Raw genomic sequence first — 67909 nt, forward strand, 5'->3', positions numbered from 1 at the left:
GATTTGATGTACGAATATGAGATTGGTATTTTACATACTTTATGTGATTCGGAAATAAATACAAATAAGCAACCCCTACAAGAACTTTCTTGTTTTTCATGAAGTCATCACATGACCTTCTTCATCCAAGGTAATCTCTTCGGTGCTACGACTGTTCTACTAGATGCCCCTGCCGCTATAAAATACCCTCGCATCGCCAGGTCCACATTTAATACACCTGGCTCGAAAGGGACATAATGGTGGGTAAAGAACATCTTGTCCGAGGACATAGGTACTTCACGGGATTAGAGCTCGGGACCTCCGACTTAAAGACGGAGTCTTATCCACTATACCACTGTGCCCTCACACAGCAATGGTCACTGCCATGTGGAAAATACTGTTCAAGTATAGCAAGTACGGCACAGGTGTTAATTTGTAATGTATTAAACCTGACTCCCCGTATTGAGCTCGTGCAACCGGTTATAAGGTACACGTTATAGTAGGTTTCGTCATTGCTCTTTCCGTCTCCTTTACGTTGACGACATCACAAAATGCAAGAAACGTATAGAAGTAACGGTGCTCTATGGGAGACCAAAGAAAATGGAAATGAAACGAATATTTTGTTTATAATTCAACTGAAAAAAAAATCCTTGATTAGTCTTGTAAAGACCTATTTATATCAACGGAAATCGCCAGGGACATAAAAACGGAATCGGATGCCATGTTCACAGTTCCGTTAACGATGAATGGTTTTGGTCGCAGTCATGTTATTTATCATATTTACGTAAAACCTTTATAAATCTGGTGCTTTATGTCGTGTGTCATTTACAGAGTAGTCTAACAGTAATTGAATCGTAACAAAAAAAAAATGTCAGGATTCATATTCTTTATTCATGCATATATAATGTTCATATTTATATGTCTTTGTGTTAGTCCACGAGTTTGGCCAAATAAATATCCTTAATGGTCGGAGAACAGAACTAAAAAATCCTCTGGAATTTATCATGCTGCACTTCAACACCAACAAAGCATTTTCAAAGCACACATTTTCGCGCACCCTGCTCTTTGGCAAAAGGGTTCTTGAATTTAGAAATACTTGACAAAGGACAGAGTGCCCGAAAAATTGTGCTTAGGAAATGAATTGTTGGTGTTGAACTGGTGCTAGATTAGTCGACGCTAAAATTAACAGAGGTAAAAATGTCAGAGGTAAGACAACAAAATCAGAGGTAAATTGCCAGAGGTAAAACAGGGTTAGAGGGAATAATACCTGAACGATGGTAGAGGTATATATCTGAGGAATAGATGCCACATTTCATATAATTATATTACGAAATCAACAATTGAAATGATAAAGGTTTATCTTATTTGAAAGAGTAATAATGTGATAGTTTGGAGTGCATATGGTAGTAGACTGATTTGGAGTATGACACGTGTATTGTTTTTATTTTTACCATTCAAGCAATATTTTTTTTCCAACTGAAACATAGACTTGTATTATTTTGCGTATACATGCATATATATGTAACTTTATTATTGTATCATTTGATATCATTTCCAAGTTGTGTGTATAATTCATGATTGTGATAATAACCTAATTCATACTGTGCTGTGTTCTGTTGGAAAAAGGAGAATGAAATAAAATGAAATTAAATGAAATGAAATGAAATGAAATATTGATGTCTGCCATTTCTTTACTGTGTCTTTTTGTCTTCCTTTTGGTTTATTTTTTGAGTAATCTGTTTTTCCGTTGTTTCAACTCCCCCGTCATAAGCATTACAAAATGAATGATTTATAGACGTCTATAGGAGTCTATGAAATTGCATTCCAGAAGGGCGGAATCCGGCCGTATAGCTACTGCTCCCGAAAGTAATTCGTCACAGATCACTTTGACTTTACTAGATTCCCACGTCTAATTTCTTTCGGCTATGCCCACGTATCGATCAATCTTTAATTCCAGCAACTTACGTACAGATTTTGTAGGACAATATCAGACGCTCTGATTGTGACATTCTAATTCCACGACTGGCAGGCTAGACAGTGTTAATTATAAATATCTCCTGCCTCGTACGTAACAAGGGTTTTACCTCTTGACTGCCTCAAATGGATCGTGTAAAGATGTACTACAATCAAAACTACATTCCTTCCCACCGTTTTTTTTTTCTTCAGTTATTAATAAATGGACAGAAAAAAAAACCCGATTTTTGGCACGGCCTATTTGTTTCTGCGCGTGGTCTCCGACACAGTCAAGTGCTTCTTATTTGGCATTAATTTGCATACACCTTGAAAAAAAAATACGTCAAGTGAACTTTATCCTGTGGGGGGGGGGGGGGGATGGGACTGCAACTAACACGTGCACCATGTCTGCATGAAAGACAATTGAAAAGGGGATGTGTTTTTCAGCGGGCGGCTAACGACAGGCATTCAAATCTCTGCGCACAATAGCATTCAATTCAACCAACAATACTAATCTGAGTTGAAATATTGTGTTTGTGTCATGTACATCTTCAGAGACAGACAGTCTGATGGAGCAAGACGAAAAACAGGAAAGCAAGCCAGTGATAAAACGAGGAGCATTTTATAACTCGTAAAATAGCAATCTATATGCGTGCAAACCTCAGTTCACCTTCATTTCTGCGTTTCTGCTTATTTCTTTGTTGTGCCATTAAATACAAATCTGAAAAGTGTGTAGATGAGGTTAAACAAGATGTGAATGATAACAATGATGTCCCTACGTAATTTGCATATACTCCTAGGGTCGGGAGAACGGAGCTAAAGGAGACACAAAAATAATAATGTAGGCCCTATGGACAAAAAAACAATCAACTCACTTCTACTGTCGACACGCTCTTGTCCTGCTTGCCGTTGGGCCTTCCACCTCCCTGGTTGGGCTTAACCGCGGCCCTGTCCCGAGACTTCGCACACGCCAGGGCTATTCTCTGTCCGCACACAATGAGGATTATGGCGGCTAGCAGCAGTGTGCCAACACAGACTGATACAATGATAGTCACCACCTTCCAGCTGACTGTATAGAACCAAAGGCAAGAACGGAGAACAACAGTCGTGATTAGATTACACTACATTGCTTCATTCACTTTTCCTTTTCTGTCCGGGTATTTGAAACTTGGAAAATGTGGCCATAGGAACTAGAGTTGGAGTTGTTGTTGTTGTTGTTGTTGTTGTTGTTGTTGTTGTTGTTGTTGTTGTTGTGTTTTTTATTGGAGTATCCAAGTAATCGGAAGAAAAATAATTTGAAAAAAAAATAGCTATAGAATTTACAGCACACATTCAGATATCCATTTGTCCACATCTTAATCTTTATTCTGATAATTTCCGATAAGATATAGTGGGTGTGCATTGAGAGGGATATCATACCATGTAATACCCTTTTACTTGTACATTGTTACGGGGGAAAAGGTAGGATTTTCCGTACTAGAAGAAAGATTAACAAAGTACATGCACTTTGCAATTTAAACTGATAATCACGTATATGAATATACACATAAGATTCAGATTTCTGTTAAGAACAAAACAAAAACAAGTCATTTCGTTGACGAACTTGACGTTGTCACTTTCGTCATGAAATAGGTGGATTTCGTAACGAAAGAGATCATGCGACACCTGGCGCCCCATACTTCATTACAAGATTAACCTCAAAGTTATAGGGATCACCGTCTGAACGTAGCTACTAATTCAGGAAGCATCCATTTTATTGTTTTCTATTTATCATTGTCAAATACCAGCCTTGCTGTCTGGCGGATGTGCTGGTAAGCACCATTTACAAGGATTGTATGAATAATCATTGCATCACAAAATAATGCTCATCTCAGTGAAATTAAAAGCAAACATGTCTGTAATAAAGCACAATTTAATGACCTTTTTTTCTGCCCATGAGCAAATTTCAACTACGAGCTGGCGTATGTGTCATCTTCGGACAATCTTGAATTCAAGTATAGCGTTAGCTTGATTCTTTACTTTTTCATTACTATGACAGTGTAATGTGATATATACTTTTCGAACTATCAAGGACCAACATTTGGAAATATTTCTTGGAACACCTAGTACCTATTAAAGAAACACAATATCAATATTTAAGAAATGAACAGTAGCAGGTGCATTGAGTGGGTCATGAAATAGGGAAGATTCAGTCATCGAGCTATCAAAGCATACTGCGATGCCACCTTATGAGGAATAGCTGAATGGTGTACCATTTCGCTGGAAGTGATTTGAATATGAAAACGTAAATCATATCGTTTCACTAAATCCATGCATGATTGATTCTAAAGTTAGGTTCCATTTTTGGTAACATTTTGACTCTTTGTATAAAACTTGAACTCTGACACAGGATCCAGCGATGTGCATGTGAGTGTGTGCTCACAATGACCCTGAACAATGGACATGAATACCACCTTCTCAGAGCTCTGCTGATTAGGCTTCTGGACTCTTCTTCTTCTTCTTCTTCTTCTTCTTCTTCTTCTTCTTCTTCTTCTTCTTCTCCTTCTTCTTCTTCTTCTTCTTCTTCTTCTTCTTCCGGGTGAAGTACTGACCTCTGGAAAGAGTATTTTCGTACTTTGTGCAGTGCTGAAACTAGTGTGCCACGCTGCATTGTTTGATGCTGTTTTGTTGCAGTTAATGACACTTGCCCCAAGGCACATGGATGCTTTATTGATAATGGAAGATGGATTGCCCTATAGGCACTGCTAGTTTGAATTCATCGTAAAGGGTAACATGCACTTGCATACACTATATTTCATGATGAATGAAAAGTAGCTGGGATTGTGGCATCCCTCATGAATAGTAGATGATAAAACATTCAATAACAAAGCATTCAAACCCTGTTTACTAGTATATATGCTAGTACACAAATTGACCCGTGTGCAAGGTTGAAGTTTTGTACAGAGGGTTGAAAATAGAGCAAAATCCGAACCCTAACTTAAAATCCTTGCATTTTCTAATTACCTCCGACAAAATTGTACATACCTATTCAGCTATAATTGCTCATATCAATGTCAGCGTTATCTTATGTAGACCCTATAGTTTTTGAACTCTTCAGGATCAAAAGTGGAAAATGCTTTTGTAACACCTAGTAAATGAATAGTAAATTTGAGGCTATAGGAAATGGCTAATAATTAATTTTACTGCGATATACAGGGCATTAATATCAGGAGATTCTTGTTTGGATACGCAACAGCGGTAGAGGCATAGACCAAAGATTAACACTGTCTACAATGACGTGATCTGTAGTACACGTTAAAAAAAATGATAACAACAACAAAAACAACTGCGAAAACCAAAAGCTTATTAAAGGAATGGTACAGATTTGGTTGAGATGGGGGATTCAGATTGTAACTGTTTGCGAAATAATTAAAAACTACTTCTGAAATATTATTAAAGAACATACAATTCTAAAAGGAATTCAAAGTTTATCTGATGAGAATTGTTTTTAGAATTGCTGAGAATTCCAAAAACAAAGTAAAACATAGGATCTCTTCGGTTTTGTATATCTCAGCCATTTCAAAGCCATTTTTTCATCAAATAAACTTTTTGCTCATTCATATAATATCATAAAAGTGGTTTCTTGTTATCTCACAAACAAAAAAGAAAAGCTGAAGCTGCATCTCAATCAAAACTGAATACCATCCCCTTAACCCCTGATAAACTATGATAATGCAGATAACATTCTTATATTTGGACGATACCATTAAGAGGCAAATACTCTTATCATTGCAAATATGTTATTTGAATTATTGCTCTGCTAGTGCCATCCTCATGGGACCACTATTTACCATCCACCTTTTATAATACGCACGGAATCTCTTTTCACAAATAATTATGGTGAACTGAATACCTCGCACCCCTTCTTTTCCACGCTCCTGTATAGCTCTGGGGCGTATCATCGTACTTTGTCCTCATTGCATATCGCAAAAGTTAATAATTGTACCACTACAAAATAATTATGAGTAAGTGTGTGTGCTTTCAACAAATATTTCCCTTTCTTTATACCCGTTATACGGTATGTTAAGCGGGGTTCCCACTATCACGATTGGCGCCACGATTGAAATCGTGGTCTTAATCATGCAGCAAGCGTGATGGTCTTATCAGATTGTATCAGATCTTAAGGTCAATCGTGGCAATCGCGTTAATCGTAGGAAAATTTTGGACGGTTCAAAAATTTTCTACGATTAACACGATTAGTTTTTGATCGTGATCATCGCATCACATCGTCTAGGATCGTATCCAAACGCAGCAAATCTCTTCCAATCGTGCTTCTTAATCGTGTTGATCGGGATCGACTTTTTCACTTCACTTCCGCTTATTATCATTATTATTTTTTGCCCATTTGCCCTTATTTTACTCATAAATTAATTTATTTTGTATTCTGATAGGTGGTAGCCTGCATCTTTAGATTATTATTTCCAAACGGTAAATTGTATGACGGTGTTGGGTTTAATTGTCGTAATTTTTAAGGTACATTATCAAAATCATTTTTTTAATGATTTCATAAAATGAAAGTTGTATTACAGATGTTTAGATGTTTTCATACATTATGTTAATGATGTTTTCATTAATGAGTTGTTATTACCATTATACAGACACACAAAACAGGATATTATGGGATAACTTTCGTAACGAAAAAAAAATGAGCAAAAATAAAATGGCAATTGTATGTCTGCACGTATTGACTAACGTCAGTACAAAGATGAGAATAATTTAATGAATCGTGCTTGAATGGGTACATATCAAAGGCAAATGATTAATTTTTAAAAGTATATTACAGAGTATTTTTTTTGGGGGGGGTGCAGTATCCTGCTGTTTGTGTATTGTACATAGTAATTAAGAGTTGTTGTTTCATCAGCCATCGTTTGACCCCTCTGCATCTATTTTGCCACTTTTCAATGTCTTTTTTTGTATGTTTGGTAGAGCATAATTTTAGAGGAACATGGTTATTTTCAACTCTCATTATTACTGCAAATGTAAAAGTGACCATTGTCGTGGATGTGAGATCACCCGTATGATTATGACAATGAAGATCACTCTTATCATTTTTCACAGTTATTTATTCAATAAGTGTAGCAATATACCCCTGCGAAATAATTTTGCGTAAAACCTCCTTTTTTGTTAGAAAGTGACATCATTTTGATTAGGGAGTCACTTTTCTGTTATGTGTGTGTATCAGTTATGTTTAACATTGTTAAGTAAAACACTAAATCAAGCCGAATAAACCATACTTTTGATAACCCATGAGATAAAGACATTTTGAAATAAAAAGGCATATGATACATACACTTTGCGAATATGAAATCGAACACATAAGCAATACTATCCATTCGGCCAATTTTCTTATATCGAGCGTATATAACACATAATACTATGTTACATAACATTCAAAATGATCCCATCCTCATTCTTAGCTTCCATTTCATCATACAATTATTTTCTTCATGTATTGGAGAGAAAGGTCATTTTGTCTTGCTGTTTTTTTTTTGTGTTTTTTTTTTCTGGGGAAGAGGGGTAATCATCTGATCTTATGTATACAGTATTTGGGTTCGTTATTTCATTCTTTTTTTTTGTGAGGGGGGAGGGTGAGCATGTCGATTTAATAATCTATTATTTTCTTTACGTTTAATGTTAGACGAGGGGATATCTGAGGTTATGGCTGGCCTGGGTGCTACTTTCTCTCTGATAACATAATCGTCATTACTGCAATACTGCAAAGGTTACGTTGTCATCATCGTCAACCTGTCAAGCCTTGCCATCATCAATGGTTGTGGATAAAATTAATAGGCCTAATCACTCTGCATAATTTAAGGGAAACAGTGAAATCCATCGTCAGCCGGACTAAAATATTCCCATTCGGGTCCAATCGCGCCTTAAATGGGGGTCGCTTCTGATCCCCATCGTAAAAGATATCGTATCTTATCTCAGCAGCACGTATTGGTTCGCGGTATTCGTATTGGAACGTATCAATACGTTGCTGCACGTACCAGATCGGGGATCCTGATCGTAATGGTCATGTTAGATCGGTACCAATCGTGAACTCAATCAGGACAATCCTGTCGGATCGTATTTGAACGGCAGACCAGATCGTGACAGATCGTATCGCCTGAAATAGACCAATCGTGACCATAATCGCATCCAAGCGTACCAACACGTAATGACTCGCATAACCTCGTATCCAAACGTGAAATTTCAGACGAGTTCAACAAATTTTCCACGATCAGTTACGAATGTCCAATCGTGGCATTCGCAATAGATCGCACGATAGTGGGAACTCCGCTTTAACCAGAGAAATGTGGACAGGGGACGATCTAATGTTTGTAAACAAACTTCCCGGATTGTAGATCAAATACGGGGTCACCATATGGCAGGATATTTTATGGTTTTACCCGGCGCCATATTGTGTTTACTTTATATACACAGAGTCCCTTACTAACTATATAATATTGACTGGCCCTGAGGGAGGTACCAGAAAATATTGCCCAAACTGAAAGCATATTGCCCGAGTCGAAGACTCTCCTCGGAGAGATTGGTAAGAGCCAATTTCATATACAAGTTCACTTCGACTGAGTGTCGTCAAACAAGCGGAGTGGTGATATCTAGATTGATGATGTTTGCGTCAAGTTGCTCTCTTCGGCTTTACTTGCAACCGATTGCCATTCAGTTGCAATAAAAAATAAGAACTTGACGCAAGCATTATCAATTTGAAGAAAAAAAAGCGGTGCAAGCTGCCATTAAGGAATCAGAAGCATCACTTGCTATTGGACGGACGTTCGGTAGTGTGTTTGGATGTGAAGCCTGTCTAGCAGTCAGGAGGTCGCTGGTTCGCATCCCACCCAAGTAATGTATATACCCATGACTTTTGCAATGGCTAGTGCTTAAAAAGACATAAATCAGTTGTTGCAATAACAATGATGTGGATACTGGATGTTAATGATGTCTGCATAGAAAGTGCAATATCGGTCACAATTCTGAAATTAGATTATACATTTCTGTGTATCACTATGAAAAAGAAAAGAAGATGAACACATCCACATACATATTCCGATTTGATATGACCATTCACTATAGGTTTTTGTTTTTCTTTTTCTTTTTCTTTTTAGGGTGTAGTGGCTCGGCAACTAAGACACTTTGGGAGAGGTGATTATAGTTTTCAAATCAAATCAAACTAACACACAATCAAACCAACAAATAAATCAATTATTGCAGAAAAATAGAATCATGTGTACACATTGAAGAGTTATAAGGTCATTCCACCAAAGTCTGTATATTTTGATCATTAGCACTGTCCCATGAAATCATAATCATCATTATGATTATGTTTCTATGAAATAGAAGTCTGAATTGTGACTGTTTTATATATCTATCCTTTTTGTTTAGCGTTCCATTTATCCAAAGTTTTCTTTTTTCTTTTACACTGTGCAGTATGGAACTTAGACTGTTTTATGAATCTATGAATTTATTCAGTATTTTTTAATCTTTATTTCCCTTTGAGATTGATATAATATGTCGACTTTGAACGACCTACTTCTTTCCGTGTGAAAGATATGCTTCAATTTCAGGAGAGTCGTGACCCATGAAAAAGGTTATCATTCTTTATTCAAAATTCATCATGCTTCAGATGAAGATCATTATAATACCCAAGTATAACAATTAAGGCAAGTGTCGAAATGTGTCTCGCCCACAAATGTACCACAAGAGTAATAAAACCTAACTTTGACTGTTATAAAGTGGAAACAAGGCAAAGTGTTAGTACAACAAGAGCTTTGCGGTGATCTTCAAGAGACATGTACCACCAAAGTATGGTCGCAAACAGTCCTATCGAGCAAAAGTTATAAGCCATAATCGAAACGCGCCGTAAAAACATAACAATGGCCCCTAAAAGTTCATTGACCCCTGTTTGTGACCTTTAACCTTGTGGTGACCTTTACCTCCCCATGGGACACCTACCATTTAAGATTGGTCACGAACGGACATACCAATCAAAAGTTATGAGCCATAATCGAAACGCGCCGTAAAAACTCAACATTGGCCCCTAAAAGTTTGCTGACCAATGATACTGTGACCCATGACCTTGTAGTGACCTTCAACTCCTCAAGGGACACCTACCATGGTACCATGTGTAACTTTGCATAAACACTCTTCACTCCAAGTTTGATTGACATTGAAGCATAAGTACAAAATAATTTTTGTAGCATTACGGACAGACGAAGGACGGATGACGGACGGACGACAGAGAAGTATTAAGATAGGTTAGGGGAGTCCATTTGAATTATGTTATACATCATTTTAAAGCTTAGGGTCTGCTTTTTCAAAATCTCCCCTCAACTAAAATCCTTTTTGTTGGTTTTGTGATGTGGGGTCACATATTATGTATGTATATATACATGTATATACATATACACTTATGTATAAAAATATAAATGTATACGAGGAGTTTAAAGCCATTTTCGATAGTTTCATAGAGCGGATGTCATACAAAATAAAGTCTTCTCAAATATACTACATTAGTTAGAAATATTTAAAAAATATTATCAAGATTGCCGCATGTATTTGAATTATCTTCTTTGTTTCCAGCATATTCAAGCCAAGATATCTGAAAATGATACCAATGAATGTATCTGTTTTAGCATTTAAACTCGTCACATGTACATACATATACGTGCAAGAAATATCATTGTCGTTAGATAACTGTTGTACCTAGCTGCCCCTACCAACAAAAAAAAAGTGCCTCATGATTTTTTATTTAAATTATCCAATACATTACGGATTAAATCGATTACGGGATGCCCTTTGCTCACACAACAATTCACAACTATAAGGGATATGATTGTTTAAAGAATTAACAGGTATATTATGCCTGCAAATATTTTCTCTAAAATGTACATAATAATCATGCATAAAAAATTAGTGATAGAATATCACAATAACACAATTTCACTGAAAAAAAAAAATCACCGGAATTACAACTGTAATTATCGATTCAAATGGTGGAAAATGAATTTGGAACTCTTTTCAGAACTATGTTTCGGTTTTGACCATAACCATAATGTAACCCCCCCCCCCCTCCAACACACACACACACTCGCACATATGCCTACATTGAACCAGGGAGGTTATTGTACATCGTTAAGTGTGTGCGTGAGTGTTTGCATGCAATGAAACATCTGCATGTGTTTGTGTGTTGTGTGTATGTTGACACAGGTGCTATAGCCGAGATATTATGTATCAGTGATATCGTTTGTCAGCAGCAAATAGCGACTACTTTTAATTAATCCTTTCAGTGCTAGGAGCTTTGGACAGTGTGCACAAGGCTAAAGGGTTTTCTGTACCAAATGACCCTCAAAGCACACAAAGGGTTAAAGGGACTGTACAGTTCTGGTTGAGGTGAGAATTTAGCTTTTAACGTTTTGCGAGAGTTAAGAAACCACTCTATGAGATGTCAAAGAGCATGCAATTCTAAGGGGTATCAAAAGTTTATTTGATGAAAATCGGTTTTGAAATGGCTGAGATATCCAAAAACAAGGTGAAATAAAGAGATCATTCACTAGTTTGGATATCTCAGCCATTTGAAAACCAATTTTCATCAAATAAACGTTAAATACATCTTAACATTAGATGCTCTTTCATATTTCATATGAGGTTTCTCCTTATCTCACTTAGGAATGTTATAAACCTGAATCCCCACCTCAACCAGGACTGTACAGTCCCTTTAACTCCCGAGGGACTTACAGGTTGCGCAGTCTCTGCCGGGGTACTGCGCTTCGGACCGGTCGATGTAGCCGTCCCAGCACTGGCAGGTAAAACCGTTCTCCGCCCGGTCCATGCAGTTTGCCCTCGGAGAACAGTTGTCAAGTTCAAGGGCGCACTCATCGGTAGCTGAAAGGACAGGTTATTAAACACTTTGACTTTAAAAATCTATAATGACCACAAACAGTTCCGTAAGGGCTGTTGTCGTTAAACGGTTCGTGTTTACATAATGGTGGTAGCAGAAGATAATAATAATACTAGTACTTTGAGAATGCTAATAACAGTTATAAACTAAAGAAGAATATGAAAACACTAATGAACGGATAAATGTTGATAATAATGCAATCATAAGAGTAGAATAGAGCTGCTCGTGTTTGTTTTCTGTCTGGTTAACATTAATCATATCTGTCAGAAGGAAAGGAAGCAATACAATTTCAAGGTATGTAAAACGTAGTCAGATGCCCTCAAATAAACAGAACTTATGGAAAAAACAGGTGACACACCAGTCACCCCTTGTTTTCAACATCGGTATATCAATCATATCTAAATTAAACACATGACAAGTTCCGTTTTCGGTATCAGGTACATGCAAATTTCATACTGGGAGCAGAGTAAAGAGAAAAAAAAACAAAAACAGCCTCCAATTATTGCTGGAGTTATTATTGTTAGAATCAGAAACATAAGAGAGAAAAACCTAAATATCATAACCGTGAATATGTATAGGGGCCTACATTTTTTTATGTTTTCTCGAACAGACACTCCATAGCCAAGGGATCTTCTTATGAGCTGTCCCTAGCAAACCCCGTGGTAAAGTTTTGTTTTTGTTGAAAAATCATATAATTTATGTATATATTCATTTGATTTTATGAATGTTTGACATCATTCGGTTTCAATAATTATTCAAACTTCGATTGTTTAGCAATGTTAAGTCTTGTTTCTGATCTTGTTTTGCAGCTTTAGGGGTTTCAGTAGTAAATACAAACTTGATACTCTGTGTAACATACAAGTGATATGAAAGTCTACTGAACTATACTGATCAACTCACGATTCACTTCCGTCAAGCTTGGATCGATGGTAAAGTTGGTTTCGGTAAGCGCGAAGAAACCGTTCTCCACCAGATCGAGTGCGGCATCAATTCCGTCCCGGTCCAGCCCGGTAGTGTTGGCGAATCCCACCCGTACCGTGGCGATGATGGAGCCGTCGACGAAACTAATGACCGAGCAGGACTTGAACCCCAGAAAGAAGTTATCCAGCGCTCGGGAAAGCTACACACACAATTTCGTAGAGAATGTTTGAAATAGTCGTTGGTTGCCCCACCTTATATTCTAGATCTCTTAGGCACGTTTACACCGAGCACGGTAACGGCAACGGTCCAGTTTTGTTTTGCTTTGGTGTTTTGTTTTGTTGTTGTTTTGTTTTGTTTTTTCCCATGGTGCGCCAATAGGAACCATGTCTGATTTTGTAACCATCTTATCACTTCCCAGCTAATAATTCAATTACAAGATTAATCTTCAACTGGTGATTTTGTTGCTCTTGATTTTGACATAAGAATTAAATTTTTGGTGATTTTGTACCGAATTATTGATTCATTTTTTTTAAACAGAACCAGACATGATTCCTTTTGGCGTACCTTTTAAGTAAATAGCAAAATACCGGATCGTTGCCGTTACCGTGCTCGGGGAAAACGCTCCCTTAGACTCCAATTATTATCATATCATACTGACTTAATGAAGATACACATTGATGCTTAGACCATTATTCCAAGAGACTGCTGATACTATGCTGATACAACAACATACTTTAAAAACTAAAATTGTGTCATGAAATCTTCAACAGAATAACAAGAAGGGCCCAACATATGACAAAATACTTGACCAGAATTTAAATGAAAGCGACATTTAGTTTTTATAGTCTGTACATTGTGACTAGTGTTTGTATGAAACAACCAACACACGTCGGATTCATTAGACTATGATACTATACATTTCGGCAGGTGACCGGAAGTAACAAACTTTGCTTCAGACGAGTGACCGATGAGAAAATATTTGTAGAATGGTGGTATAAAACCAGGGATAAAGCTCTAATAACCGAATCAGGTCAACCTTCCCATTGCCGCATGGTATTCCAAGCATGGTACTCTAAGTCTGGGGACGAATTGTAGCAGTCCTATCCATTTGTAACCATTTTTTCTGTAATTGTCTTGAAATTATCAAATTGAATCACTGTTCATAGTTTGTTTTTCCATTACATTGTTGAATCATTGGTCAGGGCCGTCACCAGCTTTGTTTCAAGGAGTTGTGTTTATATTTCTATCAAACAAAGAAAGGGGGGGGGGGACTTCAGCGCAATTTTCACTTCCGGGTTTCATCAGCTGACAAGCAAAAAAAAAAAATTAATTAAATTAAGAAAATAAAAAGATAAAAAATGGCCTCTCACCCGTGCTCATACGAGGGAGCATGGAAACTTGTTTTGTTTCCTTTTGTTTTTTTGTGTTTTTTTTTCTGGGGGGGGGGTTGAAATAAATTGTGCGTGCATACTTGATAAGCGCTGATAAGTACAACTTTTTAAAGGGTCTGAAGGGGGCGGAGGTGTTTGCACCAACGCACCACCCACCTCCCACCCCCCCCCCCCCCCCACCTTCCCCATGTGACGCCCATGGTAGTATTATGTGCATCCAAATGTTGTAATCATATGCTTTGGAGATGAAATAAAAAGAAACGAAAGTTCCTGATAACTCACTCCGGTGCAAACGGTCAACTGCAGAGATATGAATGCTGTACTGGCTACGTTGCTAAGCTCGCTCGTGAAGATGGCACTACCACCATTCACCTCCGTGATTGCTAGCACAATGCTGTAAAACGTAATAGCTGGAAAACAAAAGAAACAACCTTTTCAACGAGTCAGCCTAGGTTAAGTTGTTCTTTTGCTCTGAGACATGTGTACACTTTGTGACAGCAACGTATGATTCGTATGTTTATGTAGACAACTATAAGGAGTAGAGAAAGTAGTATTCACGATATTCATACATGTTTGACTACTTGTTTGGTGACCTATTGAACTAAACAATAATCTTGCCTGACTATCTTTTTTAAGCCTTTTTCCTCATGTTTACTCGTGACTTTCTGGGCAAGAAATGATTATTTACACATTCGTTGATGAAAATGACGAGAAAGAAAGATGTTATTGATCTATCAAAATTATATCCTATGACATTTCTTCTCAGTAAATGCTTCAAATGTCTTCTACATGAAACAGTGAGATTGAATAAAGAAAAATATGACATCAGAGTTTACATTGGGAGAACGGTTAGGATAACAACACGGAGCAATCGAGACACAGACATAAGAATACGGTTACACGCGTAAGGCAAGGACGTATTATACACCGATGCAGAGTTGGACCTAAGTTACCCCAAGAAAAGGCACGTGTGCGTTTCGCCATGACCATGCAACTTATGGCGTTCAATAATCATGCAACGAACTTACGACGAATTTGCTAATTAAAAAGTGCAGCTGTCACCTACGTTCACACACGGACTCTTCGTAGGGGATTTCGAAACCCTCCTTACAGACGCATTCTCCATTGACGCAGTCTTGTCTTTCCTCATCACACTGTCCATTGCAGAGATTCTCTGTTGAAGTAGTTTATCAAATAACCACATGGTACTTTCATATCATCGTCGGATCGTTTGGGGTTACAACAGACAAAACTGACAGAGTCCGCGAGCATTTCTTGTTTTTGACATTGATTTTGCTGCGTACTTGCTCAAAGATATCTCTATTTTATCAGAATCATCAAGAAGATTCTGCGTGAAAAGTAATGATCTTCATCTTTAACGTACCGATCACAAACATGTTTTGAATAAAGCTTTACATACAATATCGTTTAGTGGCATACGTGGTGAGTAGGCCTACTAAGCATAATATTACGCTTAACAAGTTGAATATTTTCGTTGTCTGAATAGGAAAAGTAAATTTAATTGAATTGAATTCAATTCAATTTATTTCACATCTTTCAAAAAAAAAGACAACAATGATAGACATACATGTATGTATAAAATGTACACAACAGAACACAGAAATATACAGCGCTAACTGAATGCGTTTACCTTCTTTGTCATTGCCAGTAACTCTTTCAAAAGAGGGCGCTAATACTATCTAGAGACTGGAGTACCGAAACACTAGCAACTTGAAACAGAGTTGAGCTTGGGGAGCAATAGTCACCATAAAGGTCAATAATTTTTATTTGCCATTATCACCTCTGAATCTGTCAGTAAGCAAATGAGAGGTTGCAACATAGCCTCCACTTAAGTAATCCCACTCATTCTACTTAGTAGCAGCTTATTGGAATGCAGGTACTTTAAAAAAGAAATGAAGTTTGAAATATAATCAAACAAACAAACAAACAAAATACTGGACAGGATAAGCATTTAAAAAGATGACAGACGATATTTTGCTTCATAGTTCATGAAAAAAGAAATACAATGACATGCTGGCTTCCTTTCGGTCATCTTTGGCAATAACACTCATGTTTCACAAGATTGATCATCAAGGACTGATATCTCAGTTTCAGTTCCAGTTTGGTTTTATTCTGCTTTTTTTCCATGAAAATTATGTATAATTTATTCAATAAGTTCAGATCCACAAAAATCTCTTTTTTGTCAATTATCACTAAATTCGTGAAGATGAAACAACCCCCGGAAATATCATTGTCTATTCATGAGCCTTGCCTTTTTATCATCTATTTAGTACCCTTTGCTAATGGTACGGCAACTGCACACTTATCATCTGTGCAGATAACACGGTGCAATACAAAATGCTTGATGATCGCATAGAATGCTCACCACCTTAAAGAATGATATGAGGCATTTCAAAGTGAAAATCAATTTCTCTAAATAGCTTGAATTATTTGGTTTATCTAAAGTACGTTCACAGATCAAGGAAATGACGATACTACAAACAGGAGGTGTAGCAAATCATTGACTTTAATAGCAAAATTTAGGGCATGTCATCTTCAGTAGTTCTTCAAGTGTAAACTCAGAGAAGAGGCAGCAACAATCCTTACGTGTGCATTATTTTGGACGTTTTGACAGGCACATTCAAAATCAGATTATTTTGTCGAAACATGAAGAGTTCGAACGTTAAAAAACTTACGTTCTGTAATGACACCAGCTGTTGTTGCAATTGCTTCGTTTGTTGTGGGCTCCGCAGTACTGCTTGTCTGTGACAGCCCGGTAGTAGCGGCATTCGTCGACTGTGTGGACTCAAAAGACGTCGGGTTAGAGGTGGACGATGCTGTTGTCGTAGAGGACGTCCTTGTGTCAGAAGGTTCCTCAGTGATTGATATCAGAAGAGTGGCAACGGAAACGTCGGTCGGTGTCCGGAACTGAGTCCCGCCGGGACTTGCCGATGTCACTCTCGCTTCTGTATTACTGGTTCCAAACGCACTAGTGGTTAATCCAGCTTCAGTCGCACCTGTAGTTTCAGAAGTTAGCCCCGAATCCGTCTCACTGGACGGCTCGGTTGTTAATGCCTGGGAGGTATCGCCAGTAACTCTGACTGTTGACCTCTGCGAAGACAGGCTTGAAGACTGGGTCGTCATTGCAGCCCGAGTTCCTTGGGTGACTTCACTGGTCAAGCCGGACTCGGTCTCTCGCGAAGCCCGTGTACTGAACACGCCGTCCGTATCCATTGACGTTTCAGTTGTCACACCTGACTCCGTACCACTCGAAATTTCACTTGTTGATGCTGTGTCACTTTCACCATCAGTCGTCGGTGCGGACTCGGTCTCCATGGCATTGCCTGTCGATGTGCCACGGGGTGTCACGCCTGAAATACCACTTGTCACTCCTGCTTCTGTTCCAGCAGGTGACTCCGTCGTATCTCCAAAATCAGTCCCATCAGTCAACGCTGTGGTAATGACAAAATTAGTATTTCCTTCGGAAACTGCCGTCGAATCCGTGGACGACAACCCAGATTCTGTCCCAACAGGAGTCTCGGTGAAAATACTATCAGTCTCCCTTGGTAGTTCAGTCGTTAATCCTAACCCGGTCCCGCTTGGTGTTTCACTGGTGAATATGGCCTCGGTTCCATCAGCCGGTCCAGTGGTTATTCCTGGTCCACTCGCGGAAGATAGACCGAGCTCAGTTGTTCCTGGTATAGCAGTTGTCATTCCAGAAATAATCTCTCCTGCTGTGCCAGTAGTAGAGAATGTAGCATCGGTTTCGCCATCTGACTGGGACGTTAACTCGCTTTCCGTGGCACTATCGGTTCTATCACTAGGCTCGGTCCCGCTATTTAATGCAGACGTCAAATCGGTCTCAGTTCCAGAAACAGGTTCGCTCGTTAATCCAGTACTATCCGGTAATTCTGTGGTTAAACTGGATGTCATTGTCTCAACTGGGATTTCTGTTGTTGATCCGATATCCGGCTCATCCGTAACTTGTGTTGTCAATTCGGCCTCTGTTGCATCTGGTGTGTCGGTGGTCGAACCCATATCCGTACCGTCTTGAGGTTCGGTCGTGAAAACGGATGCAGTTCCGCTGGAAAATCCAGCGTTTGTTTCAGTTTCTGGATTCGGGGTCGCCGAAGTCGACACGCCCGCCTCAGTTGCTGCACTCGTCACACTGTCGGTTTCCGACGTTGTCAATGTGGTCACTGCGTCCTCGGTTGGTGGCGCCGTTGTTGGCAATATGGTTGTAATTCCTTGGGGGTTTGAGGAAGATAAAAGGTAGAGCGATTTAGTTTATGCTGTTATGGTTGTTGTTTTTCTTGCTGTCGTCGTCGTCAATATCTTTGTGTGAGAAATATCTTTTGTCACAATGAAGAGATCCATGAACAAATCACCATGCTAATACACTGGTTACCACATAATTCATTCTAATACTATTCTCTCCATGCTCTATGTGAATAGTTAGTATTTTGAATGCGGCACCTCACTGATAGTCATATTTATACAACACCTCAGAATGATGTCGAATTGTGATTGGCCAAGAACATGTCACATGACATTCAATAGAAAATACCTATCAAACTCATTGAGAGTGACAGCCATACAATAGGCCCCTGGCATGGGCCTATAGCACGGCTCGAAGGTACTATAGCACGGCTTCGCGGGGGGCTACTAAAGCATGGCCGCTCACAGAGTTCTGTGGCTCACACCCGTAGCAAAGCGCCAGCAAACTACATTGTACAGTGTACGTGCTGGCCGGCTGCGCTGCGCTGCCGGTAAGTCTCACAGACCAGGCGCGGCGGAGTACTGCAACGTTAACGTATACGCGCAGTTACTTTACCTAGCTAGTTGCATGTATCGCGGCCTGTATACACCTAGCGGTACTGCTGTGTTTTTACTTTTGACTCTGATCTGCTACGTGGACCACAGTGATCCCAACATCAAGACTTCATTTCAAGTTGAGAAACCGTAATTTGATTATTTTTCTGTGTTTTCATACAAAATCATTTTCGGAAATAGACAAAGTCTAGACCTACTACTAGATCTACCGACATCTCAGATCGACCTAACAGCCAGGCCTAACTCGATCTAACGTTAGCGTAGAATGGGTATAGACCCTGCGGAGTTCGTGATTCCTGTGACTGTGTGGCAGTACTGCTGTGTGGTCGAATCATGACGAGTGTTTGAAAGCAGTACACAGGGTGGTTTACAATTCTCTGCCTAATTGTTACATTTATTTTTGGGCCTTCCTGAGTTGGCGGTCACTAATTTTGTATTGTGATTGTGGACAAGGTGTTGTATAAAACGAATAATTTATGATTTTGTTCGTGCATTGGGGCACGTAATACCGCACTCGGCGCGAGATTCGCCACTGGTCTATTCAACGCGGCGCTACGCGCCTTGTTGAATAGACCAGTGGCTCATCTCGCGCCTCGTGCGATATTCGTGCCCTATGCACTCACAACTCATAAATTATTCGTATAATACTTCATATCTTCGAAGCATTTGATGTTGATTTTCCACTATTTTTTTTTTTCGTATCAGTGATGTCGTTGCCAATCTACTGCGTAGGTTTCTGTGTCTTGTCTGCTTCTTTCTTAGTTCTCTTTCCGTTATTCACACATTATTTGTGAATGAAAGCACATGAACTTTTAACAGATGCACCAAGACAAAAAAAAAAATATGATAATGAGTCAAGGAGAAAAGAAAGTGTCAACATTTACCAGCGCAGGACGGAGATTCGGTGGTTGTGGTAGGCTCCCAAGCGCCGTTGGTGCACACCGTCTCATTGTCTCCTCTCAAGTTGTTACCATTTAAACATGAAAAGATCAAAACATCCCCATGAGTGTATGCATTTTGGATCGGTTGGTATGTAACGTCAACGTTGACATCCGGGGCTTCGCAGTCAGCTTCAAAGAGAGGAAAAAAGATGACATTATTTATTTTGTGACGCGGGAGCACGGCACCAAAATTTGCATGTGACAAGATCTATCGTAACATAAAGAATGTAACGTGGCTGTTCATACGGGCCTGGATAATGACATACGATGAAACTCATTTAGAGTTTGCTTGTTTCTTTCTTTGTTTACTGTATGATTGTTGTTGGTTCATTGTAATGTCCTTTTCTTTTGTTGGCTTCCCCTTTTTTCCACACATTTCATATTATTTAGAAGCATCTTTGGCACTTCGATTAATTATTTTATGGACGACAGGTGGTCGAAACCTGACTTCATTCTCGAGTGAGTTAGAAAGAACTTAGTATTACATTTTATATCGCCATCATAAGAGATTACTTCGGTTACTAATTTTTGTTGCTGTTAGTATCATATAGAGGTCTTGAGGTATCAGCCTTGGAGCTTTTATGAACAACCAGATTAAGGACTTAAAAAGTTAAAGCCTTCCCCACAAATCGGTATCTATAGGTCGATTTAGAATTATGCACAGTGAAGTGGTAGCCTGTACTGAAGTTCCCTGAGGAGGGATCGGTGGAGAATAAACTATGAAGAGACATAATCTTCTATTACTTTGATTTCGAAATGTTGCTTGCTTGTTCCTTCGTTTCAATTAATGTTCCTCAAGTTTTGACAACAGTCAAAGGAACAAAACTATGATCAGTGATGAATATGACTTTTTTTGTATTCCTTTCAATTCAATCCATTTCATTTTCGGGTATTGTAAGTGTATTGGCATTACACTGTTACTAAATCTCATTTTATTTTAACTGATTGCATGTCAATACATTACAACCAATACTCGTTTGGTGCAATGACAATTTATTCATTTTATCCGATCTTGTTTAATATTAATTCTTTCATTGCTTGTGATTCTTATCTGTAGTGGTGCTTATTCAATCAGCTGAAGAACAACAATTGGCTGAAGCAGGTTCGGAGCTTCGATAACATACGCTGAACTATACAGAACTGAATCTTAATTCTCACCGTAGCAGATTAGAAGTTCGGGTTCCCACGACTCTCCGTCGCATACACTGTTTGAGGCTCCCTCGCCCGTGGTTCCATCTCTGCAGCTCATCTCTACGGAATCGTCCGGTTCATACTCGGACTGCACGGGCACGAAGAGTGTGTTGTCGTCATCGCCGCCGCTCGGAACCGTGCATACTTTGGAGACCAATAGTTTAAAACAGTTGTCCACCGTTCGCATTATTTATTACTATTTTGCACAATATTCATTAAACGAACGCAACCTTTTGTCATAGTAGATCTGTAGTAACAACTTATCAAAAGCACATTTAAAGCAGAATGTAAAGTAAAGTAGGAATATACAGAAGTGCGTACTATGGCATATCTAGTAAAGTTTACATCTGGTTTACATGGTTTGACTTCATACAGAACGAGACGATGAAGAATGAAGGAGAGCACCTGGTTCAAAGTGCCAATGCAATTTACTTACACTCAAATTAAGGACTTTTTATGATGAAAACTCTTTGGAAGCTGCTAACTCATATTGGGAAAAAGTTTCTAAAGGAATATCAGAAAGCGTTTGTATAGGAAGAGGCACAAAAAGACAGGAAAAGAATATATAATCACCGTATATATTTGAGTCGGCTAAAAATGATCATTTTAAATTTTCGGTTCATATCAAAAGAAGGGTGATCTACTTCCATCCCACAAAAGGATGAAACAAGATACCATCAGGGAGGTGAGACGAACTCACCTCCCTGATTACACAAATCATAATAATTGTTTTATCAAACAATAAGAATAACAAATACACTGTGGATGATAAAGTATGAAATAACCTATGCACATTATACGTCCTACCTGCTCTAGACTTTTATGTTTTCCTATCAAGTCATCCAACAATAACAACAAAAAGATAAGTTTGTTTTGTACCTCAGGAAACCAATGATAGAAGCTTTATCCGTTCAAACATAGATATTATAGGCATTATACATAATGAAAAGAGCGACATGATAATGATATAGTGTACAAATAGAAATACAAATACATTGACGTTGATTTAAGGAGAGGTAAGGTATCACCTGAGCAAGACGGGTTTCCAATGACTGGAGGAGGGTCCCAAACACCATCTCTACAGGTAGCCTGGTCGGTTCCAATTAAGTCATTTCCATTGGTACAGGAATAGGTGATGGTTGTCCCTTCGGTGTAAGAAGTCATGGATGGCTCGTACGCTGCCCCGTTCCTAGAATTGGGAGGGTCGCAGTTGGCTGCATATGGATAGAGAATACAAACCAAATCACATGTTAATTTAAAAAAAGAAATGCTTAATCTTAAAATCAATTCATTCAAATTCCTTTTTTATTCCTTGTGAAATTCGTTTAATGTAACGACATGGTATAATATTCTGAATGAATAATCAATCGTTATTTACATAATATACAACGGTTAATTCCACGATTTCCTTCTGAACATTTTTTTTATGTATATGCATGTATATAATGTACTTTGAATTAATTTGTAAGACAGTAAGCTGACTTATACGTCGTGTAATGTTACTTTCTAAATATATGTATTCTTTTTGTTATGTGTGATTTGGAAAAAGGCAGAAACCAAACCAAACCAAACATATTTACTTGTTAAAATGCTTTGTCTCCAGGCATTGTGTGTGTGTGTGTGTTCTATGTCAGCAATACACAATCTATCCCTGTAAACAATGTAAGTGTGATTAAATTGCTCTACCATAAAAGCCTCTGTGTGTATAAAGGACATTATGAACAGAGAGCAGAGATTTGCCCCGTATGCTATAATTCATGGTGGGGATATGGAAGACCATTGCATAATAATGTCTTGATTTGGCTCACCGTAGCATGTGAGGAGTGATTGTTGCCATGCATTTCCGAGGCAGAAACTGACCGATGATCCATCGCGAGGCGTACCCTGTATACAGCTCATTCGCAGAAACGTGCCTGATGGGTAGATATCTAGCTCTGGGTCAAAGGCTGTGCCCGCATACTCATCACCTGTTGGCAACGTGCAATCTTCGGGTTGGCGGATGACAATGTAAAGGACATGGATTAATAGATATTTGTCACCCTGAACATTCTCTCTCTTCAATGGCTTTTCAGTGGGATTTTTTTTTAAATCTTTTCCAAGCAATTCAATTATCATGACTGAGTTTATATTCCAGATTTATTATGTAACTTGCCCACAATCGCTCCATTCTTTAATAACACTGTATCAAGTACGTCGCATTCTTCATTCAAATACGTCTAAATCACCAGAAAGTAGAATCAATAACTGACAAGTGGGTGTTTTCAAATTGTTTAAAAAAATAATGTCTTGATGGCTCCTCACCATAGGTGTGTTAGGAGGCTGCAGTTAAACATTTTGCTTATATACTTCGTACGTATCCCATGAAATACATAATACATTCTTAGGCACATTTGCATTGTCTAAAAATCCATTGTGAGCATGGAGGTTTAACTCTTTCAAGTATTATGTGCCGTGGACTTGGAACAGTGCGTTCAAAGCTGTGAAAATTTCTGTGCCAGAGTGCTCATAGCTCACAAAGGGCTAGTGGGTGATGACATCACAGATCATAGTCACAATAGCAGTATGGACACTATCTTTCTTTATTCGTATATCCGCATTAGGGAGCTCTAGATTTGCGACGCGAATGTTTTAGACGATAAGGCTGGCCATTTTCTTCGCTCTCTCTCTCTCTCTCTCTCTCTGCGTCGTATGGATAGCAAAGTAGCTTTAGACGCAATGGCCCGAATTCACGAAGGTGCTACAAATGAAACCATGGTTTAAACCATGGACAAAAACCATGGAGCGCCAAGGGTCGCATGGAATATTTCGTTACGAAATAGGTCATTTCGTCGATGAAATGATTATTTTGTAACGAAAATAACAACATTTTGTAACTAAATGAACATTTCGTCCACGAAATGATAATTTCGTTAACGAAAAGATAATTTCGTTAACGAAAAGATAATTTCATTAACGAAAAGGACTTTTTGTCGACGAAATGACCAATTTTGTAACGAAATATTCCGTGCGACACTTGGCGCTCCATGGTTTTTGTCCATGGTTTGAACCATGGTTTCATTTGTACCACCTTTGTGAATTCAGACCAAAGAGATCGCAACCCTATAAAGATAAAATGGCGGCCCTGTATGATCATTGAATCAAGTAGCTCTTTACCACATGTCTGCTGTGTGAAGTTGAGTGGAAGCAAAAATGACCCAGAACCGACCGCCCAAACTCAGACGACGCGAGGTCGCTTTTGATATTAAGCAAATCTGTGCATGCTCAGAGCAGTTTTTTTTTCCTCTGAGCGTCCGCGCCGCGATAATCTAATGCTCCCTATTTTAAAGAAGTTCAAAGCCAGAGAGCAATGTTAATAAAAGGGAATATCATGATAAAGACGCAGTGTTGACAACACCATTTCAAAGTCCACGGCGGCACTAAATGGTACCTGCATTCCTGTGCTTTCTCTCTCTCTCTTTTTTTTTTTTTTTTTTTTTTTTGGAATGGTCCAGTAAAAGTTGGCTCGGGATCTTTGAACTATTGGTAATGTTTGATCTTCTTCGAATATGCAAGTGGTGAATCATGACCTATGCGACTCTGTTCATTTATTTTTCTTTTTTCTTTTGGTGTACTGTCTATTGACTTTCCTTCAAAAAAGGCTTCATATTGGTCACTGTGTGCATACTACAATTGTCAGTATCTTTATTTTGTGGGTTTTTTTCTTTTTGTTCAAGTGAATTTTGGGAAAGCGAATACGATATTATACTATATCACCCACTTATTTTTACATTCGTAGTCGGTTTTCTCAGGTATTCACGCGAGGGTATTATGATACTCGGTGTTTTCAGCTAGCATACGGATCGGTCAATATGGGCGTGTCAATACCCTTTCAATCTTTCTATTCAGCAGTTTCCTTATGTTTAGCTCCTGCAAATATTAAGCAGCTTCTACTCCATTTAAGGATTATTGGTAAAGGTGGTAATATGAAAGCTCTGTTTACATTCCATTATATCATCTTTGGCATTGACAATGGTATGATAAGTTCCTTCCTAAAGGCTTACGCAAATATGTACTAAGAAAATAAATCTTTGAAAATAGGGAATAAGCCTTTCATTGCTACTTTCGTAGGATTGAGTGGTGACTGGTCGCAAAAGGAACATATCGACGTTAAGTCTAGTTTCCTTGTGCACATCGGGAATTCGTACAAGAAGATACATGTATTTCATTTCATTTTCATTTATTAAGTTTCCACGTAAATTACATTTGTAACATACATCTAGAGATCAATGAATAGTAGCAAATATTTGAAAATTCTGTGCATGCGGACCTTAAATATTTTTTTTTTTCATGTTACAGAATGGACTGAAATCAATCTAGAATACGTCACATTCAAAAATGATGATTATATTTATGTTCCAGATTAGATTACAGAAAAGCAAATGCTTGTCGGGGTAGGTCCCCATACAAGAAGTCAGCACAGTGATATTCACACACATATTATACACATACTGGACGCACGCAGGTGCAGCTGGAAAAACATGCGTGCACACAAACACACACACACATAAACACGCACTCACACAAGACAAAAAAGAGAGAGAAAACACCAACAAGATGTAAATGATAATAAAACATAGATTTACTTTCAATACATCAATGAAGTAACATAATTTACGGTATGACTATACTCACCCGCGTTTACTTTCATGACCACCGTAATCATCAACAACATGGGGAGATAAATGTGAACTCGTTGAAAGTTCCGTGCCATTTCTGATTTAAGTCTTCCGAGGTGATTTGTCCAGCTGAGTCAGAGTATTGGTATCTATAGTTACATTTTAAAGTAATAGTTTGCTGTGATGTCATAGAAATTTAATATTAACTGGCCTTGACGCACATATTCATATCTATTAAGATATTATATGCATGAAATATATCGACATACATACATAAATACACATACTATGTATGCACTATTGGATTATAGTGTACAGTTTGAATGCAAAAACACGTTCAATGATACTGGATTCGTCACAAAATAAGAAATATTTCTGAAGATATCATTAAGATCATCATGTATTTTCCAATTATTTTCTCAGTTTTTCAGGAGCTTTAATCTAAAATAGTAATCTCAGGTTGCTGAAAATTGATAAATGTTGTTGTTGTTGTTTAATCTAAGCTCTTCAATATATTTTCATCAGAGTTGTCACTTACGATGAAACGCTTATTACGGACATGGTTTTCAGTGCGTTGAAGAAGTTAAGTGAAATCAAGTCAATGAATCGGAATGATAAGATTCTTCCCGCTTCATGTTGTGAGGAGCTGGCTTGAATATGGGTATGCCTTTTCAATGAATTAATACTTATTATCAAACTAATAATGATATATACATGTGTGTATTTATAAAGAAGGGTTAAATGATCATGTCAATGCAATATCCCTTCTTCATTCATATTCATCTGTCAACACTTCATATTCTTTTACTTTGTGATCACCGGTAAGTTGCCAAAGGTATGAGAAGCTACCACGCCTTTCGAAAGCATGCCATTCAAGAGTAACGTAAAGCTAGTGGTAATACAAAAATTATTCCTGCCCCCTCCCCGCAAAAAAAAAAAAAATACTTATAAATCTTTATCATTGTTACTTTTCCTTTTTATCGAAAACTAACATGATTTAATCTTTGAAGTACCATTCATTTCGATGGCTTTTCCTCTTTCTCGACCCACACTATGAATATGTAACTTTGCAAATGGCTTTCCAGAATGGACATCAAGATCACCTGAATAATTCAAACTAGGCAAATCTGTACAGTTGTTGTAATGATAATCATAAAACATTTAGAACATATGTAATCATTAAAGGAGATCTACATTTCACATTAGATTGATGAACTTAAGACAATAGGAAACAAAGTAAAGCGAAACAAACTCATACTTTGAAAGGCTTACCTGACAGATCCGCTTCAACTCTTATGGTGCATACAATTATAATGTTAAGCAGATACCTCCAAGAGTCCACATAGGTAAAAAATAAAACTTCACGGTGTCAAGTAGCAGAAAGGAACGCTGATAGAGAGAGACACATTCGTCGCGGCTCTATCGCTGAATTTGTAATTAAGATATCAATGTGCACACACTTTGGAAATGTTTCAGCTACTAGGTTCTCGTCTGGATGACTGATTACCCTTCAGCCATTGTGTGCATAGCAGAACGCTCCATCCATCTCCATTTTCCCCCTTGCTCTCAACGAATATGGGTGCATACTATACGCCCATACAGCAAACACTGTTGAGCGTATCTCCTTGCGTAGGATATGAAAATGAGAGCGGTGTTTGACTATCAAAAATTTGGGAAAGGCCTTTGTGTACTCTGGGGGTAAAAACGTGTTTGAGAAAGACCAATATGGCAAATATCCTCGAAACTTAGAATACGCGGGGAAATGGCCACAGAAAATATGTCGGCAATGTGACAAATACGTAGGCAGTGTCTTTAAAACGAGAACAAAGAGGTCCTCCAAAGAGGTCGAGCTTGGTCTGAAGCCATTAAAGTCTTATATTAAATGACATTTCTAACTATTCACCACATTGCGGTCTGAAGAAAAAAAAAACATTCTTGTGACGCAAACGAATGCCATAATGTGACCACAGCATATCGCTGTGATTGTACCGCCTTTAAATCATACAGAGACAAATACGTAAGAGCACTGGGATTTTGAATAGCAATTTTGAAAACAATATCGACAGAAACGTATAACATGTCAGTAATCAACAGTAAAAGCAATCAACTTTCAACTAACAAAGTCAATATATATGTAGAGTAATGAAAGATAAAGAGAAATATAATTAAAACTGGATATGATATTACATTTGGTCAGCGGTTGGTGTGATCGATAGTATAATTGTTGTGTCTGTTGTGTATTCATTTCAAGAAAATGACAAATAAGACGAAGTAATGTTGTATAGAGACAAATTTTGACGAGGCAGCGGTACACCGTTTGCATTATTAAAAACATAATTAGACACCTGAGAAAATGCTAAATTTTAATTCAATAGTAAAGAATCAGTTGCTGTTGTGACTGTTGTGTTTTTATTCAAGAAATGAAAGCATAAGACGAAACAATGTCCTTGATACAATTTTTAAGGGAAAGAGGTAGCAATTGTATTACGTTTTGATGTCTACCAGTTTCTTCACGCCAAGGGTCAGATCCATAACATCACAATAAAGGCCTACTATCATGACTATTGATCCATTCTAAAATAAGAGAGAGCCAGCATTTCACTGAAGTTACTATACCCAGTTGCATTAGAAAAATAGCATTATGTAACACCCAACAACAAAAATGTACTTCCAATCTTTACAACAGGAGATAAAGTAATGACACTATAAAATTAATGTTTGACCGTACGTCACAAATCCTGCAAAAAGTCGCACGCCCTGATTTACATGAGGACTCGAAATATAGGTGAAACGGGTTAACCCAGTCAATCTTGAGTTTTTCATATTTTCTGAAAAGAACAATTCTTCTTTTACATTATAGGAAATTGTGTTTTTAGCAGTTTTTCTAGAACAATTTTTCGTATCTATATAGAATAGTGTGATTAGGTATGTCTTACAGGTCCGATTTCATTTCTTATAAAATCATTTACACAATCTTTAATTTTCAACTCTAATAACTTTTGGAAGGACGGTGCTACTGCTTTAAAAGTGTAAAAACTTTTAAAGCTTAATCTGATGATTTATTCATTATTTTTGCTGATGCGTCTTAAACATCCTGTTTTTGTCCCATATTGCACAGCTAGCACGGCTAAGCGCTTCAACAGACTCTTTTCTCAATACACACTTTTCCAGGGTGTGTGCGTTTCTTCCTATATTTAGATAGGTTAGAAGAGTCTATTTGAATCGAGTTATGCATCATTAATTTAAAACTTAGATACTGCTCTTTCAGAATGTGTCCTTACCTAAAAATCAATGTTAGGAGAATCTTTGTTGACTTTGGGATGCTGGGTCACAAATGCTATTATGACATAAGTATTTTTATTCGTAATTCCTACAAACAGTACTTACTGTTCCTTCTATTCCTCGATAAACAAACACACATACACAAGCTCCAGCCCACCCACACATACACATCAACACACACAGACACACACTCACATACTCTCACTGCAAAAGACACAAAACTCTCACATACTATTTAAATACACAATGTCTTTATTTTGTTTTGTATTGGTTGTTTTTTAACATGAACGTTTTGGACATTTCTTTTATATTTAAAGATACCGTCCTTGTAACATAATTCCTGCATAACAACGGTCATCTGCTTTTCTCTCTTTGTTTCTACAGATGCATCGAATTTGTTGCATTGCATATTATCTACATAAAATTTATTCCGTGAATCAACGAATACATTCAAATAACTGTAGCTTCATAACTATATGAGTATTTTCAACGACGAGTTACATGTCAGTTCATTGTTATATATGTGTTTATATATTTCAATGCGAAAACGTATAGATCAGTAAACGAAGGAGAGGAAGCAATTTGGAATACTGGTATAAAGTCATGTTAACAAGCCACACCCATGTCTGTGTGTATATATGGAGTCACCTAGCTGACTGTGAATCATTTTATAGCGCTGGTATACATTACAGCGATCGTTGTTTGCAGAGCGGAACACTTTGAGACAGAACATTTGCAGGTGGCTGTGCATGAACCAAATCATATGAAGAACATAGTTTCCAAATTAGCATCTTAGGTCATTCTACAAAAGTACACGATGACGAGTACATGTGTAAACACTCACCAGGTTATAGACCTGGTGCTTGAGGGAGCAATTCGTTGAAAAGTTGTATAAATGTGCAAAAGATAATCGTGTATAACAAAAGACAAAAAACAATTCATCTCTCTTCCTCGCTCTCTTTCTGTTCTTAGTCTGATGGCTAGCTATCCATAGGGATGGTACTGTTTTGTTTGAAAGGGACTTCAGGTTTCCAACTTTTTTTGTGAGATATGAAAAGCCTCTTATGAAATTATATTAAAGAGCACAAAATTCTGAGACGAATACAAGATTATTTAATGAAAATTGGCTTTTAAATAACTGAGATATCAAACAAACAAACAAACAAAGAGGTCCTACTAAACACTTAAAAGGTGGGATCCACCTTTCATTGGGACCACTTTATCTCAGCAATGATTATCTCAGCAAATTCAAAACTGATTTTCATCAAATAAACTTTGAATACCTCTTAGAATTGTATGTTCTTTGATATTTCACAAGTGGTTCATAATGGTCTCGCAAAGAGTTGAAATCTGAATCCACCATCTCAACCAAAACTATACCATCCCTTTAACATTGCAACCGAGGCAAAATATCCTGTGCAATATAAGCACTATGAGTCTAAACAGACACCAAGCTCGCTCTCTCTCTCTCTCCCTTTCTCTCTCTCAGTCTCTTTCTCTCTCTCTCTCTCTCTCTCTGCGTTTCTCTCTACCTATCTCTCCGTCTATCTATAATGCTGATATATTACATTAAGAGAGAGAGAGAGAGAATCATATAGTTATAATCACAATAAGTTTCTCAGACTGGTAGATGAAAATATACAAATGATTTTATCTTAAACAACACAAACTCTTTATCAAGACAAAATTTTGTTCTGTAAACGTTTCGATATTATAGAGTGTTTCAGACTCTGTGTTGTTGTTTTTTTTTGTCCTCTTTAAATGTGTACAAGTATATATTATATATAAATAACATTATACAAATATATTAAAAAATCATCTATGTGCAATGGTTTATGTAAATCAACAAATGTCTGGAAGATTTTTTTTTTACTCTACATGAAACATAATAGATAACAAATACTGTAGTATACAGATTCAAAAACATATCACGCGGCTTTGGGGAACTCGCATGGAAATTCATTGGGTGATGTTACGCTCTCGTGTTGTCAATATGTTACTGATATGTATATATATGTATATATTATTAACATTACGTGTCATATTCATCTCTATATTACACCCATATCATCTACGCTAAAGCTGTGACTGGTGAAGACACTATTATTCTGGACAATAAATATATTCATGTGAATAAGTGTATCAATATAATATATACAAACACTGTACAAGATATCGTTCAAACTTAAGTTTCTACTGTCTTTTGATATAATGTTATATTCTTTGTATTCACTGAATAAAAATCTTGATGGTCATACAGACACTGTCTTGACTAATTGTGATGCCAGTATGAAAGCTAGATAAAGGAAGTTCATTTTACATTATAATGAGCAGATGTACCAATACTTCCTTTTTGGTTGTTACCGTTTTATTTTGTTATATCTGTATGTTTATGGCAAAGATCCCTCACTAAATATGAGTGTTGATAAAAAAAAAAATCACACTATTGAATGTATGTGTGTAAGAATGTATGCTGGACATTAAAAGAGTTGGTGGGAGGAGGTATGACTAGCCATGTTTATACGTCATTTCATACGGAAAACGCTTCAAATTCCATAGGTGTGGGAAAACTAAAAATTCACAAACAGCGCCTAAAATTCTCTGCTACACTGACCGTTAGGCCAACGTTTGTTTATATAACTGCCACCCGCATTAAGTATATTAGACAGAGTAAGCTTAAATGACTATGAGTGTTATGGCGTCATCAATGAGCCATGACGTTATATGTCACATTGTTGACGTCATCATCAGCATTGTCATGATGATTAACTCGAAGCGGCGACTCGCCGGGAAATGACGACATCATAGTTGGTGGTGGAGGCGGAAACCTCGCCTCGTCGAAGACCGTGTCGTCCGCCTCTTCATCGTCCGTGTAATCGTCGATGAAATCACCGTCCTGATCGTGGCTCCCGACCGGGGCACGGCTCGCCGCAGCACTCATCTCCATTTCCCCGGGATTGTTCTGGCCGTCGTCCGAGCTTGCCCAGTAGCCAGGGTAGAAAGTGAAATCGTGCGAGTTGTAAGTCTGCCAGGGTGAAATTCCCTAGAACGAAAAATAAGGGGGGAAAAGAGATAAAGACGAGAAACTCCTTGCTTAAACATGACTCCACGGATTGTTTGCTGGTTATAAGCAATAATTCCTCGGTAATAAAAGAAAATGGATGCATAGATAGAAAGATAGATGGAGAGATAGATAAATAGATAAATAGATAGATAAATAGATAAGTAGAGAGACAGACAGACAGACAGATAGATAAAGATGGATAGAGAGAGAAACAAGAGAAAGATTGAGAGAGCGCGGCTTTCTTACTTCCTCAGCCACAACTCCGTCACTGATTCTGACCGGATTGCCGTTGATGGCGACAAGCATCTTGTCGTTGCCATGGCGACAAGAAGAGGTGATGCAATCACCACATGCAACTAGGACGATAACCACAATTAAGAGAACAGCCACCGCGCCAATCATGCTGTATGCAACGATTTTCCACTTGTCGTCTGAGAAGGCAAAATCAAAGAAAAAAAAAAACTTGGTTAAGCTCTAGAACTCATGATTAGGAATTTAGATGAGTTCATAATGCGTTTGTTCCTCGATTGATTGTTGCACGATAAAGACACCAGTGATAGTAATAACAATCACAATAATAATCATAGTACAACTGCTTTGACATTTATGCAAGGCATATAATTTCCGTCTCTATTATTTCGATAGACACATTATTTTTGATACACATGTGCATAGATAGTGTAATCATATATCCTTACAAAGGAAAAGGAAAAAACACATATTCTTATCACAGACATTGTGTCTGCGCGATCATATCTAAGTGAGAGAAGACTCTTAATATGCAAATTAGCATGGATTTGATGATTGGTTCAGAAGTGGAAATGTACCTGATAAATTCAATCATAAGAGATAAGAGAAGAAAGAGAGTACACGAAATGCCGTTAATCTAGAAGATCAATCAAAAACAAAATAATTTGACAAGACTTTGAACTGATAATCACCCTTCTCAGTTGGTTTTCCAGTTGTCACTTTGGAATCCGTCGCTGTTGTAATGACTGAAGTTGTAGTTGCTGTGTCAGTGATTGCTGTTGTGTAAATGACAAAAATAAAAGAGAATAAGACTGATGGGAATAAAGAGAGGGATATAACAATAAAGAATAGTGTAAATGTTAAAGATGAGTACATATAAATTTAATGTCTAGTCCAATCACATTATCTTAATGATTACCGTCCTTGCCAACGTTTGTCCCAATATCAGGACCGTTTTTTACTTCAAATATTATCAATTCTGTATTTGTATATTTGTACGTACTCAACTCTACAAAGGGGATTACATCTGTCTCAAACCTTTGGCTTTCTTTGTGAACATCCCGACACATTTTACACTCTATATATTTCTGTTTTTTTTTTAATGAAAACAATCATGATAATGATATTATCAATAAAGTGAAATGAATTGATTTGAAAAAAAAAGAAGAAATAAATCTAATCGCTACCGTTTCACTTCTCCATGTGATACGATTCGTTTCTCTTCCTAGTTATGAGTGAAGGGAGCGTGGGGGAAATTTGTCATTTTCCCTGAGACAATGAAGAGCATTCGTAGTTGACATTTACCTACGACAGTAACGCTTCCTGTGTCGATAGTGAACACTGTTCCGTTGGTTGACAAGGTCCCGTTATTAGTCTCCAGTTGTGCAATCGTGTAGTTCAGGACCGTCGATTCGTCGGCCTGTGACCCGCTGTCAAATGCCAGTGCTATTCTTGCCACGATGCTGCCGGCCGAAAAGTTGTAGACTGAGCAGCTCGCGTAGCCGGCCAGGTCCCCGTACAAATCGTCCACCTACCGTGACAAGACAAATAATTTTGCAATCGATCAATACTCATGGTATATCTTATCAATTTCAATTCTAGTTGAACATCGAATAGCTAGTTCAGTTGCCGTAGAAATAAGTATTTCATCAATTGCAATCAAACGACTTGGTTATATCAAGTCACCATCTTTGGCATAGCAACCCTTCAGCAAAACATATTAACATCTAAAAAAAAGATTTGAATATACACATTGCAATACAAATGCAACATGATTATCAGAATAAAGGTATAAAATAAAGAAAAAACCCATTAAAAATTACTTACAGGTGTCAAGCTCATAATAATAGAGCTAACCAAGGGAATTTGTAAGCCCCTGGATCTAGAATAGTCGTGACGAGGCCGAACTATGTCATATGAAGATACTAAAATGTGCACTAGAGTGGGATCCAGACCTATATACTATACATGCCCCCCAAAAACAACAACAAAAGAATGTAATAAAAAGTCAGGATATACCAGAGTATCTTGAATAAGCTATTGGAGGAAATTAGCTCCATTTAAACGACCGTTTCAGCAAGGCATGTGCGTGTGTGTGTATGTATATATACCTTGATTTTGTTCTAATTTATTAATACAAAAGTAAAACTCTAAATAGCTGTTATCATAGTCATTTTGCATTGTCGAGTGCTAACCTGTGACAACAGTGTACAAGCGGAAACGAACTTTTTATGAGTTGAAATGAAAAGGTAAGCTCTATTCACTAAAATGAAGAATAAGGGTCGGCAGTAATCATTGTTTGAAAGATCATAACTGCTGATAATATCGTCACTTCACTGGTTTTATCTTTAATAATGAATTGTGTTACTTAACTGAGGAACAAATTTTATCAAATTGCGAAAATGTAACGGAGTATCAAATCTGCCAAAAATGCGCCATGCGGTAGAGCGTCCTCTTTTGGCGTGACACCGCATGCACGACATTGCGTTAAGTTCTGAAATCTTACTCACAACAGTGCACAGCTCGTCTTCCAGTTCTTGATATTGTGTACTCTTTGGATCTGTCAGGTCGCTGGTAAATTTTGCCTCATTTCCATTCAGCTCCGTGATTTCGTATACCGCCAAAAATGACGACGAACCTGTAAAATTGGGGCGAAAGATTGAAAAACAATCACGACAATGATTCAGTATATGATTCCAAGAACAATAGAACCACAGTAGGGTGAAACGAACAGTTAATTCATCGCTATTTCCTAACATAATATCCTGCACCTACTTGACAATTGAGTGCGGAAAGTATTCAGTAGTCATACAATGCACCAACACACCTACAGATGAATTCTTGGTACAGAGGGAGTATAAAAAGAACAGATCCCATATTTGTTGTTGTATTCTATTGCTGTTTGCTTTACTGTTTTGATTTGACAGACATTCTTTCAGAAATAATAAGCAAAAAAAAATGTGTAGCGTACTGAAACGTATCATGGTTGAATTTAATCATACGTGGGTAAGAGACATGGAAGAGTAAGTTGCCTTCGCAAGATTCAAAGAGCAGTGGAATATAATCAAAGAATGTAATCAAAAGAGCGTGAAATACAATCTACCACATGATCAATAAAATATTGAGGCAACCTCTGTGCCTGCATACACCGGCTGCTGCTGGCTTCATGTAATGTACCGGTCGGGCAATTTTCCATGAATTTTGGGCGCTAATTTATCATTCACCACAGATTTAACAAACTGCAAATAGTTTGCTTATGTGACTTACCTGACGAGGTTGTGCTCGTCTGAGATACGGCAGGAGATGTAGACTTCGATTTCGTCGTTTTTGCAGCATCTGTCTTTGCGGGAACCGTCGGTTTTGTTGTCGTCATCTTCGTCGAAGGCTTCGACGTCGTGCTGATTGTGATAGATACAGGTGAAGTTGTTTTAGACGGCGTTGTCGCCATGGTCGACCCACTTGACGACGACGACGACGACGACTCGGACGTTGATGGCGCTGATCTAGTTGTGTCACGATTTGTGGATTCGTCGGGTTGCGAGGTTTGTGTGAGCCCCGTTGTGTCGCTCATAATCGTCGTTACCGTTGGACTCGTACTGCTTTGAGTAGTCCCATCGTGCCTTGTCGGTGAAGGCGATGGTGAGTTTGTCGTCCGGTTCGGATATTCAGTCGTGCTGCTACTAGTGGTCATCGCGTTGCGGCTTGTTGGAGAAGGCATTGTTTGGTCAGTTTCCGTGGCTGATGGCTCGGCGTATTGGGTTGTATTTTTTCCTTCATTTATTGAAGTAGTAGATTGCCATGATGTCGAGGGAAGAGTAGTCAACCCTGACGAGGTCAGGCTCGTTTCTTCTGTGCTCTCTACTACTGAACTAGTTTCCGTGACCGTGGTTGAGGGTATTTCAGTATCCATTTGCTCACCATGAGTAGAATAGCCTCCCATGCTGTCTGTGATAAACAGTCCATCGGTTCCAGATGTTTGCGGATATTCGGTCTCACTGGTGACGATGGTGCTGCTGAGGAACACTGGACTACTATTAGCTCTTGATGATATCGTCGTAGACAATGTGGTCGCTATGATTTCATCACTAGTGTCTGTGACAAGAACCGGTGTCGTATTAGACGTACTACCACGTGGCGAGACTACAGAAGTTGCGTGTATCTCCGATGTTGATGACACGCTTGGAACGTCCTCGGTAGTTGACGCGAACTCAGAAGTATGACCAGTCATCGATGGAACGACTTCTGTGGTAGCCGCCACTGTTCCGGAAGTTGTTTCGATAATTTCAGTGGTTAAATCTGTCACGTCAATCACGGGTAGCTCTGTCACATCTGTAGCCACTTCGGGCGTCGACAGCTCTACGCCTGATGACACTGACGTAAGATGGGAATCTGTAAGTGGCGACTCCGTTGCTAAGGTCGACTGATCACTTACCAAGTCACCTTCTGTTCCAACAGTTACTGACGACAGGGTACTTGTCCCTGCTATGGACGTAACTGATTCTTCAAGCCCTAGTGATGTAGCAGCTTTTGTAATTGGAAGTGAAGTGAACTGTCCAGAATTAGTCGTGACACTTAATGACGTGGATTCTACTGGGAGAAACGAAGTGGTAAAAGGTGGAGTATTGGATTCGTCAATACCTGTTGGCAAAATCGTTGTTTCTTGTGATACAGGGAGACTGGTTGCTTTGGAAAAAAGGTCGGAGGCATCAGCGTCGGTCGTGGGGTTTGTGAATTTAATACTAGTTTGCGCTCCTGTCAAAACGGTGCTATCTGAGGTCGCAGTTGTTGACGGTTCGAATGACGAATCGGTAATCCTTGTCTTTGGAGAAGTGGAGGGGAATTCTTCCCCTAAAGTTGGTTCCACTGAAGCGGAGGTGCCGAACGAAATAACCTGCGAACTTGTGATTGTTGTGGATGCGGCTTCAACGTCTGTGGTAGCACGCTGTGTTGTTACAAATCGAGTAGTTACGGACGGTAACGTTTCAAACTCGTCTGGTGTTGAGCCAATTCTCGTTGACCCCTGCGTTGTTCCAGACTCGGTAGGATGCTCTTGGGTTGATTTCGGTGTGGTTTTAGCTGAAGTAGTATAGGCCGTTGTTGATGATTCATTGCTTGGTGTGTCGGTCACATATCCTAAAACGAAGTGAGGATTACGTTCGTTAAAAGAAAGAGAAAGAGATAACATTGATTACGCCAAACCTTTCTATTGGTATTGAAATACACAACATGCACATAAAGGTTTATCGATATCAATGCAGTCAGAACTATGAGATATGTATTCAAATTTTATACTTTTGTCTTTCTTTTCTATTTATTCTCTGTAATTATTTTTTATTTTATTTCATTTACTTTATTTTCTTAGTAAGTCGAACATAATGCGAACCAAACACCTTCACCTGATAAAAGATATTAATGAACTTCCAGTGTTTTATATTTTTACTCCGTTGTTGTTAACGGCAAATCAATGTTATTCATTATTTGTTTTGTTTTTTCTTCGTCTTGTCTTGCCTATTAATCATGATTGCATAATGCATATTCATCCATTTAAAAGGTACAGACCATGATAATAAGAATGTTTAAGTCTGATTATGCGTTAGATGCTGAATGTTCCCCTTCTTTGAGGTATGTATGTGCTTTGTTGTTTTTCTTGTAGATGTACTTCAATGTCATGTGCTATTGATACCTGAGCAGTACGGCAGTTCGTCTGGGTCCCATGTGCCATCGATACACGTTGCAGCGTCGGGCCCGACTAGGACCCCTTCCGATCCAACGGAGCATGCGTAGGTAATCACGTCATTATGGACGTATGTTTCTGAAGATTCCGCTGGTACGCCCTCATTAGGATACTGTATTGTAGCCGTTGGTAGACTTGGGGCTTCACAGCTTGCTGGTGGGGTTGTTTAATCGAAAGAGAGTTTGTATACGTGAGATCACGTTACAATTTTCTTTAGTATGCGCTCGCATTTCTTATAATATGGAGCTATTAATAAGAACATTGCGTTGACTATCAATCACTTACAAATGTATAAGCATTGTCACTTCCAACCTCTCTACGTCTGTTGGTGGGAAAAATATATTCTGCAGTTTATTCAACGAAAGAAAAAAAGAGCCAGTAGAATTTGCTTTTATTTGTGCTTTCTCTCTCTCTCTCCTTCTCTCTCTCTCTCTCTCTCTCCCTATGATATACGTTTTGCATGTCATTCTCTCTTGCTTCGTGTAAGTGTTACGTCATTATCAATTTTGTGATAATTTTATCAATATTTCTCTCATCGTATATCTTTCTGTATGTTTTCTTGGGGGGGATGCTGGAAATGTTTGAAATGCACTGCTTACAAGGCCATTATTATTCATTAATCAGAGTGATGGTTATTGAGCAAAAGATACATCGTAAAGCCCATTCGGCTAATCACATAAAATCAAATAACCACCACTCTAATCCAATAAAAGCCAACGTGTATGGCATCAAATTAGAAGACATCAACTAGAAAAGATAATATCACATTGAAAGGCAAGTGTAAATGCTTTAATCACTACTTACAAGGCCATTATCATTCATGGATAGAGTAATGTGAGTTATTGAACGAAAGACACATCGTTGTGTAAAGCCCATTATAAAAAAAAACAACAACAACTCCTGAAGAGATCCTTGTCATTTGATTGGTTGATTGACATTGATCATTCGGCCCATTTCACTATGACGTCATCATCCGTACAATTGTTGCTCCTTTTACCGTGCAATTTTGGATCCATACGATTTGCTCCATTGCGCACTCCCTGGGAACCCTGCACACTACTCGTGTAAAACGCTTGGATTAGCAGTGCGTGTATGCGACAGCGCGCTAAAGCGTAAATCGCTCAGTGAGCACTCTCGTGATCTCAGATTCTCGCTTGTTTCTAGATTAATGAAACATCAAATAACAAGGATCGATTATCATTTCATCTTTCACCTCATAAAATTCTCTGTCCATTGCAATCATAAACATTCATTCTTTGTATAAAATCACATCTAGTCAAAACCAAAGTGGCATTACTGAATAAAAACAATAATAATACTATTAGTAGTAATGAGAACGATACTACTAGTAATAGACTAATCATACCATAACACTGAAAGTCCACCGGATCCGGTTCCCATCCTGACGGGTAGCAATAGCTGTAAGCTGCCCCGCTGTCCGTATAGCCCTCCTGGCAAGACAAGTTTATCATCGTCCATTCGTCGTAACTACTCTGACTAGGAGTCACGATAACTCGCGACGAGTCTGACAAAGAGGGCGCTTCACATTCTTTTTTTTTTGGGGGGGGGGGGAGCAGGGTGGGAAATGAAAATACAGATAGTGAAATTCGTGAAGGTATTGAGGGGCACGTTGATGTAGCTACTGTATCAATGTCTCTATTTCTGACATCATCATTAAGATCCTACTTCCTGTCTTTTGTTTCTATTTTCATTCTCGAAATCATCCACCGATGATATTGTAGTCATTTTCTTTTTTCTTTTTCAGTCAATTGACACATGTTTGTCTTTCACATAACCGTGTTAATATAGACATGTATGAACGTATCATATACCTATACTTCTCTAGACTTGATAGATACAATCATAAATCACTTACTTCATAACTTTGCAGTCAGCAATTCTAAACTTCAAAATGACAATTCAAACTCCAAACATTGCGTTTCGTATACAATAATCCTACCACAGAGAGAGTAAGAAAGCTATGGCCACTAGATAAAGCTTGGTTGAATTTTACGATAAAGCCAATAATGCAGACGATGGCGCATTTAAATGCGAGAGATCAAACCCTAACCATTGCTTATATCATAACACCATGCCGGATTACATTAAAAGTGTTTTGTTTGTATGTTTGTTTGTTTGTTTGTTTGTTTTTGAAATCCTACAAGTTCTTACACATTGAAATTCGATTAAAAAGTATAAACACTTTTTTCGAGCTATTATTGAATTTGTTTTTTTATCAGATTTATATGAGTTTTAAAGGGAAGATAAACCCAAAGAGCAATGTGGATTGAGTGAAAGCAGCAACATTAGTAGAACACATCAGTGAAAGTTTGAGGAAAATCGGACAATCGATGCAAAAGTTATGAATTTTTTAAAGTTTGGGTGTTGGAACCGCTGGATGAGGAGACTACTGGAGGATATGACGTATGAGTGGACAAAAATACAAAGAAATATAAAGGAAATTCAACAAAAATTCACTTTTCTAGAATTATAAAAGAGCAATGGACCAACCGCTTTCAGAAAGCAGGGGAAATAATTGCTACCCTTAACATATGTCAATATCAAGTTGATGGAATTTGTAATTTTCATGAAAAATGGATTTTTGTAGAATTTTCTTTATATTTTCTTGGTATTGTTGTCCACTCATACGTCATACGCTCTAGTAGTCTCCTCATCCAGCGGTTCCAACACCAAAACTTTAAAAATTCATAACTTTTGCATCGATTGTCCGATTTTCTTCAAACTTTCACTGATGTGTTCTATTAATGTTGCTGCTTTCACTCAATCTACATTGCTCTTGGGGTTTATCTTCCCTTTAAGAGGTTTTATCTTGAATTTTTAAAGGATTGACAAAATGAAACCGCATCATTGTTTTTTTTTTCAGTAATTGATCACAATCATTTGTCAGTGAGATTTCTTGGCCCGATTGATTTCATATCTAAATACAAGAAGTTTCTTTCCACTGCACAATGATTAAAAGATTATTCAATTTAATTCAATTCAAGTGATTTTATTTCCACATAATGTAATACAAAGCGATACACATTACGCTTACATGAGTACATGATATTGTAAGAAACTTTGAATCACATAAGTTTCAACAAAACATGGATATAACATTATCATAATATCAACTTTGTTTTTTACATTAATAAACAGGTATAAAGAAATTCAATCCCATTTTGTAACTCTATATGGAAAAGAGGAATTCACATGAAAAGTATAGCTTGTAAATTTTGTGAATTACTCTAGGAGATGAGGGTATCTGAAGATCCGTCAGGGACTCCATGTCTGAAAATTTTGATATCATGTTGTCAGGCGAAACAAACAGAAAGAAAGGACTATGACAACGACAAGAACGAAAGCAGGGACAAAACAGACAGGAAAACAAATAAAAGATTATTGAAGATATATTTTCACCTCACTGTCCAATGTAAATGGGTGTGATCATTATGATACCTTTATTACTGAGAAACCAAACATATTTTCCAATGATACCTTTAGAAATTCTGACAAATTCTATAATTGTAAAATACAAGGTACTTACCTGCCAATATCAGTCGAGCGTAGTATGTCATCAATACCCATCCAATCGCCAATCGTATAGATGTGTCTCTCATCGTGCAATGCACGATTTTCTGGAGATATTCCGAAATATTATCCTTGGGCAGGATGAAATGAAGCGATTGAACTTGATAAACTTGAGAACTGTATTCCGGTGAAAATCTTGTGTAAGTGTTTTGGTTATTCCCCAGTTCGAGTTATTGTCATCCCGTTTTTGACACTTGTGAAATGTTGATACCTCGTCAATTGTGACAGGTGCTCTGAAATTGGTCTGACACGATATCTTTGGGAAGGGATCAAGCACGAAGGTATTCGGAAAGCATGAATATGATTGCCCTGATGCGTCACTTGTCTTATCGGAATCAATAATCTGACACGCCTTGAAAACTTGATGGAGAAGCCGTTAAGTCAATACATACATCATCCGCACCAATGAAGTTACATCGTATCACTCGATACTAACACCAAATCAAATAAACGCGATAGGTCGTTTATATTACTAGTTTAAACAGCCGAGGCATGGCAACACCATAGGAGATGGCTGTAAACCTTCCCCACCTCCTCCCTCCCCCTCCCTATCTATATCTTTCTCCTCCATCTCCATCCTGCCTTTCTTGTTTTTTCTTCTCTCCGTTTCTCATCTCCTGCCGCCATTCTTCTCCCTGTTTGTACTTTATACTTACATCCTCTGCAATTTTAGGTTGCTGGTTTTGTATATCCTTAATTGGAAACATATTGGCAACCAGGTCAAATGCAAAAACTGTGTTTAATTTCCTCAAAAACGCTTAAACGCATTCTTTTCGTCGCCTGGATGAATCTTGTGCGCTGTAACATATTACACTATATATAATGATGTATATATATATATATGATAAATTATTTGTGTGTGTGTGTGCGAGTGTGTGTGTGTGTGTGTGTGTGTGTGTGTGATTATATTGTTTTATGCTGTGACATGACAAATAATTCAATCTCGTTTTTGCTGTTGTCAATAACTGCAGTCGGCAAAATGCTTTATTTCTTTCATCGAATGCCGATGTCACTTGAAGGTAAGGCTGACACTACAAGTTTCTTCTTTTACTTAGCTATCTGAATGTTTTTTACCCCTCTCTCTCTCTCTCTCTCTCTCTTTATCTTTCTATTTCTCATAGCGACGTTTGTTTCAGCCCACTCCCTTGCTCTTAACAATCTTGGCATGCCCAAGGACGGCCGCGGTGTACGGGCAGAGCGGAAGTGGAAACACGCAATCGACGTGAAAACTTGGCATTTTGGTATTTGAGCACAAACACTGTTTGCAATACTTTTATTGTATCTAGCCAAATAGTTACTGAAGAATTTAATTCAAAGATGAGATTTGATGGCTTCTTTTTGGGCAGCTCCCACTTACTTTATTCACGTAGATTCAGGGAAGTACATACAAAATCTGAATATTTGTGTGAAAAAAAAAACCACCATTATTACATGATTCTTGCGTCCCTGAACAACTTGATTGTTCTCTTTTCTCTCTTGTTGCAGAATGTTCCGTTTAAACTTGTATTATTTGCTTTATGTTTGCGAACACGCTCCATCAAAGGTGGTTAGAAATCGAAGGGAAAGAAAAGAAAAATAGAGAGAGAGAGAGAGAGAGAGAGAGAGAGAGAGAGTGAGTGAGTGAATATAACAGAAGAACTGGCAAGAGAGAGAGAGAGGGAGAGGGAGGGGTAGGAGAGGCTCGTGATTGGAAGCCATGCTCTAAAGAAATCTGCAAAAGAGGAATTTGTCATAGACCTGTTCCAAAACTTTTCTTCACTACTGTCTTTAGTTGCAGCTGTGTCAGACTGCAATCATGGATAACTCTATCCATCAAAACTCTGGAATGTTTGACTAAAATTGCAGTCACATTCTACATAGACAAGTCATCCCACTTTATTGTATTTAGCATAAAAAAGGGGGATACATCGATGAAAAATAAAACATATTACATAATATAGATTACCACCCGAAGGGTTTGAAATGCTATTGAGGGAGGTTATAAGTCCCGAGACGAAGTCGAGGGACTTGTAGCCTCCCTCAATAGCATTTCAAACCCTGAGGGTGGAACGTTTGGTACATGTTCCCGACATTAAATGTCATCATCTGTTTTATTATATGGGTTAGTCAAATACAACGCACTCGATCGCTCGTGCAGAGCCAAATTCACTGTGGGCGGGTCCTTCTATTTGTTACGTGAAAATGTTCTGCCCATGGGCGAACATAACCAATGTGCCTCCATCACGTGACTGTGTTTAGCCAATTACTAACTGGTATTTGACTAACCCATTTAATATATACTAATATGGACAATTAAACGAGGACTTGTATAAGGAAAGAAATCAATGATCTGGTAAATCTGAGCAAAGCAAAAAAAAAAAAAAAGGCGGAAGTGGGGACGTTAGTACACATGAAATCCCCTTCGCCACGGCCTAGATCCTGCCAACTAAAAATGAGCATTAAATTATAAGAATGATATCATGCATCTGTGAATGGGACTATCATGAGCGTGGGAAGGCATGTGCGGGGGGTGTGCGTTCTATCCCTCTGAAAAGTCTCTCTCTCTCTATCTATTTATCTATCTGTCTGTCTTTTTATATATATATATATATATTTATACATTTTAAAAAATCTATCTATCTATCTATCCATCTACTTATCTATCTACTGTATTTACCAATACATTCTGTCTCTCCATCCTTATCCTTCTCTTCCACTGGCATTATGTTGGACACCCCGTGTTTTATCGTCATGATGTTATAAAGTAGGTTACCAAATAATCAAACTTTGTACTTATTCTCAGCAACAACCGTGAAGTACGGAAAATTGATATTAAACGCATGTAATTGTATTTAAAATGTACGATTGTGTAATGAAAATTGAAGAAATTGTACAAAATAACTATACTGTATTTCACTATACGTATATGCTTGTAATGTCTGAAGAAATTGCTGAAAATTGAGGGAATTATAGAGCAATGCCATACAGAAAACAAATGAATCAACAGAGAAAGAGAAAGTAATATGCTCGGACCAAATTGTCATTCGTTAGAACATGTTTGTACTTGTGTGAGTAGGTGTTATGTTCAAGAGATTTCATGTGCATAGTATTATGTGAACTTTCTGAACTTTTATCTTGATGTCTATATCGTTCCTCTTTCTTCCGTTTACACTGAAATTAACCCTAAAACGTGTAGGTATGCGAGATCATATGCCATCTCTCATCGCTAAATGGCAAGGTTTTAACTGTTTACACATTCATCAGACTTGGTACCGACATACGCGAAGGGTAAGGATATTTTAATTCCCCTGCCTTCCTTCAGGAGACAAGGCAAGTGTTATTTCATTATTCCAGAAAATGAAAATATTTGGAATGATCTCCACATTTCAATCAAAACTCGAGTCATATTTGTACTGATATTTTGCATTCACTTATCCTATAAAATACATTGGGGTAAATTACCCTTTTAACACAACGGGGTTTTTTTCTTCTTCGTTTTGTTGTACTAAGATAGAAATATTGAAATCGACCAGCTCTTCAATGCACACACCCACACCCCCCCACACACACGCACACACACACACACAGACACACACAGACACAGACACACACACACACACACGCATATATATATATATATATATATATATATATATATATATATATATATTCCATGTTCGGACTTATACCTCTTACAGCAATAATGCATATCATTAGATGGTAGAGTCATATTCTGACTTTCAAAATAAGCTTTTAAACTCAGTAACATATTAGGTTGCTGATTGTAAGTTGTTCTTCATCACTGTGGTTTATTCAAAAGGTACCTTGTGATCTCTAGGATCCAGAAGTCATGACATCACGTTGGGCCACAAGTTCCAGTGATCTGTATACTATGCTGTTTATTCTGGTAGATATATTCGTCACATTTACAGCGTTCAATTTTCAAAGGCAATGCATAAATCTTGAATAAACATGATACAAAACCTGTCCTAGAATATCGTGCTCTTTTAAATGTCGGTCTCCGTATTTTCTACATTTCCAGATCACCGTGGGAACCACTTAATAAATGGAACGTTGTTGAGGGACAAAGTGATTAGAAACCACTTATATGAAATATTACAGGCCATGCCACTCTGAGAGGAATAAAAGTTTATTTGATGAAAATCGGTTTTGAAATGACTGAGATATCCAAAAACAAGGTAAAAACAAAGTAGTCCCAATAAAAGGTGGGTCCTAGCCTTTATCATGACTTTTTTTCAATACTGGATATCTCAGCCATTTCAAAACCATTTCAAAACAGTCCCCCCCCCCCCTGTTGCTTTGTTGTAAAGATTCGTGTCTTCCCCAGCCTGTGCGGCCACGTAACACAAATTATCTCAATTCAATTATAATTCATCGACTCGAAGTGACCTGTCATCTTAAAAGAAAACTATCATGTATTTTTCTTTCGCTGCGTACCACAAACACCACGGTATTACAATGACATTTAAAGGTTAGTCTCTTTTTCTCTCCAAAAAAAAATTCTGAATAATCATAAAGCATGTAATATAATGGATCAAACTGTAGAATCCAACTAGCAAATTTATATGAAAAAGCAAAAATGAAAACATACATCATTTCATCGGTAGCTAATGCACCCAAGTCGAAAAATAGGGACACGCAAATGGAATGTAATTTTTTGAGAAGAGATGTTAAGTATCAATTCTGTACATACTAGATTTTTGTTGATTGCAATGAAGATTTAAACATACTTGGGGATTTTTTTTTTGTTCCATTGCATACGTGACAGGCGTTTTCTTTATTCGTATTTTTTTCAGCTAACAAGGAAACACACACACACACATAGACACACACACAAAAGAAATAAAAAAGAAGAATACTTAACAGAGACACTCCTTAACAAGTAAAAAGCCGCGTAAGATTGAACATGGTATTACATTTGGGCCACATAAAGGCAAAACAAAACAAAAAAGCAAAACAGGACAAATGTCCAATTTACGTAGACAATGCATCCAGTTCTGTAGCTGCTGAGTACACACACGACTGCTTCAATAATACACCTTTGAATAATGAAGATTTGAGGGCTTACGTTTCAGCTTGATGTAATGGTTTTGCAGTTCAGCAATGAAGAATTGAATGATTAATTCAATCGCACTCCTCAATATACTTTCCTTCGTACGCTCTTATTTTGGTCATGTTATATTTTCGTACTCTATTCCCCAGTTACTTAAATTATATTCTCGTCATCTTTCACCAGTCTAATTCCTCATTCTTATACATAAAAGTTCACATTCGACTCTGCCTCTCTGTTTTTGCATCCATCAATCCCTAAAATCATGAATAAATGTTATTCATTTTCATTCCATTTCTATTTAAAGTGATCGGCGTGAAGCTGACGTTGCTGAACGCGTACGCAATAGAACACGTACACGGTGATGGTATACATGTAGGTCGTCCGCCGTCCAGGGCGAATCCTACTTGCACGTGACCTCAGCGTCTGGAAGCCACACACCGTTGACACACCTCTGCACACTGGGACCGACAAGGATCTTGTCCCCGACGCACGTGTTCTTCATGACTTGGTTGAAGCCGTATATGGCCCTGGCCGTTTCGGATCCGCCAGAGAGAGGGTAGGAATAGACCGAGGAATCGCGGTCTGGAATCTTGCAGTTATCTGTGTGTGTGTGTGTGTGTGTGTGTGTGTGTGTGTGTGTATGTGTCATTTCATAGTATTATGGGAAAGAAAAACAAATCATACGCATTTAAGTCGAAGGAACAGTGTAATGAATTTCATATGATGCATATTTTCGGAGCTTCACCCTTATTTCTTACTCATTTCTTGATTTTAAAACACTGCCTTAATTTTAAAACACTACCTTTAAGGTCATGATATTATAATTTTTTTTTTTTTAGTGAATTAGACAAATTTTGCAACCTCGTCTAATTTCCCAAAAATGTTTTAAAGAGGTAAATTCGTTTCAAATGAATTCAAATTCATTTTAGGGTTGGCGGTGTTTTGTTTTTGTTTTGTGTATTTTGTGGGGTTTTTTTCGAAAGAGAGAGATATTTCTCTCTATCTGTGTGTGTGTGTGTGTGTGTGTGTGTGTGTGTTTCTGACTTAAAACTGAATCAAACTTGTTTTATTTAAGGGGGTGATGCAATTTCGCTTGAGCTGGAGCTCCAGGTTTCCAACGTTTTGTAATGATGATTATAGTAAACCCTTTATGAAGTAATGAAAGAGCATATAATTCTAAGAGGAATTCAAAGTTTATTTGATGAAAACTGGTTTTGAAATGGCTGAGATATCCAAAACAAAGCGATACTGATAAAAGGTAGGACCCACCTTTTATTTGGATCGCTTTGTTTTACTTTTGTTTTGATATCTCAGCCATTTCAAAAAACGGTTTTCATCAAACATTTGTCAAACTTTTAATTCCTTTTAGAATAGTATGCTCTTTAACATTTCATAAGGCTGTTTCTAAGTATCTCGCAAAAGTTAAAAGTTGACTCCTCACCTCAACCAATACTACACCCATCCCTTCAATCTTACTCCAAAGTAGGATGTGCTGGGAAATTCAAAGGTGTGAAATTTAAATGATGGCAAGATGTTGATATCTCCAGGAAACATACCTCGGAATAACTCAATGAATCAAAGACTAACCTCCTAAAACTTACCGTGACAAGTCATCTTGGTGGGGTCTGGGCTCCACTCGCCATTTTGCTGGCAGTAGATAACCGTGGCTCCCTTGGCGGTGTACATGACGCCATCAACACATGAAAGAGTCACTTCGGAATTGGCAGGGTAACTCTCCAGCTTGGGAGACACGCGAACGAGCTTCTCGTCCGACAGAGAAGGTGGCGCGCACTCTACAACAGAATGAACAAAAAAAAAAAAAAAAAAAAAACTTGTCATTGTGGCAACGGAAGAGCCTTTGAAACAGCAAAAATGACATTTCTGTACCCATTATTTTCTTGTAGGCATCCTCTGACTTTTTTTATTCATCATTTTTTAATCATTATTCTTGTAATATCTCAGCTTAAAGGCCGGAAAGTCTATTATATTACTAATACGCTTGCTTGAATGCAATACCGGCGATTATTGCAATGTCATTCAGTTAATTCCATTTTCTTCTTCCACAGAAAATAATATACGAAAATTACAAATGATCTTAAGTGCACAATAGTTGACTGCACGATGGAAAACCAGAGGCTCTCTTACAATATCACTTCCCTGCTAATAATTTTGTAACGAAATAAGTTTTCAACTGATAATTTTGCTGCTCTTAATTTTGACATAACAGTAAAAGTTTTGGTGGCTTTGTACCAAACTAATTATTATTTTTGCAACAGAACCAGACATGGTTCCTTTTGGCGCGGCATAAGAAAAAACAAACAAACAAACAAACAAACAAAAAACAATACATAACAAAAACAAAGCCAAACAAACAAAAACAGCACAAAAAAAGACCTAGATGCCGTTACCGTGCTCGGTGTGCGGACCCGTATCCACGGGTGTATAAAACAGTGACAGGTTCTTCATCTTACCGTGACACGTGGGCAAGGTCTCTGGTACCCAGATACCATTCTCACAAGCTGCCTCCACCGGTCCGAGCGGGGTGCCCTCATCGGCGCATGCGTACTGGATAACTTCCTCGTTGTCGTAGACAGTCTTGCTTCCGTCTGGGCCAGTGCCAACGGGGAAGTGGAGCACGCCAGACTCCACAGTAGGAGCCTTACATTGAGCTATTTACCGTTCAGTATAGAAGAGAAATATCAGCTGATAACATCGGCTTTGGAGCAAAGCATACTAGAATATTAAGCCAATCAAATAAACAGGCCAACGATCATAAAAGTATTTGATGCAACCTTTCTCTTTCTTTCTTTTTCCTTTTCTCAGTATGAACTGCAATACAAATCGTTTGAGCTACGTGAAGCAATATTTTCTCCGAGGAGTCTACCCATAACAATCGTTTGTTATTATCAGTAGTTATAGTATTGTTATTATTATTATTATTATTATTATTATTATTATTATTATTATCGTTATTATTACAGGGCCTTTTAGTGCACTTTCTCTCTCATTGTCTCTGATCATCAACCAATTAAATCAATGTAGTTTCTAAAGAGTCTGTCTAGTTACTGCTGTTGTTGTTGTCTTTGTTATTAGCACCATTGTTGCGCAAATTAGCTCTTTCTATGTCCTAATCACTATGTTATGAATAGCATAATTGTATTCCTTTCTAATTTCCTTATAAACATGATGTATTACAATGATTCAAGAACGTTATACCATGGAGTTACATTGTACAGTCTGTTTCTTCCACAACATGTAGCATACATTATTCTTTTGGCAAAAGAAGAAGAGTGACGTACAAAATTGTATTCATAATTATAACGTTCTGCCGAAAAAAAGGACTTTTTTCCGTTTGAATTTGAATATCTAGATGTATGGAACAGTACAGATAAAGGAATCGAAATGAAATAAACACAAGCAAGGTAAACTTCTCGCTCAGAATTATGATGCATATTATTTGGTAGTTGCGAGATACGACAGATCATCATGCATTGTTACATTGCCTATTAAACAATGAGATTCCTTACTTAAAGAACCACAAATACAAATCCCCTTAAAGCAGACAAACAAAGCCACGAAATTTAGCGTGATGTTGTCATGAAAACAGACAATGATGAAAAAAGGGTAAATGAATGCTAATACAATAAAAATGTAGTCAATTTGGCAATCCGCCTCTTTTTCTTTGACAATCATCTCCTGAACACAATGATTGTCAACCATATCTTGTGTCGATGCGTGTGTACGTATAATATAGTTGGAGGAAAAAAAAAGGAGGGGGGGGGGGGTAAGTTACCTAGACACTCGTTGTCCTCGATCCTTGGGCTCCACTCGCCCGAGTCCATACAGTAGGAGTAGTCCGAACCGGACTGCGTGTACCCTTCCCTGCAGGAGATCGTGACGCGGGACCATGTCGTGTACGACGACTCGGCGGGTGTTACGAGAACATTGTCAAGGCCAGACGGCAATGTACAGTCTTGATGGAAGAGGGGTATAACGGGATAATCATAGCAAATAAGTGATGGTGTGATGCGATGACCATTTTTCTTTTTTATGTTAATATGCAAACACACAAACACACATACACACACACACACACACACACACACACGCATTCACATAAATAGATACTTAAAACATACATTAGTATACAATATGTTATCGTCTTAGAGGATATTATTTGTGCGACTATGGTATAACATTGCACACACAATCACAAAGATTATGATTAATTCAATCAAAGCTTATTCAATCATGTCCAGAGAGAAAGCTAGGATTATTGAGATCTCGATGTCAAAACTGAAAACATAATGATTCATATATTGCTCGCTGACCACCAAACCGCGTGAACAACACTACCATAGAGACAAATTGTGATCTACAATGATTAGTGTAAATTGGTTTGGCAAAGTTTCGCTATGCATTTTGAAAGAGATTTTCCGCTCATGCTTCAAGTAACAGAAAGAACACCATACTTAAGTTTAGTGATGAATAATCTTACCAGCAGATGTCCTTTTGAAAGCAACTGCTATCAACGCCAAACAGCAAATCGTTCCTATCTTCATTTCGGCCGTCAGTAATTATCTCACACACATACAGACAATGGATGCAATATGAGTGTCGACCAATATTACTTGTAGGGAATAGTAGTCGTTCTTTGCAGATTACAAATCTGTAAACTGAGCACAAGATCAACGAAGAGGTCAAAGGTTTCAAATGCGGATGTTCTTTACCACCGTGACTTCACCGGGGTGCCATTATAGAAAACAAAAAGAAACTACAGTACACACAGTTCTTGGCAATAAAGACTTCGGATTAATATTTAAACTCGGGTAAACATCGTATACAATGTGCATTCCAGGTGGGTATGGCTGAGCATTAAACGTGTAAGAAACTATAGTTTGTGTTTGGTGTAATGTTTGGATTGCTTATCTGATCAGGTGTTTGCTTGAGGTGGTGACATGATCGATGAGCTGTGATAAGCAGTTGATTTTTGGAGATCAAAGTGAGTGTGCCAAAACGTCAAGTACTTTTATATGATTATGGCAGTGGTTCATTAAATCAATGGACATTTTTTTTTTTATTAATATCATTATTCTATGTATGGTTTATATTGTTGTTGTGTTATAATCATGACACGTTATATTATTCTGTTATCACTGTTAAAACCGTTGTTTTTTAAAATATCATCGATATTAACATTGGTTGTACTTTGAGGTTTGTTTATTCTTGATGTTGTGTGTGTGTGTGGTGTTTTTTTTTGGGGGGGGGAGAGAAAATCTGTGCGCTGTGATCAAGCACAAGCATAAAATGGGCATAAGTGCCTTAAGCTTTATGTAAAAAACATCTCTCCATGTATAAGTTGACGTAGATAACTAAGATGGGACATGTTTCATCAAACTCGGACATAAGCTACCCCCCCCCCCAAGAAAAAAAAATAAAATGAAATAAAATACCAGTAAGTTAAGGAAAATGCAATAAAACAGCTTAATTAAGAAGCAGTGATGATTAGACTCTGCTTAAATTACCCCTGCGAGGAAGGTTTCCTATCCTATGAAGTATTCTTTTCACCGCTTCTAAAGCGACGCACTTGATTATAATCACCCCACTGAGCTCAAGGTCGACAATTTGCTTAGAATCCCGTTACCAGATCGAATGGACGAGTGCAACGGCGCACACGCACGCACACAAAAGGACACTTACATACATGAATACATTTTGTGTGCACTTTGACCAGCATGTATTGGCAATTACAAATAGGCAATGTAGATAGGTTAAACGCTAGCGGAAGTTCAGTTCGATACTGAAAAGGGACCCGTGTTTAGTTAATGACAGATATGTTATACAATATATATAATTATAGTACATACATGCATACCTACATAAATCTACATACATGAAACAGTAAATCCCATCATCATTAACATTGTCATCATCAACATCTAACACACTGAACATTCAAAGCATCATATCTAATACTACTACTACACATAGGCCCTAGTCAAATTCTTAGCTGCAACGTAGGCTACAGGTGTAATTGCATTTGCTCGTACACAGCTTGCTAGAACAGGATCATTGATTTCGTGGTCGACACTAAAACCTGATCAGGAGTAAGCAGTAAGGACCTCTCCGTTTTTACCCTGATCTATAGCATGTTGACTGTGATATATATCTTTTTAAAGGATTTTACGTTGTAGTGAACACTCGTAAGCAAAAAACAAAACAAAACAAAACAAAACGAAACAAAACAAAAACTAGAAAGTCGAGAGTGTTTGGGCGAGATCTGCGACTGTAATTGCCATTCATGACCAGGAGAAATCCTAACCCGGCATTCGTAAATTGCGCGAAGATCAAGGTCGTATTTGGGAGATTCATAGCTTCGTTTTCAACACTAAAACCAATAATTGAAAACGTTTTCCCATCAATTTTGATATTAACGTTAAATTGACTACTAATGCAATGTAGTTTTAATTTTGCCAGAATTTGTCTACATGAGGACAATGCAACAAAACAGGAACGACTGCTTCAACGTCTTCAGGTGATCTTTACATTTTTACTGATCCGTAACAATAAACTCTCTCAATATCAATGTGACTATTCAGTGGCGGATCTAGAGGGGGGCGCAACCGGCGCACGCCCCCCCCCCTTTATTTTTCGTAAAAAACAAAAGAAATAAAAAGAAAAACAATGAAATGAAACCCGGAAGTGGCACCAGAAATATTAGTCACGCCCCCCCCCCCCCCCCTTACAGAATTCCTGGATCCGCCCCTGCTATTGACACCTGAAAGCCACCACAGGAACGTGCCCATGTTTTGAAACCTTGCGGTATCTTGCGTCATTTGAGTTGATATGATGTGTGACACGTCTGCGCTTTTTCGCAAAACAGGACAGAAAAACAGGACACAAAATTTACTTTGCGATCAGTTACGACTCGATTCCAATTTGGACCAGCGTACTTTATCATCATCATTAGGTGTAAATTTGACCTCTTCATAAAAACAAGTATGCAAATATGTTCCCTGTAGGAATTGATTGTCATGATGATACAGGTGTAAGAATGACTGCACATATATCTTAGGCTTAGTTTAAGGAAATCTGTATCAGAATCAGGTGTCAAACACCAGTAGATTGAAAACAACAATAGCCACAAACACAAAAGAAAACGTAGGCAAGCATAATAGACATTCACTTTTCTAATAGTTTATTGCGAGAAAGTGCAAAGTGATGAAGAAAATGATTGCCAGCATAAAAGGAAACAATATGTTAAAAGCAATGTCATAGTTGATATCATTATTCACTTCAAACGCTTGTAAAATCATGCTTGAATAGAGGGTTACACATTTGTATTAATTAAGCTGGGAATTCGATTGTTGTTCATCTCAATTTGTTCGAACATTCCTTCCATTTCATGTTTTCGTTTTCTTGTTTTTGTGTTTGCTTTTATTCCGGAAGTTGTTGATTTCAATATGAGGGAGTAAAGAATGCCTGCCCATTATAATTTCATATTTGGACTGAACAACAGCAAACTATACAACATCGCAGAGCTCAATAGAATAGCTTAAAAGATATGAGGGCTAGAGCTGCAACATTCAAGTGATGGCCCAGCCCATCACTATTATATCCGCGTTTATCGATCCCTCCTATCTCCTCCTAGATCTGATGTGAATGAACAAAGCTGCTACATGCATGTTGCAAAATATCTTGGGTTAGTATTTCTTACTTGATGAAGTAATGTGCGATTTAAAAAGACAATGTAGTTATGGAATCCATAAAGAATACTTCGGGCGTCAAATGCTAATAACTTGATTTCGTCGAGTCATGGTGGTGAGTAAATTTCACATCGGCTGTACACGTCAACGCGGGAGGTCAAGTTAAACTAAATATTACTCTCCAATCATAGCTGGCTAATAACTTGTTATCAGCCTGGGTATTATTTTAAGCTCAGAATATGCAATGTTGGAAAATATCATCAATAGAAAGTAGGAGAAAGGCAAGTTTTACTGTAAATTTGCCATTTAAGCGAAAGACCCGAAAAAGTGGAAGAGCTACAAATCTTTATTTTGCAAAATATTAACGTCATCATAACATCCTTTCTCCATCAATCTATACCTGTCATCATGTTTTTACTATCATTTTTATCCTTGAAACTACCACAGCAACTTCCGCTCTATCTTAATTTCACACTCCTCTTCGTTCAGTCAAGCTTGAAATACAACTAAATCGAAAGCAAATAAAGGCGCGAGGTATTACACTCTGTAAAGAAGGTGTAATGACCTAAGTAAAGGGGAAAACATTAAGCTAAACGAGACTATTATGAATCACAATCGACGAAGGAATTGAGTTTCTGTTCATCTTGTTCTCGGTTTCCTAGTGTGGGTCGTTTACTTCGGCATGACATCCTGGAAGAAAAGAAAAAGACAAAGAAAAAAGAAGCGGGTATAAATTAAGACATAATGCTATTGTGAGCCACTTACCAACAGAGAATGATAATTCTGAAAAGACAGGTCAATAGATATCGACAGATATTACCTAACATAATACACGACATATGATATTGAACAGAAGTGGAAAAAATAGTCCATGACTATATATTTGTGTCTGCTTTAATTTCTTCGAATGTTTGGAAAAAAAAAATGTCCACATATTTGACAGACAGCCTTCGAAGCTTTTGCGTTTAAAGCGACTACAGGGAACCAAAATTTCAGGTAGCGGTCATACAAGAGCTGACAGGAAATCTTTGTTCAAAGTGTGAACACAAACGTGAAACACAAGGTTCATTAGTAGTGGCATAAGCACCTCCACACAAAGAAAAAAAGAAATCTAGAAAATCATAGTATGACATTATTATACATTATATGATATTATGATAATTCAATCAGGGTTCTTTCAAGACAGTTTAAGCAATGTTTCCAGGAGCCCTGATGAGATATCAATAGACCAGCTTTTCCCTGTAGCCATGATTTCCACATTCGGGTAAAGAATGACATCGCTAATAAAACGTCTTGTCCGATTGTGACTTTTGAAAATCCCAGACGGGGTTCGGAGTTCACTCGTAACCTTCCTAGCGGTCGAAAAACAGGGTGCTTGATTCTGAAGAAAATGCGAGATACCCGGCATCACAACAGACGCATAAAGCTGTTGAATATTGACTTCCTTACCGTGTTGTGTGTTGGAATGTGTGGGTGTGTGGATGTGTGTGTTCGTGGTTTTGTTTGGTTGTGCCTGTGTGCGTGTCTGCGTTTTTGTTTTTAGTGTTGTTGATGCTGCTGGTGGTGTTGTTTGGGCGTATCGCTTTTTTTATCTTCCATCGAAAGCTGTCAAACATACTTTCTGGCAAATAGGATTCACCTGTGCATGTCTTTGTCATGTAAGGGAATAGATCGATAGAAGACAATAATAGTAACGGCTCTATTGCGGTTTTGGCGTTACGCTTCCGTGTCATCCCCCCTAAAAAAAAAAAAAAATAAATAAATAAATAAATAAATAAATAAATAAAAAATAAAAAAATGAATAAATAAATAAATAAATGAATAAATAAATAAATAAATTAATTAATTAATCAAGATTAAATTTTAAAAAAAATTAAAAAAAATAAATGAATAAATAAATGAATAAATAAATGAATAAATAAATAAATAAATAAATAAATTAAAATTAAATTAAAAAAATGAAAAATAAAAAAATCAGTACCGTACAAAATCATCGACTGAATACCTGGCCACCAATGTCATGTGACATTCTATCCATTCTTACCATCGGGGTGCTTCGGTGACCAGAAACGCTGGCACCACTCGAATCGGCGAATTCATCGGCAAATGATGATCGGCACATGTAATTGCCCTGTAGGTTACCAATGCGGGAAGAAAAAAAAATGGCTAAAACGAAAGAAATCAAAAGCGTGTTAATACATTGACTGCTTGCATTTTTCAATGCGTCTCCTCGCTGATGTGTGCACGAGTGTGTGCCTCAGTCTTCAACAATTATGGCGTTTTATTCACTTTTGTTTCTCTTTCGACATGGGCCTACTCAACGGAGAGAAAATGTCGTTACCGCAGGAAAATAATGGTGGTCACTGCTAAATACCAATCTTGGCGACTCGGCGTCTATGGTCAATCAGTTTCAATCCTTATTTCAAATGTCCAAGTATGTTATTTGTTAAAGATTTTCATTCAACTTATTTTCAGCCAGTGCAGGCTAATTCTATGTGTGGTTTGATAATAGGCAAATAAACGAAATGAATGAATGACTGATAAATGTGAGCCTTGTTAAACATCGCATCTGGTGATTATGATGCTAATTTTGTCATACAAGTTATATGTTTATATACATATACATATATCTATATATACAGTGTATATATATATATATATATATATATATGAAGAGTTTGTTTGCACAAACCGATAAGTCCATTTTTGAAGATTTTGAAGTACGGTCTCTGTCATAAAGTACAAAATAATACCTTTTAAATGATATATTGGTCACTACATATGAAGGTTCATTTTTGAAGTTATGGTCCAAAGAAGCAAAAATTTTCTTATTATTTATTTTTCTCGACCTTTAATCGCAAATATCTCCATTTGGCAAATATGGACTTATCGGTTTTTGCAAACAAACTCTTCATATAATTATATATATATATATATATATATATATATATAATAGCATACATACTTATGATACAGGCCGGCAGTGCATGACAAAAGTTATAGTGCACGTAAAATATAACGATTGCAGACGATAACCTACTATCGATTTGATATCGGTTTTTGCTCCCTCAGTTTAATCATCGAGTACTGAATCCCGCACCTCATCGACGCGATTGCGCCACAACCGCGATATGCTTTGCTCGATATTATCGTTATTCTCGATTCTCGCTGGCTATGCCAGCAACTTTGTGTGGGACTAGACTATCAGCGGTAGATTTAAACATGGAAGCTGAAATGAACAGGTTCGCTACTTTTACAGAGACTGATCTATATAAACAGTATCTTAGACAATAAGGACACAAAGGATGTCATCAAATACGCCCTACGAATTTTGGACTCCTACTGTTCTGAAAAGGAATCAATCCGACGGATATTGAGCAAGTCAACCCAAGACTTGTGCCGCTTTCTCCGTACATTCTACGCGGAAGTGCGCCGTGGAAATGGGTAGCGTGTGTACGGTATACGCTAAGCGCTCTTTGATCACGCTACGCTATGAACTTTTACTACGACATTTACAACACACTCTCGGAATCCACTTGTGCAGCAATGGTGACTTCAATGATGCCTGGCACGAGCCTTGTGTTTAAATCCAGTAGATCCCTAATCCTACAAAACATCATCTAGTCCTGGTCCTGGACCCACAGTGCAGTAAGTAAACTTAGGGCGTCTAACGTGTTACTGTTAGATGCATGGTAGACCTATTGTAGGGTCAAGTGTTAACTAACGGTAGTTAGCTCTGTCGCTCGTAAGTGACGTAGAAGATCTAGTAGTATAACGTTAGGCCAGGGCCCCTAGACCTAATCTATCGTAGGGCCTAGAAATCGTTAACGTTAGATATAACCACGTAGACCCTAACACGTCAGGATTTTGTCTACACAGGTTCAAAGAAACTGGTATTATTGCTTGTCTAGACACGTGAAGAGTCTTAAATGATCTAGGCTTTCGTATTTTTTTCAATTTATCTTGCCTGGGTATGTATGCTATTTTATATAACACATAGTGCATGACATCTTATTGCACTATAACAAGTACCAAGTACCTCCAAATTCTGAATTTGCCCTCAGGCAATTATATTCAATTCGGCCTGCGGCCTCATTGAATATAACTGGCCTTCGGGGCAAATTCAGAATTTGTCGGTGCTTATATTGTTATAGTGCATTCAGCCTCATGCACTATATATATAATATATGTGACCGTGCACCTCAAAACGAACATAAAGTCGCACACACTGATTTTGCGCGAGGACTGAAAATAAGTAAAATGGGTCAACCTAGCCGAACTTGACTTTTTCATATTTTCTGAAAGAGCGGGTCTTCTTTTACATTATGCTAAAATTTGGTATCATAAAACGGGCAGGAAAGTGTGTTTTTTAGCAGTTTATCTCGCACATTTTTAGTAGAATAGTGTGATTAGGTGTGTCTTTGAATCCCTTTTTCATTTCTGAAAAAACCTTGTCCACACTCTTCACTTCCAACTCTAATAACTTTTGAAAGGATAGTGCTACTGCTTTGAAAGTTGGCATTAATTATGGACAGAATGTGTTAATGAGGCATGCTTAATTTCACTTTAATGTGATAATCCCTTCATTGTTGTTACTCTGGTGGTTTACTTCCTGTTTTTTGTCCCATTCATCGCACAGCCAGCACGGTTTAGTAAAGATTAAGCACTTGAATAGACACTGTACTTCAGAGCCTCTCTTCTCAGTTCACACTTTTCCTGAGTTTGTGCTGTCTTTCCAATATTTAGTTAGGTTAGGAGAGTCCATTTGAATTGAGTTATACATCATTTTAAAGCTTAAAGTCTGCTCTTTCAGAATATGGTCTTAACTAAAAATTCATGTCTGGCGACTTTTTGTTTGTTTTGAGGTGCAGGGTCACATATATAATTTCATTTCAGTCATGTACTGTCCATATCATGGATATCTGTTTCGTTTATTTGATTTCTCAAAAAAAGAAATACATGACACGACATAAGCAACATTCAAATGACATGCAAGACATAAGAAAAACATCATTTTGTCAACATTATAAAGCATGGAAACAGATATCTTATGTCAATATCAGTTTTTAAACATAAACATTATTGATATATTTTGATATAAAATATGCATTTGTGTGTGAATGTGTGTGTGTGTGTGTGCGTATGTGTGCATGTCTATGCATTGATCTTTGCACACATTTTCGAAATGACACGAAACTGACCTCATCGGTGAGTCTCTGCTTGTCCACAGCATTCGAAACTCCCCCGTGCGGAACTATATCGCGGAAGGATACCTTCATCAGCTGCTTTCTCCTAGCTTGCACAAAGCACCGTGCCAAGACAGCAAAGAGAATGACTGATCCCAAAAGAGCGCTGAGACAGACGCAAGTAATAATCAGTATAAGTGTCCCAGGACCTGCAAATAAAGCATTACATAATGTTCATGGGTGGTTATGTTCAAGGTTCAATGTCAATCAGTACTCGTTTCTATGGCGTCATTGAATCTACATACAAAATGTCGGGCATAAGACATACAGTGAAGATCAATTTAATCTTCCAGAGACTTATGATGAACCAATTTAAATGTATACATCACAGGGACATAGTATTTTTTTTAAGTGTCTTGTTTTCATATTAAAGTTGTTGGGAATCCGGCTAAAGCAGCCTTCTCTATCTATTAAAGTCAAATTGAAACGAAGAAATTCAAGAATTGTAGTCACATCCCTCCAAAAAGCTGAAGTAGATTGAAATGAAACTCGGTGTATTTGGTTTTATCATTCTGAATGGAAAGATTGGGTGTAATCTTAACTTTCATATATTCCGTGTACGGTTCAATTCAACTTCTTGTGATTTTTTTTTTTCAGCAGAGCTGACTCCATAACCCTCCGCTGCAGCCAGGTGAATAATGAACGTTCAGAGCTTGAACATTCATACTGGATTAAGTAACCTGAAACAAAACCCCAGTTTTGAGAACGCGAATTACAACCGTATTAACATCATTAATTTCTTCTCAGATGAAAATCGTCTGACATCTCATTGTTCCTTGTAGCCATTTAAAATAGTACGAAATTTTATCATATGCATTCATAGTTTAATATTAGGGATCCTGTGTTCTGTGACTGGTACGCCGGATGCTTTACAACATTTCAGCAACACTTGAGCTTACCATTGTTAATTTGAGGAGCGACCTCTCCCGTTGTCGGAGGTTCAGTTGGTGATGACAGGCCTGTGAAGCGCGAAAGATATGATTAAATCTTGATACTTTTAATTCTTATTGAAAAATTGACAAGTTATGCAGGTCTCTTATGATTTCTTTGAAAACCACCAACTAAAGAAGGTATTCAGGTGAAGTGTTTTTATAGTTTTCAAAGCATTGTTTGTTTTTAATAGTGATTGCCCAAGCAACAGTCCGCTTGCTTTATTCATCAAAACAGGATAGATACTATGAAACTAAAGTGAATCTGAAAAAGGATCAGTGATTAATCTGTTGTCACTATGTAATGCTTTTGCCATTCGCCAAAAAAAAAGAAAAAAAAGAAATGTATAAAATGGACAAGAAAGAACAGAATCCGATTTTGTACTTCAGGTCCCTCTATAAAGGTTAAATGCATGCATTCAGACATGATAATAATGTTTACAATGTAGGACTCTACATTTAGGTTTTCCCGGTCAATTTCATACTTTTGTCATTCAAGTTCCTATTCCGAGCATTCGATTTCACGTATTCCACGCTCGCAGCACTGAATCAGCAATCAAATTCAAAATCCGGTCATTCGAATTCACTATCCGAGCATTCAAATTCACTGTCGGAGCATTCAAATTCACCATCGGAACATTCAAATTCACTATCGGAACATTCAAATTCACTATTGGAGCATTCACATTTAAGAGAGGAGCACGCATTTCATCAATGAGCATTCAAATTCATGTCAAGCTGGCGACGGAATCTCGTCGGTCATTCAAGTTCGTGAATAGACAACCATGTTCCAAATAACTGCATTCAATTTAAAAGAAGTCCTGAATTTAGTTAGTTTCGGGCCGTGTATGCATGTGTTTCTCATTTTGCTTTGAATATGTTGGGATTTATGATGACTATCTATTTTGCAGCAGAGGTCCACCTGTTCATTGACAATTTTGAACTCGCGCTTAGCAAAAAGGAATATACAGGCACATGTCCCTCTGATTGGACATAAAGTGGAGGTCCCATGTGTGGAAGAGTCACAACTCATGCACGTAAAAGATCCCACTTACTTCATTTATTCATCGCAAAGAACAGAACATCCATCTGGGCCCCATATGGAAGACCAGTTATTGCAGCTGAATATGGGTTATCCAGCCATCTTCTTTGATGGAAAATGAAACAAACAAACAAACATTAGGCACTGTATAGGCCTATCAGACGAGCATAATACGGAGGGTTGGTTGACACTTTCGAGGAAAAAAAACAATTTCGACTCTATTGAAACTGATACACGAACATTTTATCTTGTTTGTTGTGTATTGTCGTCTTATTGATTTACTTTGCGGGACTATGTGAGATTATTGTGTGTCAGTTTGTCTTTAAATTGGTGAATTGTCATTATGTGGTTGGTGTTGGGGCGTTGTCAGCATGCAGTATCATCAAGAAATATGATTAAATTGTCGTTGTGTTGTTTGGATGCACTGCTGATTGCACATTACAATTTGAAATTTATTGAGATGAAAAACAAAAGAATACATGAGCAGAGAATAATATAGAACATGTAAACAATCATAATTACACTATGTGCAAGCCTTCAGTGGTTGTGTTGGCCCTTTTTCCTTTCTTAAAAGTCTACTCCATTTTCCTCGTTAAATTGATAGCACGAAGTAGGAACTTGATTGCCTACAAATGAATTTGAACGTAACAAACAAGCTCATTGGGACTATCACATAACTATCGCATGAATTTGAATGCACGAGTAGGAAAGTCGGTGCTCGCATTTTGAAATTGAATGCCCAATCGTGAATTTGATTTCACGAAAACAAAATAGAACGCCCATAAATGAAATTGATCGCTCGGATTTTGAATTTGAATGCCCGAAAATTTTCGCGTGCGTGAGCTGTGTGAATTTGAATGCACATTAATGAATTTGAGTGACAATAGTATGAAATTGACCGGGAAAACCTATATTATTGTGAATAATTTCATATGCATATAATAATATGTTTGGGAAAACACACAGCATACATAACCACACACACACACACACACACACACACACACAAACAGTTAAAAAAAACTCAAGGTCTTCGTGCCAAATAAAGAATTGAAAGAAAAAAAAATAAACGTTCTCACCAGCTTTACAATGTGTACCGACGGCATACCCCTCAACGTCCTCGTATCCCTCCGAGCATGCGCACTGGTAGCCGTCTTTCGCGAGATCCGTGCAGGTTGCATGCACCGAACAGTCGTGGAGACCGAGAGTACACTCATCAGTTGCTAGCAAAAACAAACAAAATGTGGGACTTTTTTTTCTGTTTTTCTGTTGTTGTTGTTGTTGTTGTTGTTGTTGTTGTTGTTGTTGTTGTTTGTTATTGTTGTTCTGTTATGGTCCATAAATCATATTACTATTAATCAGTTGATTTGCAGCAACATTTATCCTAATTCTCGTTATCGTTTTTGTTTTACATAATGTGATCGAGAATAACCAACATTCTTAAAAGATTTAATAAGACGTTTGCAGTACAGACTTCACCCTGTCATAATATTTCTTGAAGTGTGAGTCATTGCCTCTTAGTTGTGTGTGGTAGTGTGACTGGATAACGTTAACCATTAATTTTCTCTACTTCTCTGCAACTTGAAAAAAAAAATCTTTCATGCATCAGTAACTATAAATTAAATCCATATAAACTTTTGTTTATGGGCATATACAAAACCAAACAAAAGAAAACAGAAAAGAAAACAAAATAAAGCTGTGACACATTTTCAAAAAAAAAAAAATAGCCAAAGCAATAAACCTGTCATCAGAATTGTGTGTTTCCTTATTCATTCAACTCGTAGGCACGGGAGAAACAGCCTTTTAATCATGCAAGAGTTTGTCGAAGGGGTCCAATCGAATGGATGGATTCATTCATATCAACTTATTTCGCATACACAAATATGTATGTATGTATGTATGTATGTATGTATAATCAATACCACCACATACAAAACGTGTATCAGTCGTGAGTACCATCTTATAAGAAGACTCAAAAGCACGCAGTTGGGAAAATTTTAGAAAGAAGATATAAGTTAATGAAAGTATGAGAGGAAAAGTTTGACTTTAAAACAAAGAAATCGCGAGGATCGATTGAACTGGAGTGTTTTCATTGGCTTTGTGTTTCAATAGACCACGCTTCATTATCTCACGAGTAATGTCATAGTGTGACATTGTGAATAATATGCTTAATTAACTCACGAGTGACGTCATAGTTTGACACTGAGAATATAGATGAATTGCTGGAGAGCGAGCCGTTGTTTTCTCGGAGTGCGACACGAATGGCCGTCATGAGATCAACATCCGTTATTGCCGTGGTGATGTCAAAGAATATGCGGGTCTCCGCAATGATGCTCCCGGAACGGAATTGGAACAAATCGCAGAGAAAATAGTCCGACAGTGACTGGTAAAGTGCGTCGACCTATTTAAAACAACAAAGTTATGCCAGGCGAAGGGAAAGACGTGAGCTGTTAAGCTTGATATTAAATTACTTCCCAATGCATGACTTGTTATAATGGGGCAAATTACAGAAGAACGTGTACAAGCACATCATTGGCGCTGGGTTTTGTAACACTCTAGCGAGATTCGTCATTGTTATTCAAATTCAAATTTAAATTCAAATTGTTACCATATTCTGGCTTCATAATTGGATTAACCATAAACTACAAATCCCGTCAACAGCAGATCTGATGTAAAAGCCTTACAGCTCAGTTTTATTTTTTGTTTGTTTTTTGTTTTTGCTCTCTTTTTTTTAAGTAGGGGGAAACTCGTTTGTTCTTTTTGTTTTTTGTTTTTTTTTTAATCAAGAGGTTTTGCTATGTTTTGTCGACGCAATTCCAAGTTGAGTAAAAATAGCAGCTCAAAACCTAATGAGAGAAAATAGTTTCAAACAAATAATCAACAAACACGAAAAAAAGAAGAAGAAGAGAACAAAGATAAAGGACATTCCGTGATTACTTTAGCATTATTTACTTTGAAGGTACATCATGCCATATAGGTGTAGTACTCTACTTTACGTTTTTCTTGCGAAGTCTAAAATGACGAGGCAAACCTTACCATGGTACAGATCTCTTCTTTCATGAAAATGAAGTCATGGCTGCTTCGGTCGCTTAAAGAGTCATAGAAGACAGCTATTGTCCCATTGACCGTTTCGATTTCAAGCGTAACTTGGAATGACGAAACAGCTGGGGAGAAATAAATTACACACATACACATTTCTAGCTTCAAAAACAAAACAAAACAAAACAATTAGATATGTAAGTAGGTAGTGATGAATAACACTGAACTCTTTTTCAAAAAACATCAGCAACACAGGATGCACCAAAATATGCTTTAGTAGCACTTTTTATCTTGTATTTGTAGTACACGAAGTTAGATAATTCCTGGCATGATTCATATGTGGTTGAACTGACATTTAATGTTTTCTTCATATACCTAGTTCTTGTACTGTAAACTTTAGCAATTGATTTAAAACAAACTGTAACAGATGGTGCGTCCTCTCGACTGTAATGCATACCAAAATTCTTACCACAAAATTACATGTATCATGTTTTTTTTCATCCATTGCTATTTACCATAATCTTCGTTTTGATGTAAGCTTCGGAAAAAAAAAACACTTCGCTTGACGATACGTCTATCTTATGTGTACATGTAATCAAGTCTGGTGAATTTGAAATTATGTTGGGTTTTAGTGTGTGTGTGTGTGTGTGTGTGTGTGTGTAACATTACCTGTACAACCGTTCCCTGTATTGTAGTAATTTTCCCGGCACTGACACTCAAATCCTGATCCAGTCTCTGTACACACTTCAGTGTTCCTGTCACACATTCCGAAGCAGGGGTCTATTAACCATGATTTAAAAAAAAAATGATACGGTTTTAGAGGAGTTATCAAAGAAAATTCAGTCCTCTATATCAGACGTCGGTATCCGACTGAAACCGAAAGAAATCCAGTGCAAATTCGTTTAATCAACAACAACAACAATAATAATAATGATAACAATAATGACAATAATAATAATAATAATAATAATAATAATAATAATAATATGAAAGGACAGAGCTATTACGCAGCTACTATGATAATATACTCTACTGCGGATAACTAAGTAATAATCACAATATACATAATACAAACATGAGAATGCATTGTTCAAAAGATGAGTTTTTAACCTTGACCTTAAACTCATTAACTGTATAGCTGGTTTTACTGTTGAAATACCAACAGAGAGACACGAGTTGCCTGAAGTTATGTTCAAGGCAAGGCAATATGCATATCGTTCTTTGAATAATCCCCCTTTTGTACAGGATTTCAAAACGAGAGCGTCCAATTTTGGTGCCAGATGTGATTAGACAATACAATATTTTATAATTATAATAAGATGATTGATAATTAGTGACTACTGTATGCAATACATATTCCCTTATTAATGAATAAAAATAATAAAAACTATTTTTTATGGGGGAACTAATATGAATAATATGTTATCACATAGAATATGATAAACTAATGCTTATTCTGTGATACGATGAAACCGAACTGTTTACTTAACCTTACTTAACCTTACCTCCATAAGGAAACTCTACAGGTAATTTTGAAACATACCTAGGCAAGGATCTCCAGGGGGAACTGGGAAAGGCAGGCGGCACACACATTGATCGTTGTCACACTTCTCTGTCCATGGGTCACAGTTGCCCTGGCACGGCATGATTGCTAAATATTGAAATTAAGTTCAGTTTCAGTTTCAATAAGTTTTATTTCTCCACTCGTACTAGCACAAAATAAGTATAACGATATCAAACATAATTATTCACAAGTTATGAAAATGCAAACAAGATTTCACATTACAAGTACTTTAGTCATGTGTAATAATACATGAATTTCATTACAGATCTTTAAATGTACAGGTGGGGGAGACCGTTATCAATAAGCAAATCGCCCTACTTGGACAACGGCCTCTGAAAATATATGCCTTGTAGCATTTTTTTTTTTAACTAGAGGAATTCTAATATTGATGGTGAGTAAAGTTAAATAAACAACAAAGCACATTTTTTTTTTTTTGGGGGGGGGGGGATACATTTTAGGGAAACAATCAATGGATTTGTATGTGACCAAAAGCTTCGAGCTGTAGGTGTATAGAATACTTCCAACAGGTTTTTTTTTTTCAAGAAACGCACACGATCTGTAAATGCAGACCTATGAATATGCGTTATCCAAATGTATGAAGTTATGTAAGTTTTTTATTGGATCCATAGAAAGACGATAGATTTAAGCTGTTCCCTGGATATACAGAAGCAATAGAAGATATCTTGAACACCATTAAGACACTATGTAGTCTTCAAGCAAGGGAGTCGGTGCTGCATCGTTACTAATGAATGACTTAATTTCGTCTCCTCGTCCTGTGTTTGCTCTTTTTTATCACAAGTCATTGATATACGAGACAACAATCAAGCATTACTAACTTACGAGTCGTCTGTAGATCTGCTGTGGTTTGCCTTGTCGTTGTAACAAGATGTGTTGTAGTACCACGAGTTGAGTGCATGTCCGATGTAGTTTGATGAGTCGTCGTTGATATATCTGCTGAGGTAGTACGATATGTTTGGAGGTGGGTTGTAGTTTTTGTCGTCGAAGCAAAAGGTGTTGTTTGGATGCCAGACGTAGTGTGTTCGGTTGTTTTAAAAGCGTCCGATGTGGTAGCAGTTGTTGTGTGAAGGTCAATAGTAGTTTGTTCTGTTGTTGTGGTAGAAGAAGCTGTTGTATAAGAAGTTGTATGGTCAGTTGTGGTTTCCATCGTCGTTGTGACAGAGGAATACGTAGTCATGTCGTCGGTGGTAGTTTCTTGTTCACCAGTAGTTGCTTCTTTGGTAGGGCTCGTAGTCCAACTGGTTGCTTCTTCCTTGGTCGTCATTTGACTCGTGACCTGTACTGTACTGGGTTCCTCGTTTGTAGTACCTTCTTCTACAGTAGATAAAGGTACACTAGTTACTTCTTTCAGTGTGGTTCCAGCACTTGCAGTCTCCTGAGAAGTATACTCATCGACGGTGGTACCTTCCTCAGTTGCTTGTGATGAGGGCAGATTTGTGGATTCCGTTGAGGCAATTCTTTCACTTGTCGCATGAACGGTAGTAACTTCGTTCGTAGAAGATGTGGCTTCTTCGGTGGAAGACATCCATTGACTTGTGGATTCTTGTGATGTTGTCCTTTCACTCGACACTGGTTTGGATGTATATTCATT

General features: G+C 37.6%; 2 protein-coding genes across 2 annotated transcripts; both read right to left on the minus strand.

The window, feature by feature from the left end:
• Window positions 1-12827: 12827 nt before the first annotated feature.
• LOC139738315 (uncharacterized) lies at window positions 12828-25833 on the minus strand. Its single transcript, XM_071648955.1, has 8 exons — window positions 25818-25833; window positions 22955-23131; window positions 22175-22360; window positions 21114-21290; window positions 19899-20084; window positions 16878-18428; window positions 15248-15355; window positions 12828-12989 (listed from the first exon to the last, which is right to left on the minus strand). Exons 1-8 carry the CDS (start codon window positions 25831-25833, stop codon window positions 12970-12972), a joined length of 2421 nt encoding a protein of 806 aa, XP_071505056.1. The 3' UTR covers window positions 12828-12969.
• Window positions 25834-47174: 21341 nt separating this feature from the next.
• On the minus strand, window positions 47175-51336 carry LOC139738316 (coagulation factor XIII B chain-like). Its single transcript, XM_071648956.1, has 5 exons — window positions 51273-51336; window positions 50568-50747; window positions 49246-49443; window positions 48376-48567; window positions 47175-47374 (listed from the first exon to the last, which is right to left on the minus strand). Exons 1-5 carry the CDS (start codon window positions 51334-51336, stop codon window positions 47175-47177), a joined length of 834 nt encoding a protein of 277 aa, XP_071505057.1.
• Between the last annotated feature and the right edge of the window lie 16573 nt (window positions 51337-67909).

The sequence above is a fragment of the Diadema antillarum genome, unplaced genomic scaffold (genome assembly GCF_040938485.1).
Source record: "Diadema antillarum isolate AM-2024a unplaced genomic scaffold, OU_Dant_1.0 seq00000735_RagTag, whole genome shotgun sequence".
NCBI classification, from domain to species: Eukaryota; Metazoa; Echinodermata; class Echinoidea; order Diadematoida; family Diadematidae; genus Diadema; species Diadema antillarum.

Coding starts and splice junctions, on each gene's coding strand:
- LOC139738315 (XM_071648955.1), bottom strand. Junction 22,361..22,954: donor ATCACTCCTCACATGCTACG/GTGAGCCAAATC, acceptor ATCCATATGCAG/CCAACTGCGACCCTCCCAAT. Junction 21,291..22,174: donor TGGAAACCCGTCTTGCTCAG/GTGATACCTTAC, acceptor TGGTCTCCAAAG/TATGCACGGTTCCGAGCGGC.
- LOC139738316 (XM_071648956.1), bottom strand. CDS start 51,336: ATGAAGATAGGAACGATTTGCTGTTTGGCGTTGATAGCAGTTGCTTTC. Junction 48,568..49,245: donor GACCTTGCCCACGTGTCACG/GTAAGATGAAGA, acceptor ATTCTGTTGTAG/AGTGCGCGCCACCTTCTCTG. Junction 47,375..48,375: donor CACCAAGATGACTTGTCACG/GTAAGTTTTAGG, acceptor ACACACACACAG/ATAACTGCAAGATTCCAGAC.